Consider the following 71423-nt stretch of genomic DNA (forward strand, 5'->3'; position numbering starts at 1 on the left):
GATGAATTCAATTTTCAAACCATTCCTTAGAAAATTTGTGTTGGTATTTTTTGATGATATACTAATCTACAGCAAGTCTTGGAAGGATCATGTTGAACATGTTGACAAGGTGCTACAACTATTGGAGGAGAAACAATTATATGCAAAAAGATCCAAATGTTTCTTTGGAGTCCAGGAGGTGGAATATTTGGGTCATATTGTATCTCATGAAGGAGTTAAGGTAGACCCTAGCAAAATTAAAGCCATTAAGGAATGGAAAATCCCCACATCCATAAAGAATCTGCGAGGATTTCTTGGGTTGACAGGGTATTATCGCAAGTTCGTTAAGAATTATGGGAGAATAGCAGCACCTCTAACAACATTATTGAAGAAAGATTCATTTTCATGGACTCCGGAAGCAACAAAGGCCTTTAAACATCTTAAAGAGGCAATGTGCCAAGCACCGGTCTTAGCTACACCGGACTTCACAAAAACCTTTATTGTGGAATGTGATGCTTCAGGAAATGGAATTGGTGCTGTTCTAATGCAAGATGAAAGACCCATTGCTTTTGAAAGTCGTCCAATCAAGGGAAAGTTTTTAAGCAAAGCTATTTATGAGAAGGAAATGTTGCAATACTCCATGCACTTAAGAAATGGCGACCCTACCTAATGGGAAGACACTTCAAGGTAAAAACGGATCATGATAGCCTTAAATACTTTTTAGAACAAAGATTATCCTCTGAAGAGCAACAAAAGTGGGTCACAAAGATGTTGGGTTATGACTTTGAAATCATCTACAAAAAAGGGAAGCAAAATGTGGTGGCAGATGCACTCTCAAGAAAGGATGAGGATATGGAAGCATTGTTGTGTGCCATTTCTATTATCCAACCAGATTGGATAAACGAAGCAAAGGAGGAATGGAAGAATGACGAAGAAGTGTGGGCACTTATTCGAAAGCTACAACAAGATTCCAGTACTTCTGATACATTTAGCTGGCAAAATGATTCGTTATGGTACAAAGATTGCTTATACCTCTGTAAGAATTCCCAGCTAAAACAAAAGATTCTTATGGAATTGCACACTTCTCCCTTAGGAGGGCACTCAGGATTTTTAAAAACTTACCACAGGGTTAAGAAGGAATTTTTTTGGGATGGCCTTAAATCAGATATTCAAAAGTTTGTGGCGGAATGTTTGGTTTGCCAACAAAATAAATTTGAAACAATTAAGACACCGGGTCTATTACAACCTTTATCCATTCCAAGCCAACGTTGGGAGGAGGTTTCAATGGATTTTATCACAGGTTTACCCAAGTCTGAGGGAAAGAGTGTCATCATGGTGGTAGTTGACAAACTTACCAAGTATGCACACTTTTGTGCATTATCACATCCATTTAAAGCCAGTACAGTTTCTACTGCATTTATGGAAACAGTTCAAAAGCTACATGGAAACCCAAAGATTATTGTAAGTGACAGAGATCCCATTTTCACTGGAAATTTTTGGACAAAATTATTTTCTTGTCTGGGTACTCAGTTAGCTCATAGCTCATCTTATCATCCTCAATCTGATGGGCAAACTGAGATAGTAAACAAATGTTTGGAAGGATATCTTCGTTGCTTTGTATCTGATAAACAGACACAATGGGTCAAATGGTTGCCTCTGGCTGAATGGTGGTATAACACTTCCTTCCATACAGCAACAAAAATGACCCCATTTATGGCACTTTATGGGTACCAACCACCATCAATCACATCATATTTAAGAGAAAATTCTAAGGTTCAAGCAGTGGAACATCACATCGAACATCAACAACAAGTCCTCCAACTCTTAAAGGATAACTTCGTGTTGGCACAAAATAGAATGAAACAACAGGTAGATCAACATCGCAGTGAAAGAAGTTTTGATGTAGGTGATTGGGTATTCCTACGGCTACAACCATATAAGCAAATGTCCCTGAAGCAAGCTAAGAAGGATAATAAATTATCACCAAAGTATTATGGTCCGTACAAGGTGTTGGAAAAGATTGGTACTATGGCATACAAATTGGAGCTTCCTGCAGCTTCTCGATTGCACCCAGTTTTCCATGTTTCATGTTTAAAGAAGGTTATAGGTGACAAGCTCCCAGTTCAAACAATATTGCCAGAACTTGACGAGGAAGGAAAAATTATATTGGAACCAGAAGCAGTCACGGAAACAAGAACTCGACAGCTACGAAATCGATCAATTTCAGAGTATCTTATCAAGTGGAAGAACTTATCCGCTGAAGATTCCACATGGGAGGATGAGAATTTTATGCAGAAGTATCCAGAACTACTCAAGCGTTGAGGACAACACTTTTTTGAAGGAGAGGGGCATGTTGGGTCCCTATAATACTAGTGATTACCCCATTACTATTGTAGTTATACCCCTTATTTATATTGTTGTGCCCCTATTACCCCCATATTATTATTTCTGTGCCCCATAGAATCCCTCTATTGTTATTTTTGTGGCTTTATATTATTATTGTTAGGTCGGCTGGATTATATTGTGACTCCTTAGATTCCTATATATAGAAAGGAGGTTTTACCATTTGTATCATCCAAGAATTGTTCATTTATGTAATGTAAAGGAGGTTGCCCCCTCGAAGAGGCTGAATTCTAAGGCGTAATCTATCTTTTCTATCTTTTCTTGAGCTTGTTACATAACACAGAGTAACTAAATATTTCGAGGGAGGTTTTTCTTGGTTTTCTTGAAGATAATAGGGATGTGGTTCAAAAGAGTTCCATGCTACTGTAGTAAAAATAAATTCAAAATTTTATTTAATAACCATGTGGCAAAAATGATGAGAACAAGAGAAAACAATCTTGATTATAATTTATCATAAACTAGAGACACAACAACAGGGCTCTTTAGTGCCTTCATTACATAGGTAAGCCTATGTTTTTGGTAGTCATTGCTTGATGCTGGAATACAATACAGTTTAGTGTCAAGAGAGACTTCACTAATTTGAATGAGTAGGGTATCAAAAATCATTGTGATATTGGCATGGACCATTATCTTTGTTGTGTTTTATAGTGAGATATGGGCTCAAAGGAATCATGATTTGAGATGGTCAAAGGAGTAAAACAAAACATTGATAAACTATTTGATAGTTGTAGGAATTTACAGGGTAAGTTCCTCAGAAAGAACACCAAAAGGACACCACTCACAACCAGATCTCAAATCAATACACCAGTATTTTTGACGTGGTTAAAACCCTCAAAGAGGGAAACAGTCCACGGCCTGAGCCAACGTGGCCACTTCAGGCAATTTATTAATCAAAGAATGAAAATTTACATAAGCTTTCTCTCATAGACGGATTACCCGAACAATGACCCTCCATGCGCTTTAAATAGAACTCATGGACCAATCAGGTGTCAAGCCACGGATCAAGTGTCGATAATACCGAGGAGAGAGTGAACCGTCAGATCACTACATATCGTGACCGTCGGATTGTAAGTTACAAAATGTACAACGGTAAAGAAACACACTTTACCTAACTCTATACCTAACTCTATACTAGACCAAGTTGAACTTAACTATTTCCTATGTGTCGGAATATCCTAACATCCCCCCTTAAGAACAACTTGGGATAGGATTGAAGGATTTACAAATATGACACAATAGGAGAAGGAAGGAGGCACTAGAGCCTATCCCCCCTTAGTGACAACTTCCTCAACTCCAAGCATATATCGAAGTTTAGTGAACTTCGCCTCTGTGAGAGCCTTTGTGAAGATGTCTGCAACCTGATCATCTGTTGAACAATATTGCACTTCAAGGACATGGTCATGAATGAGTTTTCTGATGAAGTGCATGTGTAGTTCAATGTGTTTGTTGCGCTAATGCTGGACTGGATCTTTGCATAGCTCAATGGCACTTTGATTATCACACCAAAGTGTGGTTGGATGCTGCTACTCAAAGCCAAACTCTGATAGGATCTGACGAAGCCACAAGGCTTCCTTACTAGCTTCCACGGCACCACGATACTCTGCTTCTACTGACAAAAGAGAAATGGCAGCCTGTTTCTTACAAGCCCATGTAATAGGTCCTGAACCAAGAGTGAAGACATAACCGGAAGTAGACTTCCGATCATCAGGGTCACCAGCCCAATCAGAATCAGTGAAACCAACTAATAGAGGAGCTGCTTTGGCACTGTAATGAATCCCAAACTGTATTGTACCTCGAACATAACGAAGTATTCTTTTAGCTGCTTTCCAATGACTTTCACGGGGGTTTTGCATAAAACGAGCAACAAGGCCAACAGCAAAGGAAAGGTCAGGACAAGTATGGGTTATATACAAGAGTTTCCCTACAAGTTGACGGTATAAGGTAGCATCAACTTCAGGAGAAGTACAAGAGACTGAAAGTTTGACTCCAGACTGAAAGGGAGAAGGGGTTGGCTTACATTCTTCCATGTGAAAATGACGAAGAATATCACAAGCATACTTGGACTGGGAAAGGGAAATACCCTCCTTGGATTGCAAGACTTGAAGACCGAGAAAATAGTGTAAGTGTCCTAAGTCTGTCATTTCAAATTTCCTTTTAAGGCTAGACTTCACATGGTTTATAAGGTTGGGATCACTACCAGTAAGAATAAGATCATCAACATAAAGAACAAGGATGATAAGAGAGTTGCCCACTTTCTTGGTGTAGACAGTATTGTCAGAATAACACCTAGAAAAGCGAGATTCTAAAAGAAAGCTATCCATTTTGGCATACCAAGCCCGAGGAGCTTTCTTGAGACCATAAAGAGATTTCTTAAGTCGACATACAAGGCTGGAGTCTGTTTGGATGAAGCCAATGGGTTGTTCCATATAGATTTCTTCATGCAAGTCCCCATGCAAGAAGGCGGATTTAACATCCATCTGATGGACTTCCCATTTTAAAGAGGCAGCAAGGGAAAGAACAAGGCGGATAGAGTTCATTTTGGCAACAGGAGAGAAGGTTTCAGTGTAGTCAATGCCTTCAACCTGTGAAAAGCCTTAGCAACAAGATGAGCTTTATGTTTATCAACTTTCGCATCTGGTCCATACTTGGTTCTGTAAACCCATTTACATCTAATAAGTTTGCATCCCTTTGGTAGAGGAACAAGATCCCATGTATCATTTGCCAACAATGAATGATATTCTTCATTCATAGCTGCTTCCCAATGTGGATGGCCTGAAGCTTCTGCAAAAGTGTCAGGATCATGATTTGCTGGAGCTTGAGCCAGTAAAGAAGAGGCTCTTTCAAACTAAGAACGTGTACGTCGCTGATCTGTAGGATCACCGGCAAGATCACCTGCTGCATCCCGAGTAGCACAGACCCATCTTGGAAGTTGAGGATCCTGAGAAGGTGGGGGAGGATTTTCATCCTCACTTTCATCATCTGAAGAAGAAATGTTTTCAAAAGTAGAAGAGATAGGAAGAGGTGGCACATCCGCTGGACTAGGCTCGCAGGCCGATTTATTTTCATCAAATTTTACATCTCTCCTAATGATAACATTTTTGGACTTAAATGGAATAAGTCTATAACATTTTACATCTTCAGAATATCCAACAAAAGTACATTTCTCACTCTTAGGTTCTAAAGATTTATGCTTTTCATCTGGAATATGGGCCCATGCTTCACTTCCAAAAACACGAAAGTGACTTACATCTGGTTTAATGGAACTCCAAGTTTCTTCTGGAGTGATATTCTTTAGAACCTTAGTAGGAGTGCGATTTATTATATAATTTGCATAATTAATTGCTTCGGCCCAAAAACTAAGACTGAGTCCTTTAGATTGCAGCATACAATTAGCCATTTCCTTTAAGGTGCAATTTTTCCTTTCAGCTACACCATTTTGTTGTGGAGTGTATGGAAAAGTATGTTGCATTTGAATTCCATTTTCGGTGCAAAAGTTGATGAATGTGTTTTTAACATATTCTCCACCATTATCAGTTCTTAGCTTAAGAATTTGATGTCCAGATTGTTTTTCAACAAAGGCTTTGAAGGCCAAAAATGTGTTAAATACTTCGCTCTTGAGTTTTAAGAAGTATACCCAAGTTCTTCTGGAGAAATCATCAATGAAAGTTAAGAAATACTTGCAGCCAGAGAATGAAGCAACAGGAAGTGGACCACATAAATCACTGTGCACAAGCTGTAAAGGGGCTGAGGCGTGCCAAGAGGCACGTTTTTCAAAACTGTCCCAATGATGTTTTCCGAGTACACATCCGGAACAAACACCATCTCTGCAAGATACCATAGGAAGACATGTCACCATATTTTCTTTACATAGATGTTGAAGGGAGCGATAGTTTAAGTGACCAAATCGCTCATGCCAAAGTTTGCTCACTTCATCATTATGAGCAACAAATACTGAGGGAAGATTTGATGACCCAAAGTTGTGAAACTTATACAACCTTGTGGAATCATCAGCAATACCAGTAGCTAGAATCTGTTTAGGATCTCTTAGATCCTTGATTACAACATCATGAGGTGAAAATTCAACAATTTTACCTTCACCTGAATGAGTTATCTGATATACAGATAGAAGGTTGTAGGATAAGGTTGGAACACATAATACATCATTAAACTGACCATTGTCTAGACGAACAATTCCAGTCCCTACAACATTAAGAGATCTATCATCACCAACATATATATTTTTGGTGTTACAATCATTTAAAGAAGAAAACATGGCTTTGTTTTTGGCCATGTGATAAGAGGCTCCAGAATTAATGAGCCACTCATGAGAATGAGAAGAAGAAGATACATTTAATGCATAACCAGACTGAGATGATTGATAACGACATGCAGAAAGTGCCATACCTGAAGATGAAGTTGAAGTTGAAGTAGAAGAATGCTCCACATAGATGTTATGTTTCTTCATTGCGGCTTCCAAGGCTTCCATCTTCTTAAAGCATTTAGATTCTAAGTGGCCATCTCGATTACAAAAGTTACAATGTCTATCAGTCTTCTTCCATTTGTTTTTATTGGTCTTATCATTTTGCTGAAATGATCTTTCATTTTGAGGCTGAGTTTGCTTAGGACCCTTGTTTGGTTTAGGACCATTCTTTTTAGGATATGACTTCTTAGGATTCTTTAAATTTGGTTGTTGCTGGGCGGCTAACGCTTTCTTGGAAGAGTTTCCAAGATTAAGAAGACCAAGGTGTAAGAGTTTTTCTTGTTCTCTTATTAAAGAATCACAAAAAGAGTCAAAGGAAGGGGCCTTGTAGTCTTTTCCTTGACAAATGAAAGCTTTCCTTGTAGAATCGAAGGTGGAAACAAATACAGAGTAGGCTGGTCCCAACTTAGTAAGGATGGAATAAATAAGGTTACTATCTTCTTTCTTAACCTTAACACCTTCCAAGAGATATCTAAGGGTCTTGAATTTGGACAAGAAATCTTCAATGCAAGAAAAATTATTAGGATCCAATGTAAGAAACTCATTTTCAAGTTGATGGGCTCTAATTTCATTTTTAATCCCAAAAACTTTAGTGATTTGTTCCAATGCTTCATGAGGAGTATCAAGTTCTGCAATATGGAATCTAAGATCGGGAGAAATAGACATCCCTATCAAACCACATGCTTGATCTTGTCTATTTTCCCATTTTGCAGCCTTGTCTTCATCTTTTGGTTTCTTCTCTTGGCCTGTGGCTATTCTGTAGAGACCTTTACTTCTAAGTAAATCTTCCATGTAGGATATCCATTGGAAGTAGTTAGTGCTGTCAAGAATGACTTGGCATGGACTTTCCATTTAAAAAAAAACTAAAGCTGAAGATGTTGAAAGTAAGTGTTCCAATGGATAGATCTCGAAAAATTAGGCTGTTTTAAAAAAACGGCTCTGAAAAAGGCTTCCGGATGAAGAAGTTATGGCTTTTTGAAAAAAAATTGTTGAAGTTGCCGGCAAAGTGCGCGAATGTGCGGGAATGAAAAAAAACGCCCCCACAAAATGGAGATTTGAACCCAAGACCTCTACTCTCTTAAAATATCTTTGAACCAATTGATCTATACAAAAAAATTTAGAGAGAGAGAGGGGGGGGGGGGGGCTTGGTTTGCATGCTTGCCTTGAGAAAGATCTTTTTCCCTACAAAACACAAAACCCAACACGGACATGCAAAGAAAACGAACCTTATGGCTCGAAGTTAGCTTTACCCAAAAAACTAAATATTTTAAAAAATTGAACCTTGTGGCTCAAAGTTAGCTTTAGCCGAAAAACTAAATATTTTTCTCAATGTTTCTGATTTTCCGAGATCACACTAAGGTGCAGGGAAAAGAGCATACGCATGAGAAAAAATCCTTCCTTTCTGTTTCTGATTTGCCCAGATCGCACAGAGTCACAGGGCAAAGAGCATACGTAGAAATGAAAGGTATAGATCTGGTTAAAAAAAATCTAAATAAACCGAAACCGAAATAAGCAGAGAGAAAATAACAGTCAACTGCAAATAAACATTGTATACCTCCAGATCTTAAAAATGATGCAGCTAGGGCTACCGGAAACCTTTTCGCATGAAACGAAAGGGGTTCGTCACTGGAACAGATGCTCCGAACACAACAGAGCATTCCTCTCAGCCCGAAAGCAGTCAAAAACAACAGATCTAGGAAACGACAGTCGGATGCAGTTCTACCGGCTTCAGATTTGGATCACCAATGGACGCGGCCCTCAAATAGCTCTGATACCATGTAGGAATTTACAGGGTAAGTTCCTCAGAAAGAACACCAAAAGGACACCGCTCACAACCAGATCTCAAATCAATACACCAGTATTTTTGACGTGGTTAAAACCCTCAAAGAGGGAAACAGTCCACGACCTGAGCCAACGTGGCCACTTCAGGCAATTTATTAATCAAAGAATGAAAATTTACATAAGCTTTCTCTCATAGACGGATTACCCGAACAATGACCCTCCATGCGCTTTAAATAGAACTCATGGACCAATCAGGTGTCAAGCCATGGATCAAGTGTCGGTAATACCGAGGAGAGAGTGAACCGTCGGATCACTACATATCGTGACCGTCGGATTGTATGTTACAAAATGTACAACGATAAAGAAACACACTTTACCTAACTCTATAACTAACTCTATACTAGACCAAGTTGAACTTAACTATTTCCTATGTGTCGGAATATCCTAACAATAGTTACCCTCGTTTTCATCACTTCTGAGATTTTCGCATTGCTTCTTTTTATTCTTCTTTGAGATTGTTGCTTGCAAATTTCCTCTTCAACTACTATTTCCAAATCAAACCTATGGTCTCTCCAATGAACGCAAAATTGAAGATTAAAAATATTCCATGCAACTGGCATGTTTTACTTAATCAAAGTGACAAAATTTCTGTGGTGTGATCATGGGTCCTGGTTATTCATGTATTTCATGGACACCTTGATATGGTATTCCATTCTCACATCCTTCATTTTTTGTGGGAATATTCTCCCATCTTGGTGAGATAAGGAATATTAGACATTTTAGGTTGTGAGTGCTATCCAAAACCTATAGAAAATTTTAAAATGTAAATCCATCATTGTGAAAACTAATTTTTCCAAGTGGCCCTAGGAGGTGAATTTTGAATGCTTATTTCAGGAAAAGGAAGCAAAATTTTGAAAATCCACGAGAAGTTGCAGTAATGAGACATAATGCCAAACAACAAAAAAAATGGAAAATGATATTACAAACAACTATCATAGAATCCTACTTGAATCCATATAAAAGTTGCTAAATTGATGAACTATGGATTTACTTGGAATGACATTTGCAAGTTGTTCCCAGCATAGAATTTATGCCTGGAATGATGGCCATGGACTGCAATGGAGAAGTTGCAATACCGAGACATTTTTGGCAATGCCAAACAACAACAAAAATGGAAAATGATATTTGAAACAACTATCATAGAATCCTACTTGAAGACATATAAAAGTTGCTAAACTGATGAACAAGAAGGCACTTGAGAGACTACAAAGTAATGCAATTCGATTTCCTGTAACATACATGTTGATAATTTCCTGTAATAATGGAAAAGTATTTTTGCAGAAGTAACGAAGCATAATTTACAAATATTCTAATGTCTAAATGCATGCAATAATTTTACAGGTTGTTGCATCTATGGCAAAAGGAAGTTACTCTACTCATACAAGGAGAAGTGGCAAGAGAGTGACAACGGGTGTGCAACTACGATGCACATAGTCTGATGAGGACAGGCCAGCTGATGTTAATGCCAACAATGCAGTAGGGAATATTGTTGAGGATGACCATGTGACAGCAGCTGATGTTAACACGCCATCAGCCACAGAACCACCATCAAAAATGATCCAAGGGGCAAGCTCAACTAAAAATATCAGTGCTATAAGAGGATGGACAAAAGAACAAATGTTAGTTGCAATTGACGACATAGAGTTTAATGGATACTTAGTTCGGGCATCTGCAAAAAAACATGATATTCCTCCCTCATCAATACATTATTGGATAAATGAACTGACTCATTCAAAATGTAGAGGGCCTCTTACAGTTATGACTAACAAGGAGGAGGCCGAGGTGGTTGAGTGGTGTAAAGAGATGGCCCAACTAGGACATGGGCTAGAGTTGATACAACTCAAATCAACAGTTGCTCAAACCTGTCAAGGGAGGCCAAACCCATTCAAAGATGGGTTTCCTGGTAAATCATGGTGGTTTGGGTTTAAAAAAAGGCATCCAAAACTTGTATTGCATATTGTCGAGGGCCTTGACAGAGACAGAGCATTAAATTTGCGCCCTGCAGTTGTGAAAAAGTTCTGTGACACACTTTCTAGTGCTTACGATAAACATTCTTATGGAGAAGACCATATATGGAACTGTGATGAAACAGGTTTACAAGTAGGGAGGAATTGTGGCATGTGGGTAATTGCCAAGAGACGGAGCCGAAATGTGCCAAAGATTTTGCCTAAGAGCAGGGAGTGGATAACTATTTTATGTTGTGCCAATGCAATTGGTACTTCAATCCCAGGATTTTATCTATTCAAAGGTAAAAATCAACTGAAAAAACTATATATAGAACTGTAAACCAGGTGCATGCATGGCTGCACATCCCCATGCATAGATGACTAAAGAACTATTACTAAGTTGTCTTTTTCACTTTGCAGCATCGGTAACAGGTGGCGTCTCTCCTAATAACAGACACCTTTTGATATTAGATGGCCATGGGAGCCACATGGTTGTACAAACAATTGAGGAAGCAAACAATTAAGCATCGACCTGTTGACATTGCCCTCTCATACCACTCATAGACTGCAACCCCTTGATGTTAGTGTGTTTGGCCCTTTCAAGAACTATTTCAGGTCGGAGCGCACTGCATGGATGGTAAAGAATCCAGGGGTTGAGGTGAAAAGGTTTGAGCTAGTAGAGCTTGCAAGTAAACCTTTTAAAAGGGCTTTGATCAAGGCTGGCTTTAGGAGGACAGGAATCTGGCCACTGAACTATGATTCTCTTATGCATTATACTGGTTGTAGCCAAGTGTTTCATGTGGATGGTCAGGAAGAAGGGAATGCCCAAACAGGTGTTGAAGTGCAAGAAGTAGATGACCAAGATGATGTTGTTGCAGCTGGTAATATGATTTCCCTGTCTCAAGGACACTTATATGATGAAGATGATGAAACTATATGTGAAACACAAAATAACAATGAACAAATTCGTAGTAACATGGAGATTGTTCCACCAACTCAAGAACATGAAATTCATGTTGCTGATATTGTTAATGATATTGTTGAACATGCAGTTGACAATGACCAATTGACATTGCCTAGCCAAGTAAACCCACCTTCATGGCTAGCAGAAGCAATGATCAATATGAATACACATAGTGTCTCAGCAACCAATGAAGAAAGCATGAACATGCCCTGACAACCAGCAAAATTGAATAGTGAAATTGTTCATTTTTTTATGACAATAGATCAATGGAAGAAGATGAAGGACATAATGAGGCATCAAATGAAGATAATGATATAGTTAAATCAGTTCCAACAGATACTGAAATGGAAGTACCAAGCAATGACATGCAGGTGGGAGGGGTGGAGAAGACACTTGGACGGTTCCTAAAGCTACCAGTAGAGAGAGTATCATTGAAAAAAAAGCAAGGTGCACCGGGTAGTCTTCATCTGGGCCGAAGCTCACAATTACTCACCTCAGAGGACTATATAAACCTGTTAGTTGAGTCTGAAAAAAAGAAATTGGAAATGCAAGAATTAAAACAGAAAAAGAAGGATCTAGTCAAGGAGAAGAAGGCAGCAAGATTGTTGCAGCACAACGTCGAGCAGATGGAAGGATTGAAAGAGATAAAGCAAGGCAAGTTAAGGACCAACAAAAGCAAATGGCAAGACAGGAAAAGGAAAAATGAAAGGCACAACAAATGCTTGAAAAGGAACAAGGGATGATCAACGATACAAGAATAGCTGATGAAACCAGGATTATTTCAAACTCATTGGACTCCATTGCAGATAATACACCATTATTCCAAGATCTCATAAACATTCAAGTGCCACACTATCAAAATTTACCCACTTGCCTTGTTCCTACAAGAGTTGGTGTCAATTCTTTGTATGCTCATTACACACCTCCACTTAATGCAGGGGTCAGTAGTGCAAATATGAGGTATGGGTACTCAGTACCTCCATGGTTGGAAGCTGCAAATTGGAATCAATCATATGGCAACAATCAACCATTTCCTAATCAGCCCTTGACTGGTAGGCCAACCTACCTAGCTCAAGAAGGTAACTCGGGGAGTTTTGGCACTCAAGATTCTCAGGGCCATAAAGAATAGGGGTGTCATATGTTTTTGGTTCTAACCACAATATGATGTGGATTTTGGATGGATTGTATCTTTTTCTTGGCACAGAAACATTTTGGCTTACAACACTAGATTGTATCTTTTTCCTGTCACAGAAACATTTTGTCTTACAACAATAGATTGTATCTTTTTCTTGTCACAAGAAAATTTTTGGCTTACAACCTAGTAGTGATTTCTTGTTGCAACCTAACTGTGTGTTGATAAGAATTTTTCAATGGAAAATGTCTTTCTGTAAAATATTAATTATGATAAAACTATTTCTATAAGTTATTCTATGCACCCTCCCCACCACATCACAAAACCGCGTGTCAAAGCGCATGGATCCGGTATAACACCTGTCCACCATGGAGGTCCACGTGTTGGCCATCGTGTCATCACATAAAATTCTGTGTCCACGCTATTTCCTCCATTTGTTTGGGGTCATTGCTGCGATGTTTGGGAATTCAATAATAACATTCCATTCCAACTCTGGATAAGAGATAACTGCCAAAGGCTTAGGAAAATGGCTAAATACAAAAATAAAATGACCAAACATTCTCAAATGAGGAGGCAATCTACCTTAGGGGACTATCAAAATGTAAAGTAATGGAAAAGTGTTGTATAAATGAGAATCCACTCAAAGCAGTTTGGAGAAATTTGTCTTCTAAATTGAATGTCCAATAAATCAAGTGTTATAGATCAAAACTGCACTGTGTAAATTGAGAATCCACTCAAAACTGTTGGAGGATTTGCCTTTGTAAATTGAAACAAATTGAATGTTTCAATTGTATATTTTTCATTCTATTTGGTGCACTGATTTTCATTGGTTTAGGGCATGTAAGTTTTGTTAGATAATTAAGGGTTACCAACAGATAACTAATTTGTACATAGATATAAATGCAGGGAAGCTATATATGCTCATAGTTAAATAATTGCAATGGTAGACTTATACAGCCCCATACATATGGACATTAAAGAATTTGTTATTTTCAGCCCAACCAAAATAACCCCAAATTTGCTTAACTGTAAATATACTCAAATTAGTCAATCTAATGACTTTCTACAAAAGTGCAATGGCTTAATAATGATATCCATTGATCTTAGACTTTAAAGAGAAGTGGATTGCAGTCATTGAAAGTGGTTGGAACTCGAAAATTATTTTTAAAGTGAATTTAAGAAAATTGCAAGATGAAACTATTGGATAGGTGAGAAGTGAAATAGTGAGAGAGGCTTCATTTCAAATACAAAGAGTGAAGTTCCTGACAAAAGCTTTCACGGATGAGGTGAAGACAGGTGATGGATGCCATGAGAGGATCAGCTTTTAAAAGGGAAGCCTAATGGAAACGTTATGCAAGTCAATTTAGAGCAACGAAAATAGTATTAAATTCACGGGACTATCAAATGTAAACTAATGGAAAAGTGTTGTATAAATGAGAATCCACTCAAAGCAATTTGGAGAAATTTGTCTTCTAAATTGAAAGTCAAATAAATCAAGTGTTATAGATCAAAACTGCACTGTGTAACTTGAGAATCCACTCAAAGCTGTTGGCGAATTTGCCTTTGTAAATTGACACAAATTGAATGTTTCAATTGTATATTTTTCATTCTATTTGGTGCACTGATTTTCATTGGTTCAGGGCATGTAAGTTTTGTTAGATAATTAAGGGTTAACAAAGATAACTAATTTGTTCATAGATATAAATGCAGGGAAGATATATATGCTCATAGTTAAATAACTGCAATGGTAGACTTATACAACCCTATACATATGGCCATTAAAGAATTCGGTATTTTCAGCCAAACCAAAATAACCCCAAATTTGCTTAACTGTAAATATACTCAAATTAGTCAATCTAACGACTTTCAACAAAAGTGCAACGGCTTAATAATGATTTCCATTGATCTCAGACTTTAAAGGGAAGTGGATTGGGGTCATTCATAGTGGTTGGAACATGAAAATTATTTTTAAAGTGAATTTAAGAAAATTGCAAGATGAAACTATTGGATAGGTGAGCAATGAAATAGTGAGAGAGGCTTCATTTCAAATACAAAGAGTGAAGTTCCTGACAAAAGCTTTCACAAACGAGGTGAAGATAGGTGATGGATGCCATGAGAGGATCAGCTTTTAAAAGGGAAGCCTAAGGGAAACGTTATGCAAGTCAATTGAGAGCAACGACAATAGTATTAAATTCAGGGGACTATCAAAATGTAAAGTAATGGAAAAGTGTTGTATAAATGAGAATCCACTCAAAGCAGTTTGGAGAAATTTGTCTTCTAAATTGAATGTCCAATAAATCAAGTGTTATAGATCAAAACTGCACTATGTAGATTGAGAATCCACCCAAAGCTGTTGGAGAATTTGCCTTTGTAAATTGAAACAAATTGAATGTTTCAATTGTATATTTTTCATTCTATTTGGTGCACTGATTTTCATTGGTTCAGGGCATGTAAGTTTTGTTAGATAATTAAGGGTTAACAACAAATAACTAATTTGTTCATAGATATAAATGCAGGGAAGCTATATATGCCCATAGTCAAATAACTGCAATGGTAGACTCATACAGCTATGGCCATTACAGAATTTGTTATTTTCAGCCCAACCAAAATAACCCCAAATTTGCTTAACTGTAAATATACTCAAATTAGTCAATCTAACGACTTTCTACAAAAGTGAAATGGCTTAATAATGATATCCATTGATCTCAGACTTTAAAGAGAAGTGGATTGTGGTCATTCAGAGTGGTTGGAACCCGAAAATTATTTTTAAAGTGAATTTAAGAAAATTGCAAGATCAAACTATTGGATAGGTGAGCAGTGAAATAGCGAGAGAGGCTTCATTTCAAATACAAAGAGTGAAGTTCCTGACAAAATCTTTCACGGACAAGGTGAAGACAGGTGATGGATGCCATGAGAGGATAATCTTTTAAAAGGGAAGCCTAAGGGAAACGTTATGCAAGTCAATTAAGAGCAGCGACAGAGAGTCTACTTAAACACCATTTCATAGAAGTAATGGATGCATTGTTCCAGAAAAGCCACCTGCAGAATTTGATTAACAACCTACAAAATTTGATTAATATTTAAAATCCAGTTCTAAACCCAAATCTCTTCTCAACCCCACAAAAAACAAGACACAAAAATTTGTATAATAGGATTGAAACTTGTCTAGTTACGACAACCTGCAGAATTTGATTAATATTTAAAAGCCAGTTCTAAACCCAAATCTCTTCTCAACCCCACAAAAAGCAGGACACAAAAATTTCTTTAAAAGGATTGAAACTTTGTCTAGTTACGACAACTTGCAGAATTTGATTAATATTTAAAAGCCAGTTCTAAACCCAAATCTCTTCTCAACCGCACAAAAACAGGACACAAAAATTTCTATAAAAGGACTAAAACTTTGTCTAATTATGACAACCTACAGAATTTGATTAATATTTAAAAGCCAGTTCTAAACCCAAATCTCTTCTCAACCCCACAAAAAACCGGACACAAAAATTTCAATTGAGGTGGCTACAAACTGCAACAATTGGAACACATTTTATCTATTGATAGACAGAGTCTTTGCTCTGTCCTTGATGCCTAGAGGAGAGCAGAATTGCGGGCCAAGAGGAGAGGGAATTGTTGTCCTGGCCAGTTTTTGGGTGAAGCCCTCCGCCGAGGATGGCACAGGGCGAAAATAACAGTGAAAACAAGTAGAGGGTTTGTTTGGGGTCATTACTGCAATGTTCCATTTTCCCTTTGTCTTTCTACTTGGGGCCAATTGTTGGGCGAAGCCCTCTGCTAAGGATGGCATGGGACTGCCGAGGGCACGGCACGGGACGGCACGGCACGGGAGGTGTTGGTAATGCAGTAATTTTGATTCCAAGTGATTCCATTGGCATCTTAATCTCCAAGGATGGCATGAGACGGCGAAAATAACAATGAAAACAGTGAAATTTCCACAAAAACCCTAAACCTTCAACAACAGACAACATCAAAATATCCACAAAAACCCTAAACCCTCAAAAAATGCCATAGAAATTTTACAAAATATCGAAATAGAGTTGTTTGTGTTGAAAAACACAGAGAAATTGCTGTTAGGATTAAAATCCTAGCGGATACAGGCCATGGATGGTCGTCGACCTTCCCCAGAGCTGGCCAGACCTTCTCCACACCAGCAACGAGAAGAAAAAGCCATTAGACAACAGAAAACCACCAAAAACACCAGCACAAAACAACAAATTAAGCAATTACCTCGAGCTCAATAAAAGTGCAACCGCCTCCTCCCCAAACAACAAAATTGCCAAATAAGACCACCAACAGAGAAACCCTAAACTACCGGCAGTCCAGAACGACCAAGAAATCTAGGCAGAAAACCACAAGAAAAGAAGAAGTGATGTTCCAACCACAAACCCTAAACCTCCAGCAAACATTTGCACCAGCACCTACATACCAAACGAAGCGCGTAGGTCCACAAACCCTATCAATCGAACAAACGCTTGCAATAGCACATGAATACAGGACGAAGCGTGCAGGTTCTAGGGCCGTCCCGCACCATCTTCGGCAGGGGGCTTAGCCCAACAACTGACCCCGAGCAGAAAGACAAAAGGAAAATGGAACATCACAGAAATGACCCCAAACAAACGGCGGAAATGGCACGGAGTGAAAATTTTATGGGATGACATGATGCCCAACACGCGGAGTTCCACGGTGGACAAGTGTCGTACCAGCTCCATGTGTTTTGACAAGTGGTTTTGCGACGTGGTGGGGAGGGCGCACAGGTAATGGCAACCCTCCCCTAGTTTGTTTTCCTCTTTCTTAAACCAAGTTATAATTAGCTAATTTCAACTTTGAATATCTCTATTTTCAAATATTTGATATTACTTAGGTCACCAGTTGAAACTAGAAAAAAAATTAAAAATATCACAACAATTTAAATTTTATGTTTATTCAAGTAAATGTTGTTGTTGCTATTTAGTTTTATAAACTAAAAATATAATTACCACAACTATTGCAAGGGAATGTATAATAAGTTTGAATGCAATAATGCTCCTTAAAAAATAAAACATAATAGCTTTGGTGAAAGATGTTTCTTTGGTACCATATAAGTCTGGTATATTTTTTGTCTCATTTTATTGTGAATGAACAACTAGAAAGTTATTGAGTTATGGATGTGCTTTGATGATTCATTGATAGTATTAGCTAAGAGAAACTAGTAACTCTCTTTTGTACTAGTTTTAATTTTTTACTCTGGTGAAACAAGAAATTTTGCCCAATTGGGTATATAAATTAGTCGAAAAGAAGGGAAGACTATTAATAAAATGTTTATAGAAACCTACAAATCCATGCATATATCTGTGCAAACTACATTATTAGACCCACTCGCTTCAGACATGTTCGCCCACGAAGCTTACATCAAAGCCAAGTTGGAGGCGAAGTGGAACCACTAGGGCGGCCGCAGGGGTGATTTGGGCAGTGGACCCAATGATATTGACACAAGGAATATGGAGGGTCCATCTAGTGATCCGCTAGGTGGTGAACATGCAATTTGTCGATCTCATGGGGATCATCGTGGTATGTTTAGAGGCTCGCGACATAGAAGGAATAAATGGGTTGTTCATATTACCACCTCGGTGCCTATTTTGATTTTTGGTCACGACGTATTGATTGATTGCATTCACAATGTTCAGAAGCAGGCTCTTGTGGGTAGATGGGATTGCGCAGAGATTATGGAGGGGAACATGCGCTACTGGGTCGAAATGAAGTGGAAGACCCTCCTAGGATATATGCCCACAGTGGTCAGGCTTGCACTTCTTGTGCCATGAAGATTTGGAAAGGATAAAGGGGCTGCCATGGATTCGAGGGAGAGGTTTTCTATTTCAACCCACTGAAGGAGACACCCAAGAACAGACTGCTTTGGGTCAAGCTGCCTGGTTTACCGATTGAATTCTCGACTCGGTAGGTATTTATGGATATTGGAAATTCCATTGGAATTTTTTTTTATGTGGATCCATAGTGATTGGAAGCTAGAGATAAGAGGATCACTTAGATCCTAATTGAGAAGGAGTATATGGGAGGTTTCTTGGACCACATAGAGCTGCACTAGGAAGGTACCCATTTACTATAGCGCTTGGAATTTTGGGGCATCCCTTTTCGATGCCTCATTTGCCACTATATTGGCCACCTCATGGCACAATACCCACGCAGACTAGGGGGATGTCGATTTCCCCACAGAAGATCATTGCATGGATCGATAGATATGGTTGATGGAAGGGACTTTCTCTCTGCTGGTGACTGGATTGCAGGGGTGGTGGTGGATCAGAAGAATATTCCATCAGGTACTCCCCCTTGTCTTTTCTCACACCTCTCCTCTCATTATTATCCTCATAACCGGAAGTATACCTCTCTAATCGATGTTCCCTCATCTCCCTGGACGACACATGATACTAGGTCACCTGTTGTTGATGATTCAACCCATTTTCCTTTGATAGGGCCACTCATCCACCTTGCGGCGACCTGTCTCTTTCGGGGCAAACCCCTCCCCCATTAATGGAAAATGACACCATATCTTCGAGACATATCACTTACATTCCTGCCCCCACTCCCCCTCTTCGCTCTAAACATTCCCCGGTGACGGGCCCATGACCCCTATCGCCAACCTCCCCCGTATCCTCTCCGACAAACTCGGTCGACATTGATATTGATTTTTTACTAAACAAAAAGACACTGGACCTCCGCACACTCATTATCCACAAGCCTTGCAAATCCTTGTCACCCCATATCAACCCAACTTCGTCTGGGAACATCACGGTTCGTCGAACTCACAGTAGAGATAGTCACCACTTTCGAGGACACATACCCTCCCTTTTAGTCCATCTGACCCATATGCACTTATTGATATTCCGATTGAATCATCTGTCAACCCAAAGGCCCTTAGAGAAAATGAGCCCTCTCTGAGGGCAACATGAATTTTTTCCTCTCTATGAATATTCGCAGATTAGGGGCCACTCATAAATTTCTTATCCTCAAGGAATTGTTCTACTCATCTTGCCCCAACATCATTCTTCTCGAGGAATCTATGCACTTGGCCCGAAATTTGGTATCATATTTCAGAAAGATGTTTCCTGAATGACATTTGTAGCAATAGACTCTATTGGCCTCTCCGGGGGTCTCGTTGCACTATGGAACCCAAGTAGGTTTTTATGAAGGCTTACTCTTGTTTTGCAAGCATTCTCTTAATGGGGAAAATTAGAGGTCTCCCGGGACGCATTCACATTCTCAATATATACGCCCCCTATCGGGATAGGATCGGTTTTTGGGAGAAATTGGTGGATTCGGGGATCTTGGTACCGGATTCCCTCTTAATGGCGGTGAATCTCACCTCACTATTGGATTGGATGTGATTTGGGGAGGTTCCTGCAGATTGGATCCCATTGCAGACAAATGAAAAGATATCATTTTCGACAATAATCTAGTGGATATTTTCCCTCCTTGACTTGCTCCCACATGGAATAATGAAAGGACGAGGGACATGCATATACGCAAGCGACCAGATAGATTTTTATTACATGAGCCCCTGATTGAGAGGTTGGGGTACATCCATTCAGGGATTATCAACTCTTTTATCTCTGACCACAGGGCCATTATCTTAAAATGGAACATGGATGATCTTAGAATGGGGGTTCCATTTAAATTCAATCAGGTGTGGTTGGAGGACTTGGACTTTGTCACTCTAGTGAAGGATTTCTACACACATTACAAGTCACATGAGATTTCTCCAATGGTGGTAATGCTGGAGAAACTGCAGGCCTTTAAGGGGGTGGTTTAAATATGGGAACCTAACAAGAAATATCAAATGAAAAAGGACCGAAAGGATATCTCAGATGAATTAGATAGACTGAGCCTACAAATTCAATCAGATAACCCTTCCAGGGTACTGTGGACATCCATCATATCACTGAAAAAAAAAAAAAAAAAAGGCAATCTATCCTACATATCTAGGAGGTAATATGGCAATTAAAGAGTAGGGCTATATGGATTCAGGAGGGGAATCAAAATACAAAATTTTTCGACCAATATGCCAACCACAGAAGGAATATTAACACAATTTTGGATATGATGGACTCATATGGCAATTGGATTCAGACACTACAGGACATAGAAAGGGAGGCAATCAATCATTTTGAATGGGCGTACAGGCACAGGGAGGCAGACTGTACTAAGGACTAGATTTGGTGAGTGGGTTTATACCCCACTATGTTTGATGATGACTCAAATGAAGCACTATATAATAGTGTTATGAAGGAATAAATAGTGGAAGTGCTCAGATCTTTCAGTAGTTCCAAATGCCCGGGTCTAGACGGATGGACCGTAGAGCTATTTATACATTTTTTTGATGATTTACATGAGGACCTCTTGGTGATGGTGGAATAATCTCGTCTTCAAGGTTTTATCCACCCGCATATCAAATCAACTTTCGTAGCACTCCCCAAGAGGAGGCTCACCGGATCCTTCAAGGATTACGGACCCATCTCTCTGTGCAATCTCATCTAAAAGTTAATATCCAAGATTATTTCTAGCAGGATCATGCATATGCTATCCAAATTCATATCTCCCGAACAATTTGGATTTTTGCAAGATAGACAGATCCATGATGTTGTGGCTACTACACAGGAGTGTTTTCATTCTATTCACACAAAAAAGCTGAATGCGACTGTCATGAAGGTGGACTTGTAGAAGGAACATGATTTCCTGGATTGGGGCTATCTGCAGCTGGTTTTACATAAAATTGGCTTATAGCCCAAAAACATTGATTGGATCATGGCATGTGTTTCAAATTTTAGATATATTGTGATCGTCAATGGATATCCCACATAGTTTTTTGGGGCGAACCGCGCACTAAGACAAGGGTGCTCCATATCTCTGTTACTATTCATCTTGGCCATGGATGGACTTAGTCTACATATTAAATGGGTCGTGGCACAGGGTGATTTTCAGGCTCTCGTTTGGGTCTAACATCTGAATATCACACAGTTTTTTTGTTGATGATGTTCTTATTATGGGCATGATTTCTAGATTTTCTTGGTTGGCACTTTACCACATATTTTTCAACTTTGGAAACACCATGGGAGTTTTTGTGAATCATCAAAAGTCCATAATTTTATATGGCAAGGGTAATGAGGAGGATATAACATATATAAAGGGTTTATTTAGGGTGGATGCTAAGAGCATAGAGGGTGGTATGAAATATCTGGGTTTTCATATCAAGCCAATTAACTACAGAATAAATGATTGGGTGTGGCTGGTGGAACGTTTTTATGTTAAGATCTCAAGGTGGGAGAAAAAAATTCTATCACTCGGAGGGCATCTCACACTCACACAGTCGACGATCACACAAATCGTGGTATATTGGGCACATCTCTATTGTCTTCCTATTACTATCATCTCAAAATTCAATAGAATTATGGCTTAGTTCATTTGGTCGGGCTCGGCTTCTGATTGCAAATATCATCTGACTACCATGGCCTCCATTTCTATTCAAAAAAACATCGGTGGTTGGTGGTTATTGGACCTGAGGTGTTATGGATGGGCCTTACTACAAAAAACCCTATGGTGGGGCATATTCGGAATTAGCATCTTGGCTGATATTATAAGGCATAAATACCTCAAGGGTAAGGATTTTACTGTGTGGATGCTCAATCTGAACAAAACCCGACACTATTTTCTGAGGTGCATTTGCTGAATCTTTGGTTCCAGGCACAAAATTCTGATTGGACCGGATCATATTATGGGTATGAGGTCAGATTTCCACCTCTCGGACAGGCTCATACACTGCATCAATGACGCGATATTATTTTCTAGAACCAAGCGATTAGACAATGGAATGGAAATATCCCTATCTAGAAGGGGGCAAGGGAGATGGGCCTGGGGGGTCTGAAGGCGTTGGAATGGGAGCATATAAGAGGCGAAATGAGGTTGACTGGTATTTGTAGGGGGACGAGGGTGATCAAATTGGATGGCTTGGGAGGATGAAGTGAGATGATCTTTCGGTAGCAGACTGTTGAAAATCCATTTGCTGCATGACCATAATATTTTTGAAGTATGATGGTTCTATAAATTCTGGAAAACCAAGTTTCCTATCAAAATCATCTTATTTATCTCGCTTGTTTGGACAAACAAGAATTTGACTTGGGAAAATATATAAAAGAGGAATTGGAAGGGGCCTAGTATATGTGTTTTTTACAGGAAGGAGGTGGAAGATAATGTCCATTTATTTCTTAAATGCCCCATCGCACTGCAGATCTGTATGGAAATTGTTGGTTGTATAAATTTCCCTATAATTTTTTTGATAATATCACAAACTGTCTGACTTGGTGGAGTCAAAAAGCCTCCTAGTGGCGAAGTATTCCCTTATGTTTTCTTTAGGAAATCTGGAGATGGCGAAATGGTATTATTTTTTAGGGAGTGATGGGAGACAGGCCACGTGTAATTGACCGCATTCTTGGTTGGTATTATAATACACAGACCAACACTATAAGACCCCCTCAGCCAACTATCCCGAAGACTGGCCCTGGGATTACATATCCAACTGGATATTTTGATGGTGTCGCAAATGGTGGCAGATGTGGATGTGGTTTCTGGATCGTTATCTCTATGGAACATGAATACTGGGTTCATTGGGGGGCTGGCTGTGGAACTAATATGAAGGTGGAGGCTATGGCTTTGTGGGGACTACTATGGTTCACATCATTCTTGAGCATTCCCACTATACATATATATGGGGACTCAGACACCATCATTAATCATGTCCATGGTAACATGCATATCAAGCAACCACATCTACAAGGCTAGCTCAAACAAATCATGACCCTTTGGGGGTCCTTCATGTTATAGACATTTTTGTGCCTAACAGCATAGAGCATGAAATGTCAATAATCTGAGGGATCCAAAGTCCCTAAACATGTTGTTCCTACCCCTAGAGGAACAAGGTCAGCAAACCACAACACTACAGTTCAGTTCTCCACTAAAAACACTCAAAAAACAGGTCAGTTTTGGATCATTGCAGCTGCTCCACTAGGCATCTGCGCTGCATAGCAGGTACAACAAAGGCTACCTGCGTTGCAGAGCAAGTAGGACAAAGGCTACCTGCGCTGAGCATACTTGGACATGTGGAGGAATCTTTTCTCAATGTGCCAGTGCCCAGGAAGCTTCTAAATTGACACTTGGATTAGAAGATTCGCCTAATGATGAGTTAAGAGGTTCTAAAACTCCAAGTGGAAGGCAGAAACTCTGAGTGAAGGACTGAAGAACAACTAGAGTTGAAGAGGACAACAAGTCACACATCAAGCTGACTTATCTTCACTCCAAAGCTCTATATAAGGATCTCATCCCATGGGATCTAGGGGCCGGAATTTTGTGCAGAGAATTGTTGTTGGTTTACAGTTGAGAGTATTGGGTGATTGCTTGAGGGAGGTGAAGAAGAGATTTCTCTCCATCGGGAAGGTGATGCTGGATTGGACCTCTCATGGTTGTATCACCGCCTGAACCTTACTTCCATATATTAATAAAGCATTTGAGGTTTCTTCTATTCTCATGTGTTTCAATAGTGTATTGTCTTACTTGCGTCTTTGATTTATGCTAATCCTTGAATCAGTTATGCATGCATGCTTCTTGTAGTTTCCTTTTCTTGTCTTATTTGCAGGATCTCGTGTAGCTGGGCCCGTGAAAAGACTTGGAGCTGGGAGCAAGCGGCAATCAAAGGAGATTGGATCGACCATTTGCATAAGACATCGGTAAGTGGATCTCTTCCTTTTATCTCTTGCATGTCATAAAGAAGAAACTTTAGATAGCTTTTCTTTCAGCTGTTGCTAAGGAACTGTCACCCTTAGAGTGGGATAGGGTCATTCCGAGTTGGATGCTTTTCCCCACAACAGACTGGCGACTCCCCTGGGGATCGTGTCTTGTTGGTAGCTTGTGTATTCTTGCTATTTATCTCTTGAACAAAGGGAGTACCGAATCGAACTGCATTCGAATCCTTCGAATGCAAAGTAGAGGGCAGCTACTCTAGCCCAGTGCTGGGCATGTTCATGATTTAAAGAGCTGATCCACAAGGACTCTTTTTAGCTCTTTGTGATAGTGTTCATCTTCCTTAATCATCCTCTAGTGTATAATTGTCTGATAGCTTCTGATTTGGCCAAAAACCGCTCATTTTTTAGCAAACTGTGACCCGGAATCTGAGAGAGACGTGAGCTGTCTCATCAGTGCAGCTGCAACAAAGGCTACCTGCACTGCAACGCAAGTCCCGAAGGGGCTACCTGCGCTGCATCTCAGATTGACAGTGCAGCACCTGCGCTGATCCAGTTTTGCCTTGTGCAATTTGGATTCTCCACTGTCTGTTGCCCAGTTTTCAGTATTGTTTTTGCAGCCTGTTGTCAACCTGTATACCCAGCTGAAACCACTTATCTTTGCCCTCGTTCCGCCTCAGTTGTATGAAGAAACCATGATTGTTCTTATTGTATTTCTTGCTTTCATTCACAGTTTCCCATAGCGAAAGTAAACTAGTCTTGCTGTGACCTCTTGGATCTAGACATGTGAGAAAGTGTCGTTGTGGTTCTAAGAGCTAGTTTATTGCTGTTCATAGATGCTTGAGCATTTGCTTTCGTTATATGGTTCGAATTTCAGTATTTCTTGTGTAGAAACGAGTAAATCTTAAGGTGTTCTTTTGATTATTGGACAATACTTGTTTATTTTCGCTTGAAATTGAATTCGAAATCATACAACAGCTTTCTTTTTGTCATACACTAAACATTAAGAGAGAAGAAAAGAAATACTTGCATTGTGCATGTGCATTTTGACAGTTTGCATGTCGATTTAGGAAAAGTGCATCAGTGTGTGCTCTATGATCTGTTTGAAAAGATGATGTCTTTCTTTTCCTTCAGTAGTTAAGGTTTTCATAAGTTGAAAGAATTGAAAAAAGCTTGCTTATCATTCTTAGACTGCATTTAGCAGTTGTCTCATACATCACGTGGTGATCCATAAAGGAAAACTGCTAAGCAAGATCAACCTAAAAAGAACTGAATTTATCTAAAAATGCTTTGAAACATAACGAAACACAATAAAGGTCTAGGTAGAGACGTGAACCGGCGTCGTTAAACATAGTGACTATCGATCTCTACGAAGGTGGGTGATTCCTCCTGAGGGATGAGAGCACTAATACAGACTTGTGCCCCCGCGTACCGTCGCGTATATTGGGGGACCCCTATAGGAACAAAGCCTTTATCCATAGGAAGCCGTGTCGGCCGCCCTACTGATCGCGATGCAGTGAACACAGCATTCACGAAGATCGACCACTCGTACCGTAAAACGTATTCTGTGGTTTCGCGAAAGGTTTGGCACACCCTTGCCTAGAACTCCAGAGTAGTTTCTTTTGGCCTTTTTCAAACTCTATAACTGAAAAAGTCCATCCGAGCATTTGTCACTTCGGGCTCGTTAATACATCGAAGGAGACTAGAGTCATCTTTAGCTTTTTCTCGACTCTTAAAAAGTGAAAAAGCAAGTTGTGTCTAAAGCGTCGTCATATAAAATTCATCTTAAACGGAACATAATTACCCTTGATTCCTACGTTGATCTTTAAAGTTGAGAACATGGAACACACCAACCAAGGGATCCCACAGGGGGGGACCCCTAGCCCTTTCTCCTCTTGGGGAGAAGTTGGTGCGCCCCACATGGCCACATTGTCGCTTCCAGGACTGACAATTGGCCTGCCAGTTTGGCTATTCTCAACCGCTGTAGTTCAGAACACCATGGTTCCTGAACAGTCGAGTCAACAGTTAGACCAGTCTAGCGTTATCCCCCAGCCCTACACTTCTTATGAATCTTCCTCCGATCCTTCCTCTTCGAAGGGGCGAGCCACTGAAAGCAGTGCTCCCGTAGAGAAGAGGGAGAGGAAGAAGGAATCCGATCCTTTCTCTTCGAAGGGTCGAGCCGCCGAAGGCGGATCTCCCATAGAAAAGAAGAAGGAAAGGAAGAAGAAAGAAAAGAAGCAGAAGGAGCCAAAGGCGGCTGGGGACAAGCAGAAGGTATCTAACGAAAACCCACACACAGCACGGACCGGGCCCAAGTCGCCATATGTCATATGTAGAGGGAACCACTTCCACCGTGATTGTCCCAGTATTCCCCGGATAATAAGGGACTGGTCCCCTCGTCTGCACAGTTCGGAAGCGTCAACCTCTGACAACCAGGTCGAATGCTTACCGTCGACCAACGAAAGTGAAGGTCGCAGACGACGAAGGGGAATGAGATTCCCCTGCAAACTGTGTGAAGGCGATCACACCCTTCGCCGTTGTCCATTTTTAGATGAAGCAAAGAGAGTTTTGGAAGATCAACCGGTTGCACCGTTGCTACTTCCTCCTGGATACCATAAACTCGCGCCAAGTCCTTCGTTGGTCGAAAATACAGCGGCCCCGCTCATAGGGCCAGCTGAAGTGTCAGTCACTGAAAGTGAACCTACTGAATCCGGACCGGACGAAAGTCCAAAGGTCGAAACGGCAGTTGACCCGGTTCTCCCTTCAGAAGTTTCATCTTCAAATACCACAGTCATTGAGGATTCATCTTCAGTTGACACCCCTACTGAAGAGAATAAGGATGACACCGTCCACATTCTTTTCGTTAACACCGATTCTGATGAACATCAGGGCAATGTGCGCACTCCTTTATCGCAGGAATGAGCTTCATCAGGATCATATCCGGTCGTATATTCGGTCCCACCACCAAGCAACCTGGTTGTGTCCTTTAATTGGAACCAACTAGGCAGACCCCGGTTACCAGCCAGTATACCATTTAGAATTATAGTCCAAATATACAAAATGGTGATGGCTGGGACTATCATTGATGAAGGGGCGTCTGTGAGTATCCTGTCCTCTATTGCTTGGAAAGCACTGGGTTGCCCGGCGCTTTTGCCCGAGACAAGAAAGCTCTCGGGTTTTGACAAAGGAACCAGTCGACCATTAGGGATTCTGCCTAATGTGCCTATTACCTTGAAAGGGAAGGCTGTCAAGATGAATTTGACGGTCGTCCAAGGACCCTTGGATTATAACCTACTCCTTGGACAAGACTACATATATTGCATAGAAGCAATAGTCTCCTCACTCTTTCGAATAATGTGTTTTCCATACGAAGGAAGAATGGTCAAGCTCGTAGACCAACTTTCATTTCCGGGATCACGCATTGCCAATAGTCACATACGTACCCTAAATGATCTATTCGATCAAGAAAGGTCTCTTCCCCCGGTTCTTCTTCCTGATGAAGGCGAGTGATTCGGGAAAGGAACGCAGGAGCCCAGGGGGCATGCATCCTGGTCTGCTCTGGAGGCAGAAAAAACCTTAGGTGTAAAGTAGAATTTCCGCGGGAGAATATGACTAGTCCGTACCCCGTCCCCTCCTTCATCTTTGTGAGCTTCCTCTGAGCCATCTTCAATAGAGAAGAAGGCCAAGAAGACAAAGAGAGACTGGGCATCTCAGAAGGGGTAATTGGGACTGGGGTTGTTCTAGAATAAGATTCTTTTGTTAAAGTTAAGTGTCTAACGTTAGTCGCGTCATTCACCTTTGTCTAAATAGGTAGGCTCTACCAAAGAAGGGGATCCGTTTGTGGCAGCAAGTAGGTACCGGCTTTGGGTAAAAGGCCAGCCTCACCCATTAAAACAAATGTTTTAAAAGGATAAGTAGGGGCAGCCCCCAAAGATAGAGACGCTGTTGTTACCACAAATTGTAACCATCTTTGGATAACCTAATGATAGACATCGCCGAAGATAGATTTTGTTTGAAAGATGAGCAGGACAATCTTTGGGTAACCTGAAAGAGGTAAGCCTCACCTGTTGAAAACAAAGGTTTTTAACGGAGAAGTTGGGGCCACCTTGAAATTAGACTTACACCTGGGGGCATGCAAACCTCTTGGAATGCAAGCGCGGGTGGCTTTTTAGTTTTAGGTAGGAACCCGTAGGATGGGCCGATACCTAGCTTGCATGAAGAGAGGATATGGAGCAATACGTAGGAAGATGAAGCTCCTTAAAAAATAGCGATCTTCCATGAGACCTTCCTACTTTATGACTGGTAAAAACGAGCAGTTTTGGAAAAGTTCATGCTCGTTAAAAAATAAACGCAAGATACGAGCAGTTTTGGAAAAGTTCATGCTCGTTAAAAAATAAACGCAAAAACCGAGCAGTTTTAATGCGGAAGTTCATGCTCGTTAAAAAATAAATGTTAAGCTTGTGAGCAAGCTTCCCTCAGAGTTCAAGCTCACTGGAAAAAAATGAACCGGTAAATAACCATTTGAGACCTTAAAATCATCAGCCATAAAAGCCTTGGTCGTGTTTGTGCACCATCACCTCCACCTTTCATTTGGCCGATCATTCACCTCCACTTGATTGTTTACCTATTTTGAGGAACAGCTGCGAAGAGTGATTTCACCTAGCCATCCTTGTAATACTGCCGTGATTGGAAAATTCCAACCTGTACCTGGAATCTACTGCTATCCCTATTTATCACTCGTTCCTCAAAAGACGAGTCTTCTTTGAGCTCTTTTCACTGACTCGTAAAATATGAAAAGTTTGCCGAGTTTTGGCCTTCCAGCTCGTTAAAAGGACCGGAAGAGCTATCCCTCCTCTAGATTTTAATCTTTTTGGACCTAAGGGATTATTGCACAAAAAGATCGAGCGCTTGTCTAGTTCGGCTCGATAAAGATATCGAACATTCATCCCTTCTGTATTGTTTTATACTTTTTCGGACTTAAGGGATTAGATGACGAAAAAGGACCCCTGGAGTCCACTTTATGTACCCTTTTCAGACTCTCTAAAAATGAAAAGGACCGAGTTGTCGTTGTCGCTGGGCTCGTTAAAAATATTAGATAGCGACAAACTTGTCTTTAGATGAGAACGAGTTTCCCTATCGCTAAGCTCATTAAAAACATAGCGATGGGCTTGCCCGAAGGGCAGGTTATAGATCAAGCATATGTTATCCTCCTCAAGCTTGACAAAAATAAAGAGGTACTGGTCAGAAATGACTGGGGAAAAATTGGGAAGAACCTCAAAGCTTAATGGTAGCAGGTCGCTCTTGAACATGACACTTTTGCCTCCGTAAATATCGGGTTGGGTTATTATCATTCACCGGTCCCTTCACCATGGTCTCGCCATACCATCCATACATGGGGTAATGCTACCGATCCATCACATCAGTGTTGTTATATGTTCAAGATATGTCATTCAGAAAGTGTCAACCGGGTCCCATCCACTACCATACATCATCTTTCATCCTTCCATGACCGCCACCCTGAATCATATTTCGCAGATCGTTTTCACCATCATCACTAGCTCCGTTCCGTGTCACTGATGTGGGATTCATTAAGGCCCTCCTTTGACGGATCACTTCTTGTCGACATCAGCTCATTATCCAAGAAGTTGATCTAGGAACACCCCCCTCAGTACTTTTAAGCTTGCATGCCTCAATGGCAAGTTTCTCACTTCCGGCGATAGGTATACATTAATGACCTTCGACCGGAAGACTTTGTGTGGTGTTCGACGTCAGATCCTATATTCACGCCACGTAAATTGTGCTGCAGTACCTTGAGGTTCATCATCATTACCGGTGATTCCTCTCGCGCTTGTTAACGGTTTACATTATTGACTGGTAATCAAGCGATGTCTTTCCATGTTCGACTTCAAGAAATTCTCACATGGATCGACTTGTACTTAGTGTGAAGATCGGAAGTTTGAAGACCCCGGATCTAGTTTTATCCATCCGGGCTGCGATATATATTCAGGAGATAAAAACATAGACATGTGCAGCAGATGATCATCCTACTAAAAGGATGATAATTAAAAGCAGATAATTATCAGTCTATTATCAGACGATCGTCTGTTTATGTACAGCGAATGTATTTATAAAGCTGAGCATGGGATATGCCCGCATCAGCTAGATCATGAAAAGAAAGTATGAAAATATAATGTATTGTATTGTATTTTGTTACAGGTCACCTCCCGGCGATTGAATGAACTTCGGATCCTCCTAATAAAGCATTTCACCCGATAAACGACCTCATACTTTAGGGGGCAACTGTTATAGACATTTTTGTGCCTAACAGCATAGAGCATGAAATGTCAATAATCTGAGGGATCCAAAGTCCCTAAACATGTTGTTCCTACCCCTAGAGGAACAAGGTCAGCAAACCACAGCACTACAGTTCAGTTCTCCACTAAAAACACTCAAAAAACAGATCAGTTTTGGATCATTGCAGCTGCTCCACTAGGCATCTGCGCTGCATAGCAGGTACAACAAAGGCTACCTGTGTTGTAGAGCAAGTAGGACAAAGGCTACCTGCGCTGAGCGTACTTGGACATGTGGAGGAATCTTTTCTCAATGTGCCAGTGCCCAGGAAGCTTCTAAATTGACACTTGGATCAGAAGATTCGCCTAATGATGAGTTAAGAGGTTCTAAAACTCCAAGTGGAAGGCAGAAACTCTGAGTGAAGGACTGAAGAACAACTGGAGTTGAAGAGGACAACAAGTCACACATCAAGCTGACTTATCTTCACTCCAAAACTCTATATAAGGATCTCATCCCATGGGATCTAGGGGCCGGAATTTTGTGCAGAGAATTGTTGTTGTTTTACAGTTGAGAGTATTGGGTGATTGCTTGAGGGAGGTGAAGAAGAGATTTCTCTCCGTCGGGAAGGTGATGCTGGATTGGACCTCTCATGGTTGTATCACCGCCTGAACCTTACTTCCATATATTAATAAAGCATTTGAGGTTTCTTCTATTCGCATGTGTTTCAATACTGTATTGTCTTACTTGCGTCTTTGATTTATGCTAATCCTTGAATCAGTTATGCATGCATGCTTCTTGTAGTTTCCTTTTCTTGTCTTATTTGCAGGATCTCGTGTAGCTGGGCCCGTGAAAAGACTTGGAGCTGGGAGCAAGCGGCAATCAAAGGGATTGGATCGACCATTTGCGCAAGACATCGGTAAGTGGATCTCTTCCTTTTATCTCTTCCATGTCATAAAGAAGAAACTTTAGATAGCTTTGCTTTCAGCTGTTGCTAAGGAACTATCACCCTTAGAGTGGGATAGGGTCATTCCGAGTTGGATGCTTTTCCCCACAACACTTCAGGAATGCCTCTATACAACGTATAGAAAGAGAGTTCAACCAAAATGTAGACAAGATTTCTAAGATGGGCTTACTGGATCCACTGCATATCGAGATTCAGATTGGAGGTTCCATACTACATGCTGGTGTTTTTCCTTTCCCCGAATAACAATTTCTTGGACGATGCTATAATTTTTTTTATCGTGTTTTATGTTGGATATTCCAGGTCCCTCCATGGATTGATATGTTATAATTTTTGAATCAAAATGTTTTTGGATGAATGGATCTATGTTTTTTTTTTTACTTTTCCTATTTTTAAATTTTTTATTGGGCACACATAAGACTATATGGTTTTAGTCTAGATCACTATGTATCTGATTTTTTATTTACAGACGGTTTATATCCATGATATATATAATGTATTTTTTATTAATACAAATGTTTTTTCTCACTAAAAAAACATAACTGACACCATAAAATATCTCTTTTGGAGTCTGTTCAAAAAGTTTTATCCCATCACAAATTTAGTTTTCCTTGTATAGGAACCTTGCCCTAAAAGTATGAGTACTTCTAAATTAACTCACATACTCAAATTTATCTAAACTCAATGGATTTTTGGGAGGTTTGTAAATTGCATTTTGAAATCTATTTGGAATATCATTATTAAATTCCAAAAACCTTGTCCACCTTTTGAGTACCATTATTAAATTCCAAAAACTTTGTCCACCATTTGAGTAGCATTATTAAATTCCAAAAGCTTTGTCCACCTTTTACGAATTCTATTTGGTTGGCCACTTCATTTTACAAATAAATAAATGTGCAGTTAAAAAATACTGTCAGCTATTTAAAGTTTCAATGCTTTTACATTGAAGAAAATATGCATAATCAAAATACATATCGGAGAAAAATATATCTATATGATAAAACAATTTCAATCTATACAGATTTAAAAAATATTCATTTTATTGATAGATATTTTTAAGGATGTATATTCAATTTAATAATGAATATTTTTTAAAAACATTATGTAAAAAATATTGTAAAATGTTGTATTGTCGATGATAGAAAAAATTAATGTTTTTACATTAAAAAGTAAAATATGGTCAAGTAGAAAGTAGGATTACTTGGTAATCAATCAATGTATTAACAGAATATATCGTTAAATTATTATAGCTCTTCATTAATATAAGAAAATGAAATCCAAAGTTCATTTCATTTACCCTAAATAAATAGAATGTATATATTGGACGTAAAATAATAAAATGAAATATATAAATTTAAGTTATGAAATTATTGGTAAATTTAGAGATTAAATTTTATTATTTAAAAATATAATTATGTTAATTATTAATTGGATGATAAGTTTAAGGAGTAGGTTTTTTTGAGTTTTTGTTTCCATTAAATCATAAATTTTTGGTATATCTAGTTTATGGGTTACTCGATATGCTCTTGGTATTATACTAACATTTACTAGGTTATCTTTGATTCACCTCAATTTCATCATGGTTAAAAATAAATAAATAAATGACTAGATGGATGGTATGGAGTTAACCTACATAGAATATTCTAAAATATTCTTAGTAGTGCACACAAATAAAAGATTGAAATTTGTTTACAAAAGTAGTTATTTTTTCCCTTTTAACTAAATTTATTAAATATGTCATATAAACTAGTGTCCTATAAACTTAATAATAGTGTCATATAAACATAAATAGCTTCATGCATACACGTACGATGAACTTATCTATAGACGAAGAAACATAACATAATATGACAAGCGAAATTCCCTAGCGGTTAGAAAGCTTCACCAACCTATTTTCATTCATAAGCGCCTATATCTTACGTATCTTTATGATTCAAAAACTCTATATCAATTTCCTCTTCCTCTGGTATTGGTGATCCTGTGTAATCTCTATGGTTTCCTTCCATTAGAGTTTCCCACTGGTTCTAGTTCTCGTTATGTTTATACATTAGGGGAAAGGTAAAAAATGAGTCTCAAAATGAAAAATGTACTAACAAAATCAACTTTAAGAAAACCAATAGGATTCAAGATGATGACATCATCCTAGGGGAAAATATTTTTGGAGGGAAAAAAAGAAAACTATTTTTTTAGTTATATTTTTTGCTTCTCTCCTTGTAGATTTATTCAAATTTAAAGTGTGTACACTTGTTGAATGCAAATTTAGATTTTGCATCCAATGAATATCCACTATGCATACTTTTGAGAATATCTACATGAAACATGTTTTTTCATGTATTTTTAATTTTTCTTGGTGCGGATATACTCAAACGTATGCATAATGGGTACTCATTGGGTGCAAAATCTAACTCCACATCCAACGAGTGTACACAATTGAAATTTGAGTAACCTATAAGGAGATAAGTAAAAAATTAACTCCATTTTTTTTTAAATATTATATAATTATAGTCAAAATTACATCGCCAACTTGGTTACCCACTCTATCTTTCACTTTGTTGGTTATTGGATTCTCTGAAAATTAATATGGATTTTATTTGTAAATTTTACGTTTTCTATTGTTATTTTAATATGTTTTTATCAACAGATTAATTGTATTCAAGTATGGCTACAATAATCATTCTTATATTATTATGGCATTCACATTCTTAAGGCCTTTGATCTATATGCTTTTCTCAAACTCATTTCAAGAAAAATATAATTGGTTCATCTAGCTACTCTCCAATATTTAGCAACCTAACCGACTCACCTGTCATTTTAAAATGACATGGGCTCCCTCCTTAAATTTATCCTTCGGTTTTCAATTTTAACCTTTGGCTTTGATTTTGCATGTTTGAAATGACCTTGTTATGCAACTTTATTTTATTTTCTAAATGTTGATATGACATGCCTTTGGTCTCTTTCTACTATTTCAATAACTTATTGACTCGCTTTGATTCTATACAAGATATAAATGTTAGAGCGAAAAGGGTCGCTACATAATCCTTGATTCTATAGTAGCCCTATCTTATTTCTATTTGCATATTATAATGTCTTCATAACACTTCATTTTATATGTTTCATTGAATTATGTATAAGCCCTAACATGTACATGTGGTTTGGGTCAATGGATGGCTCTTATAATGGGTCATAAACTATGTGATAAATTTCTCTTGATTATTTTTACAAATGGTTTATTTATTATATCTGAATATGTGTTGTACCATGACTTTACCATATGAGACTTGGTTTAAATTTCTTATTGATTGAATGACTAACTTATAATTATTGTGATCCTGTGTTGATGTGTATGGAGATTTTCCTTTTGAAAGTTCTAGATTTGCAATTATGAGAAATAATGGTTCTTGCGATAAGGGTTATTATTTTTAGATTTGTATTATGGTTTTATGGGTCATTTTACATTCTCCTCGGGGAAGTTAATAATAACTTGTGCCAACTGTCACAAAATATACCACCCATAGTCACCATAGCTCACAACAATTAATCTCTCTCTACCATCCTCCCGCGTGTCGATGTATGAGTTAATCTCTTGGGGCTTCAAGATTACCATTTCTTTATTGTTTTATTGTTATTTCCCATACTTTTCAGACTTCTTTGCAAGAAAGGGTTTGGTAACCCTCCTTTTGCATGTTTTCCCTCTTTTCTCACCTTGATTCCTAGCCAAAACCCTCTTGGATTGTAGACATGACATACCTTATTCGGGCTGAAGCCATTGGAGATGAGATGGTGGAGGTGTATGATGAGTGTGCACCCCTATTCTGATAGGTCATATGGTGGGATTTCCTTCAGTTGTTTCAAGGTTATAGTAAAGTGGTTGTCAAAGATTTTTCCTCTTATTTTGATGGAAAGAAAGCCTAAGTGGGTGATCTGGAGATAATTGTAGATGTTCATTTTATTGCATAAGTTGTTCATCTACTTACTGATGGAGAGAATTGCTCCAAAAACTGTGAAGTACGCTAAAATCCATGGAAAAAACTTTTCGCCAGTAAAGATTGTGTTTATCATGTGAAAGGTATGCCAATTTCATTTTTGAAACCAAAATTGTGTAATCTAGTGCATTTGTTGCATCAGTATTTACTTGTGAGGGTTGACATAGTCTATTATATTTATCATACTAGATGATTAATGGAATTCCTTGGCCATAAGCTTAATCTACCCTTTTATTTGCATAAAATCCTAACTAAGATTTCCCCAACATACCAGTCATTAAAAAAGATATCTGAGATATCCCTATTTCACCGCAGTCTCTTTTGTATTCTAGTGAAACACTAGCTGGCAAAGGCAAGGAATGAATAGGAGTCTTTCCTTGATCGAAATGGTTTCAAAAATCCCCAACTTCCTGAAGACTTTGATTCCCCAGGTCTATGTGAACCTAACCCTCTATTTGATAGTCTTGTTCATTCACCATCTCGTCATTCATTACTATATGAATGTGAATAATTATTTAATGAAGTAGACCCTTGTGTTTTAGATGATAACATGAGTGAAGCCTTGGGACCTACTCATGTCTATGTTACTAGAAGGAAGACCAATGCTACCTCTATCTGTCATGAGGAATCAACACATGGATTTAGGGATAAAGTCGAAAATAAATCCTCCAAGGTTAGTCCTTGGCGTGAACCTGTGCCTACAAAAATTGTAAATGAAGAAGAAATCAATGAGAGAGAAAAAATCTCGAGTCTAAAGTTAAGATTAAACAAATGCAAAGGAAAATTGCCCAAGAAAAATGAAACAATCATAAAAATACTCCCACAAATGATGTGTTTGTCAATCTCGGGGCTCATCCTAGACTATCGCCCAAAAGAAATAAACCCAAGGTGCAAGATGATTCAAGAGTGTTTGATGGTGCCACTTGATGATAGCTATCCGAGAAATGCCCATTTGGATGAGCCAAGTATGAACATGTATTCGAACCAACAATATTTACTCACTATCCCCATGTCTTGAACATCGTATCAGCTAGCTTTTCCAAGAAAATAATCAACTCAGAACTTCATTTCAAGCTAGGCAAAAACACATGGAACAAAAATCCTCCATCATTGAAAATATATCCCAGGCTAAAGATACACATATTATCATCAAGTCAAGAAAGGTCAAAGTAGTTATATCTTTTGATATAGAAAACTCTGGTCCTGATAAGTAGTGATTTTATTGTTATCTACAATTAGGATTTTTGAAGTTTTCAAGACATGTGCCTATTTGATTTATTTTACTAAAATTAAAAAGGGTAGCTATATAATCCTTGATTATGTAGAAACCATATCTTGTTGTTAAGACAATGTTTAATAATTGTTTGTTTGTTGAAATATGTCCTTCATGTTTATTGAATGTTGGCTTTAGATCCTGCAAAGGAGGATATGCTCGATCGACATGTACCTATTGTGAGTTGTGCATGGGTTCCATGTCATTCATTTGTCTTCTTCTTTTACCTTTTATAATTTGGTTAGGATACTAAGTAAACAATTTGAATTAATTATTTAGAGAATTTTAGGATTATTTTCGATACAATGAGCTCTTTAAACCTCTATATAAACTCTGTATTTTCTATAGTATGGGGGGTACTTTTAGTACTATATAGGGAAATTTTGGAGAAAAGAAATTCTCTTTAACTTTATGTGGCTGTGGAATTTTTTTGAATTACACTCTGAGTTTTTAAGGATTGGTTTTATTCAATTGCCTACTTATCGTGCCTTTAATCCTTCCGTAGTCATTGGTTCTTATCGTCTTATGGCTTCTACGTAATTTTATTTCTCAAAATACAATAGGCCATAGGTATTTATGTGATTTTATTTTGTAAACAGGTAGCAATTTCATCACATTTCTTTCTATGTCTTATATTGATTCAATTTTTATAGTTTCTTAAATGGTCGATGCTCTCCATTGACTTGTGTCCTGAGATCGATAATTGATCAGAGTATATACCTGGTCTAGGCTTTTGTACTTCTATACAAAAAAAATAGAACTAAGATAATGTTTTCTTCTGTGTACGAATTGAATTAATGTTTATGCTATAACAACTCCTAAATTCATATACTCATTTTGATTATTCGTTTATTGGTTTCATTCATAAACAAGTAATGAATGGCTATCATTTTTTATGAGATTATTGCAGTTTCCTATTATATGCATCTTGGCTGAGAAGTAGGAATTTGAATGCATTAATTAATTATTGCATTTATTCTTGATGTTAATTATCAAAGCAAACAATTTGACCTATGTTCCTTTAAAGGATAAGGGATATGCATTTTAGCGGTTACTTGTCTTTTCACTATTTGCATTATAGATTAGTTTATTTGTAATTTCAACTATAAATTTAAATTAGGCTATATTCTCTCGATATTCTGGACAAACAATTATATTTCATTCCTTTTAAACCAATTATAGTTCTGGGATTATTTCATGTATCATAGTCTTGTACATTTCTTGTATTAGAACACCTTGCTTCAGTTTCTATACCATAATTATGTAGCATATTTTTCTATAGCAGATTGTTGTATAATATTTTAATTCATATAATTAATTCTAATTTATAAATAGCATATATAAATTAGAATTAGGTAGAATAAGGAAATATACAATGTTATTTTTTTTTAACAAGTATACTATTTTATTTCTATTATTTCATTTGTATCGATAATTAGATTTTTTTCTGTATTATATTTTATTAGTCATTAACTCTTCGTTTTAGGCATAAATAACAATAGTTTAGGTTTTATTAGAGAGCATAGATTAGCATTATTTTTCACTTGGTGTTGTTTTTTGCAAGAGGAGGAATCCAAAAGCTAAGGGAGCCTTAAAACCCATAAAGGATGACCACACCAAATAACTAGGGCCATGTGAAGAGCTTTGGTATGTGTCACTTATCTTTTGTTGACTAAAGTACATAAAACCCACATCAACACTCTTATAAAGGATATAATCATAGGTAGAGAGGATCTGTCCAATTCTAAAGTCTAACTAAAATAATGTGTATAAAAATTTTAACTATCTTTTTAAGAATCGTAGGTAACCAATCGTGTTTTCTATAAGTTTAATAATAAGCAAATGTTTAAATTTTATTAGTTTTTAGGGATTATACCACTAAACACATTAGAAGTGTGAGCTTTTCATTTTTTAATTTTTTCTATACGATTATGTCCACTCAAAACACAAAGTACGCATAGTGCAAAATGTTTACATTAATCCTACATTCTAATTCCAAAAGTGTTTTAATTCCAAATCAATGAAGTTAGACTTATAACAATAAAAGTGAAGTTTAAAAAATTTATAATGAATTTTGATTTATGAATATTTAATGTAGTTATATAAATGAAATAGTTGGTAAATGCTAATAAATATTAAAATATTTATGATATATCTCACATTGATAAAGATTAAAAAAATTTAAAAATTTTAAAAAATTATCTAAATTATAATTTTGTTTTAAATTGTTATTACTATTATTATTTATAAAAAAATTAATATACAAGTCAAACATATATAAATTTTAAAATATATGTAACATTATTAAACATTTTATAAATATAAATAGACTTTATTAGAATACCATGGGCCAATATCATGGTTTACTAATGCAACATGCTCCAAAAACCATAACTCATGTTTATATGACACATGTTCATAAGACTATGTTTATTTAATCAATTTAATTAAAAGGACAAAACGTACAACTAATTTTTAGATAAATATCAACTTTTGATCAGTGACTACTATTAAGAATATTATCAAAAATTCCATAGAAATTAATTCCCATCATAGATCTAATAATTATTGATCGTTAAATTAAATTCTAAAACTCTTATTCCAAAAGATACTATGAACTTAATCAAAGAAAGATGGTTTGTAATTATCAATTGTTTTACATTATTCAAAATATCAACTTATAGTGATATGACTTTTTTTAAATTAGTCCATAAAGCTTTAAATTGATGGTGAATGAGTGTATTATTAAGCAATTTTTTGCTAAGAAAATATCATTGATTTAAATCCTAAATAATTTAGCTCCTACCTATCATAGATCTAATAATTATTGATAGTTAAATTAAATTCTAAAACTCTTAGTCTAAAAGATACTATGAACCTAATAAAGAAAAAAATGGTTTATAATTATTCACTTAACACTTCGTAATACAATAAATAAATAAAATATTTACTGCCTTAATTACCCAGGTTACGTGTAACTTTAATCCAATCAACGCAATGTGTAAATACATGGAAAGGGTCCTGAATAACTCTCGGTCTTGGCGCGAATTAAGGAATTAATTAGCACACAGGAATTCTTGTATGACTATCTAAACCAAGCCCTATATCAGTTCCACCTACCCACACCTCGGTAGAGGTGATGTCTCCTCCGTTGGGGAAATTAATCCAAAGGTAAGAATGGTATGCTGCATCCGGTCCTCGCAGGTGACTTGATAGGGGCATTTACCCTGAGATGAAACGCTAACATGATTTTTCATCTCATTTCGCTCTATCTGAGAGGAGAGGAAATAGATCTGGTAGCACGCAGGGTAAGAGAATTGGAGAGAGGGTTTACCTCTTCCTGAATGAGTGCTTATTTGGTTTCAGAGGCAAATGATCGATGGCAGAGACAAGGAGGTAAACTTATACAAGTCTGCTCTTTTAGTTGGGGAAACACAACTACCTTATTCCTTCTTATTTTTAATTCGATATTTGATACAGGTATGGTCTAATGGATGGTTTAGAACTCTTCTTCGACATCGAGAGCCGAACAGAGATGAGCCTCTGTCACCGAGGTTAGTTTCTTTCAAATTCGAGCACTCCTATAGTTTATGTCTCTTCTGTGGTATGTGGTGTAACACTTGTTGTTTGTTTTCAGGTATTCGGTGCTTCAACAGTGGTGCCTATACCCTCAGGTATTAAATTACTCATACTTTTTTCATTTATGCATTCTCCCTCGTTATTCAAGCCGAGGTCTACTTCTAACAGGTTCTCTAGTTGGTTCCACAAGTATGGCTCGAACCTGTTTCTGAGGTTGACGAGTCTTTCGAGAGGCACTAAACCTAAGCCAAGTTGTTTTGTTATCTACAGGTTAGTTATTTCTCCTTGGTTGAACATCTACTTGTTTGAGTGGCTTGTGTCGACTCCAAGATGAAGTGGAAGGGTTGTTGGCTCTCAGCGTAGTCAAACCCTCACCACAATACGAAACCCACGAGGGATTCCTTAGGGAATGGAGGTTTTAGCAACTAGATGCTTCCAGTTGGGGTTTACAGTCGAATCTTAAAAGAATACTTCCGTCTATTTCCTTGAACGGTTTAATAGCATGGTTATGGCATACATTACCCATTATGATTCTATGAATTTCTTTCTCTTTTTTTCTATATTAAATGATGGATAGGTTATGGGCCAGGTTGCCAAATCTTGGCCCTTACCCCGTAGGCTATAGAGACATTTTGTTTGAAGTTTTGTATGTAAATTATGTAAAGTGGAATGAGAGAGCCGAGATTTAGTACAAAAGAATATTCAGAATATATACATAATTTCAGTTCTTGAATTTCTTAGTGGTTTTGATATTTTTCTTAATCGTGGTTTCGTCACTTGTTCATGCATTGTAATAATTCAATGAATGGTTTAGTGTGTAAGGGAGTCTTAATTTATTCAGCGGTATTAATACCGGTATGCAAATTGAAATATGGAAATATACTTAGTCTTTTCATGGACATATACGTTTATCTTGGTGTCGCTCGTTTTTTACCACGACAGTGATATTACAGGAGGTTGTGGACCTTCTCGTTTGGAACACATCGTTAATCTTGTTTAATTATGTTTGGGAAATGTATAGTTAGTTTAAGATAATTTCCATTCCAGGTTATTTATATTGTAACAAGTTATGGACAGAAACTGAAACTCTATTACCATAATAGTAATAGTTGTTTTTCCTTTTATACAAAAGACATAAAATGGGTTCAAGATACTATAATACAATAGTTTTCTTCCTTTTACAACAAATATTAAGTAGGTTCAGGATACTATAGTACTGTTGGGTTTAGATTAATTATACAAAGTAACTAGAGAAAATACTATGCATCATTTTATTTTCTATGATGAATAAGTCTGGTATTCAAATATCTCCATAAATGAACAGTATCTAGCCTAAGACAAGCAATGAGATCATTACTCCTGTTACATAGCATTTTAACTGTCAGAAATAATTACAATTCCTTTAGTACTTATCTGTTACAAGTGTTTGTTCCATGCAAATCAACAATCCTTTTGGAAGGTGTCACCACCCAGCCATGGACCTGGCAATCACATCCAAGGTCCCCCTCCGATCACTTCCCGCTCCTAATAGTTGAACTAAAGACAGTCGGGTATCTTGGGCGTCAGGACTACTATCCAGCCTCAAGTCCCATACCCACTCGACTATTTGCCATAAAACTGAAATTTTCCCACTGGTATCCCAATCTAGCTCATGGAGAAACTTCCGCAACCCCCTTGCTGCTCTTTCCTTTTCCCTTTTGGGGAAAAGTGGTGGCAACTGTTTCCAGCTACTCTAGGAGTTGTTATAACTATTTTTCTTTTCTTTTTTATTCTCTTTTATAGTCTCTCCAAATTATTTTAAAATAATACATAACAGTATTTGTTTTGGCTATTTTAGGCCCAATAGTTTGACAATAACAAAACATAAATGCAATTTAAACTTGGTGAAAATAATTCATGATATCTCGTTTTTATGTTACAGCTCCCTCCCCTCGAGAGGAACATTGTCCCTGGTGTTCTTTCTCTATGTAAACAACTTCGGATAAGCTTTTCGCATGACCTCCTCTTCCTCCTAGGTAGCCTCATCCCGGCCAAAGTGCTTCCATTGCACTTTAACTCGGATGATAGCTCACCTCTGTAAGGTGGTTTCTCTCTAATCAAGGATATGAAGAGGCTTTGCCAGGAATTCCCCCTTGGGTTCTACCTGCACATTCATATTATGTTTTCAGAACATTTCAAAACAATAATCTTTTAATCATGTTGCTTTTCGATTATCATTACCAGAATACTCTCCTAGTTAATAATATGTCGAGGGTCGTAAATATATATTTTTTAACAAGGACACATGAAAGACGTTGTGTAGTCGGATGTGGCCTAGTAGTGCTAGTTTATATGCCACCGGCCCAATCCTTTCCAAAATTTGGAAAGGCCCACAGTATCGGGGTGCCAATTTCGAACAACCTTTCCACTACAAGGTGTTATTATGAGGTTTCATCTTTAGATACACATGATCATCCATCTGGAATTCTTTATGACTTCTCTTCCTGTTTGCATACACCTTTTGCCTATCTTGTGCGGCTTTTAAATTTTGATGAACCTTCTTAATGTTAGCCTCCATATCTTCTAACATGTCAGGGCCCAACGCCAATTTGTTTTCTGGACTATTCCAATCCGTGGGTACCTAACACTTTCTCTCGTAAAGTACCTCGAAAGGACTCATACCCGGAGATTTGTGATGCCCACTATTGTAGGCGAATTCTACCAAGTGGAGGTAATCCTCCCATTTTTGTGGTTGTTGCATTACAAACATACGCAACATATCCTCCAAAACTTGGTTTACTCACTCTATTTGGCCATATATCTATGCATGGTAAGCTGTACTGAAATGGATTTGGGTTCCCAGTCCTGCAAAAATATTTTTCCAGAAAGCAGATGTAAATTTTACTTCCTTATCAGAGATCACCACTCAGGGTATCCCGTGTAGCCAGAAGATTTCTCTCATAAATATGTCTGCAATCTCTACTGTTTTATAGGTGGATTTTAAAGGGATGAAATAAGCAGTTTTTCTTAGCTTGTCTACAACCACCATGATTGATTCGTGTTGATTTCTGGTATGAGGTAGCCCTGTAATAAAATCCAAAGTTATGGTCTCCCATTTCGATTCCGGAATGGGTAGTGGTTGCAACAGACCCGCAATATGTTGATGTTCTGCCTTCACTAACTGTCACTCTAAGCATTTAGATAAATATTCAGACAGATCTTTTCTTAAGCCAGGCTAAAAATAATTTTCCTTGATAGCAGAATACAATTTTTGGTATCCAGGGTGGGGAACATAAGGTTTCCTATGAAACTCATAAGTAGCATCCGCTTCACGGAAATCTAGTTAGGAATATAATTTTGATTTCTGAATGTTAACATTTTACAAAAATTAATTGCATACTCACATTGCTTCCCTCTTTCCTGGGCTTTAGAAGCTTGCTACCATAAGAATGCATATTCTAGATCTTTGAGGGAAGCCTCCCAGATAACCGTCGGTAGGTTAGATTGCACATGACTGAAGTGTACCTCATAGATACCCTGTAATTTTCTGCTTAGAGCATCAGCTACCTAGTTTTCTTTTCCTTGGATGTGTTTCAAGTCAAAATCAAATTCACTCAGGAATGTGGTTCATCTAGCCTCGCGAGCATTTAAATTGGATTGATTAAAGAAATTTGTCAAGCTGCTATGGTCAGTTAACAGGAAAAATTTCTTCACTAGGACGTACTGCCACCACATCTTTAGTGCATGTACTACCGCTGCCAACTCCAAATCATAGGCAGAGTAAAATTGTTGATAATCTTTCAACATTCGTGACTCATATGAAATGACTCTTCCTTCTTGAGTTAGTACTCAACTGACGCCCTCTTTACTTGCATCAGTACATACTACAAAGGATTTTTCTGAATCTGCTACCTTTAACAACAGAGTGGTTGTGAGCAGTTGTTTTAATTGCTCAAAGCTTTGCTGGCATTCTGTTTTCCAGTGGAGAGCTCGTCCCTTTTTATGAAGTGAACATTAGATAGGTGATTTTCGAAAAGTCCTTGATAAATCGATGGTAGTACCCTGCCAAGCCTAAGAAGGATCTTATATCAGCCACATTTTTCAGTGTAGTCCATTCGATAATAGTTTTGATCTTCTCTAGATCCACTGTTATTCCTTCTATTGATATAACATGGCCCAAGTACTGAATTTGAACTTTTTAAAAATCACATTTGCTAAACCTTGCGTACAACTAGTTTTCTTGCAAAATCTACAGTACCGTTCTCAAATGTTGTTCATGTTCCTCTTTCTTTTTAGAGTATATTAGTATATCGTCGATGAAAATGAGTACAAACTTATCTAGAAAAGGCTAGAAAATACTGTGCATTAGGCTCATGAATGTGGCTGGCGCATTGGTAAGGCCAAAACGTAGTACCACGAACTCGTAATGTCCGTAACGAGTTCAGAACATAGTTTTACAGATGTCTTCATCCTTTATTATGATTTGATGGTATCCGAATCTTAAGTCAATTTTCGAGAACATGCTAGCTCCCTGTACTTGGTCAAATAAGTCATTGATGCAAGGTAGCAGGTATTTGTTCTTTATGGTCATCTTATTCAACTGGTGATAGTTAATGCATAACCATAAGGTTCCATTCTTCTTGCGTACAAATAGCACTCGGGCCCCCCAAGGAGACACACTTGGGAGTATGTATCCTCTATCTAATAGCTCCTGCAACTGCATTTTGAGTTTAGTCAATTCTGGAACACTCATATGATAAGGGGTTTTTGAAATAGGGGCTGCACCGGGTATTACTTCAATTGTGAAGTCAATGTCTCACCTAGGCGGTAATCCCGGAATAGCTTCAGGAAACACATCTAGGAAATATTGTATTACAGGGATATTCTCTAAAGAGGTCATTTTATTTTTATCATCGTTGTACCCTACCCGAACAACATAAATTTGGCACCATTTTCTTATGCATTTTCCGAGTTGGTTGGCTGTAATAGGGTGCAACTTGATATTTTTCTTAGTTCCTTGAATTTCCTTCCTCTGTCCTCACTCGGTAAGATAACTTATGGACTTTTCTTTGCAATCTACTAAGGACCAGCGACCCTCCAGCAGGTTCATCCCTGTTAACACATCATATGAGCCTAGGGGAAGAATATTTAGATTGACCTGGATAGGCTATCCTGAAATTATAATAGGGAATTTTTCTATTTTCGCTACCACCTTTCTTTTGGTACCAGTAGTTAGTTGAACTAGCCACAACTGTTTGTATTTACTACTTTTCAATTGACATTTTTCTACCACTTTAGGACTAATATAACTCAGGCTAGCACCTAGATCAAATAAAATAGAGTCAGATTGACCAACAATCATACCTTCGCATTTGATCATGGTGGGCTGATATTCAACCTGATGATCATCCAAAGCCGCATTGATCCGGGGTATGCTCCTTGCGATATCTCCTACCGTAGAGGCTTCTTACATGTTAGAAAGTTGTTCGGTCTGAGCTCTTTCTGGGCAGTTTTTGTAATAATGTGCTTCTCTGCATCCCCAACACTGTAGTGAAAATTTTGCTGGCTTTTCAGTAACAATCCTGCTAACTCCTTTAGGTTGTCTATTTTCAATGAATGTCTGAGTCTTGATTGGGTTTCTTGTGAACTTTCCAAAAGTCCTTTGCTGATTGTTTTTGCCATGCATGGTTTTCAGATGTCCGTTTGGTGGAAAATTCCTTATTTTCTTAGCAGAAACTCCCTTAGATCCTTCATTTTTCTACTTCATCTGTTGATAACAGATGCGAGCCTTCTGGACCACATCATCCATGGTTTTGGGGTAGTCGAATTCTAGTTTCTCCTTCATGAATTTGGGCAAACTACTAATAAACCGTTGAATCTTAGCTTTTTATTCTTACATATATGGAACATAATGCAACAGCGAAGTAAAGCATGTTATGTATTCGTCCATGCTCAGGGTTCCCAATATCAATTCATGGTACTCTTTTTCTTCTTTGACATAATAATGTTCTGTTAAATATTTTTCTTTAAAGTGTTTCTGGAATTCTTGCCATGTTACTTGCTCCTCATCAATCTTCCTTACGGTTTTAATTTCTTCCCACCAGAGGGTGGCTTTTCCTCGTAATTGGTACACTACCAACCATGTGTTAAGTTTTTCAATATATTCATAAATATGGAAGTATTTTCCCATGTCTATCAGCCAAGCTTCGTCGCTTATTCTAACTCTCCTTTGAAGAGGGAGGGTCTAATTTTTTTGAGCTCACATTGTAGTTATATCTTTGGTCTTTTTGGCTTTCTCTGATAAAAAATGTTATCTGAATGCCCTTCATCTTCCTCTTTGTGACCCTCCACAGATCCTGCCTGATCTTCTTCATTATGAGCAGTTGGGGTCTTTTCCCTATTTTATGTACTAGGATCTGGTCCTCTTTGATTTTGCCAATCTGAAAAAAATTTAAGAATCTTTTCCTGCTCCTGTCGTAAACATTCATTCTCTGATTTGTGGTTCATCATTTCTTCTCGAAGTTGTTATATTGTCTCGAGTAAGGCAGCATTATCCTGTCTCCATTCTTCTCCCAATTGCACTGATAATTCTTGGTTGGCTTCTACATAATGTACCTCTGGCTAGCTCGATGATTTGGGACTCCTATGCATTTTACTTTTGATGCTAATTGACCTTCTGTCTCTTTTTCTCTCTCTCTCTCTCTCTGTTTACAATAAATCAAAACTCAGTTTATTTGCTATTTATATATCTATATATAGGAACATCACAACTTAATTGACTGTTAACAACCCAGAATCCTCAATGTACGAATCTGGGCTTTGATACCATTTGTAACAATTCGTAATACAAAAAAAATTACTACCTTAATTACCCAGGTTACGTGTCCCCTTAATCCAATCAACGCGATGTGTAAATACATGGAAAGGGTCTTGACTAACTCTTGGTCTTGGTGCAAATTAAGGGAATTAATTGGCACCCAGGAATTCCTGCACAGCTATCTAAACCAAGCCCTGTATCAGTGCCACCTACCCACACCTCGGTAGAGGTGACGACTCCTCTGTTTGGGCGATTAATGCAAAGGTAAGAATGATATGCTGCATCCAGGCCTCGCAGGTGACTTGACAAGGGCGTTTACCCTAACGTGACTTTCCATCTCATTTCGCTCAGTCTGAGAGGAGAGGAAACAACTCTGGTAGCGCGTCGGGTAAGAGCATTGGAGAGAGGGTTTACCTATTCTTGAATGACTGCTTATTTGGTTTCAGAGGTGAACGATCAATGGCAGAGACAAAGAGGTAAACTTATACAACTCTGCTCTTTTGGTTGGGGAAACGAAGCTACCTTATTCCTTCTTAGTTTTAATTCGATATTTGATACAGGTATGGTCTGATGGATGGTTTAGAACCCTTCATCGACCCTAAGAGCCAAACAGTGATGAGCCTCTGTCGCTGAGGTCAGGTTCTTTCTAAATTGGAGCACTCTTATAGTTTATGTCTCTTCTCTCGTATGTGGTGTAACGTTTGCTATTTGTTTTCAAGTATTCCGTGCTTCAACACTCGTGCATATACCCTCAGGTATTAAATTCCTCATACGTTTTTCATTTATGCATTCTCTCTCGTTATTCAAGCTGAGGTCCGCTTCTAACGGGTTCTCTGGTTGCTTCCATAGGTATGGCTTGAACCTGTCTCTGAGGTTGAAGAGTCTTTTGAGAGGCACTAAATCTAAGCCAAGTTGTTTTGCTATCTACAGGTCAGTTATTTCTCCTCGGTTGAACGTCTACTTGTCTGAGTGGCTTTCTCGACTCCAAGATGAAGTGAAAGGGTTGTTGGTTCTCGACACAGTCAAACCCTCAACACAATACGAAACTCACGAGGGTTTCCTAAGGGAATGGAGGTTTTAGCAACTGGATGCTTCCGGTTGGGGTTTACAGCCGGAGCTTAAAAGAATACTTCTGTCTATTTCCTTGAATGGTTTAATAGCATGGTTACGACATACATTACCTGTTATGATTCTATGAATTTCTTTTATGTCTATATTAAATGATGGATAGGTTATGGGCCAGGTTGCCAAATCTTGGCCCTCACCCCATAGGCTGTAAAGACATTTTGTTTGAAGTTTTTTATGTAAACTGTGTAAAGTGCAATGAGAGAGCCGAGATTTAGTACAGAAGAATATTCAAAATATATACATAATTTCAGTTCTTGAATTTCTTAGTGGTTTTGATACTTTTCTCAATCGTGGTTTTGTCACCAGTTTGTGCATTGTAATAATTCAATGAATGGTTTAGTGTGTAAGCGAGTCTTAATTTATTCAACGGTATTGATACCGGATGCGAATTGAAATATGGAAATATACTCAGTCTCTGCATGGACATATACATTTATCTTGGTCTCGCTCCTGTTTTACCACGATAGTGCTATTACAGGAGGTTGTGGACCTTCTCGTTTGGCACACCTCATTAATCTTGTTTAATTTTGTTTGGGAAATGTACAGTTAGTTTAAGATAATTTCCATTCCAGGTTATTTATAGTGTAACAGGTTATGGACAAAAACTCAAACTCTATTACCATAATAGTAGTAGTTGTTTTTCCTTTTACACAATAGACATAAAATGGCTTCGGATACTATAATACAGTAGTTTTCTTCCTTTTACAACAAATATTTAGTAGGTTCAGGATACTAAAGTACTGCTAGGTTTAGATTAATTTTCTATGATGAATAAGTCCGGTATTCAAATATCTCCATAAACGAACAGTAGCCTAAGACAAGCAATGAGATCATTACTCATGTTACATACCATTTTTAACTGTCATAAGTAACTAGAATTCCTTGAGTACTTATCTGTTACTAGTGTTTGTTCCATGCAAATCAACAATCCTTCTGGAAGGTCTCACCAAGGTTGCACTTCCTGCTCCTAACAGTTGAACTAAAGACAATCAGGTATCTTGGGCATCAGGACTACTGTTCAACCTCAAGTCCCATACCCACTCGACTATTTTCCATAAAATTGAAATCTTCCCACTGGTATCCCAATCCAGCTCAGGGAAAAACCCCCTTGTTGCTCTTTTCTTTTCCCTTTTGGGGAAAGTGGTGACAATTGTTTCCAGCTCTTCCCTTTTCCCTTTTGGGAAAAAAGTGGTGGCAACTGTTTCCAGTGCTCCAAGAGTTGTTATAACTGTTTTTCTTTTCTTTTTTATTTTCTTTTATATTCTGTCCAAAATATTTTAAAATAATAAATAACAGTATTTGTTCTGGCTATTTTAAATCTAATAGTTTAATAGTAACAAACCATAAATGCAATTTAAACTTGGTGAAAATAATTCATGATATCTCGTTGTATGTTACATTATTTAAAATATCAACTTATGGCAATATGATTTTTTTTTTAAATTAGTCCATAAAATTTTAAATTAATAATGAATGAGTATATTATTAAACAACTGACAAAAAAAAATGCCATTGATTTAAATTGTCAATAATTTAATTGCAAGAAAATTTAAAATTATATAAATATATTTTTGAAGTAATTATTATTAAAATTTCTTTATAAAAACAATTAAAATTACAGATATTTATTTCATAATATTAATACTTTTAAAACTCTTATTATATTTGAATTATACCATCTCAATAACAATTCATCACAAATATTTAAAAAATCAGCTTATTACAATTCATCACACATATTTAAAAAAAATTAAATAAATATTTGTTTTCTGGAACTATATGTGGTTGGAATAATAACATTCAAAAAATAACAATTCATTACAAATATTTAAAAAATCAAATTAAATGAATAAAATAGATCATATCAAATAATAGGTTGTTATTTTTAGATCAGGTCTAAAATGTTAATTTTTATTGATATATTTTTTTGGAATTATGTGTAATTGGTATAATGAGATTCTACTTAATTTCAAATTTCATTAGAAACATTTAAAATAGTAAACTTTCCCACTCCATAAAATTTCAGTTCTAATTAAATTATAAATACTTATATATCTAACCAAGAAATTACCCATTCTCTCTGCTAAAAAATAAAATAAAAAATACACTGATCTTTTACTTGGTTTCTAATATAATTTATTTAATTTACTATAAATATTAATTATATTTAAATAGCAAAATACTCCACGAGAACCATGTCTCCCCATCAAATCCCAGGACGACCTGTCAAACCCCAACCGTGCTTCCCACCAGCTGGCTCAAATGGAAAAATTTAGGTCAGGCGCATCTTGATTGACTCTGTATTGGGCATATTAGGTATTGTATGTGTGATATTTATTCCAAAGTTCCATGAGAAATTATACTGGATATTTATTAGGATGGATGTCTTCTCTAATTAAAGATAAGAGAGGAAGTTTTATTGTTAAATATTATAGAGTAACCAAGACTAGGCAAATAGTTTTTCCACAACACAGGTGAAATTTTAAGAAAATAGTTAACCACAGGAGCAAGCCATTTTCAGTTCGTCCACCACCACGTTCTAGGGTTTTGTTTTTGATAAATTCAGTGTTTTTTCTAGACGAGAGCGGCGTGTCATTTTCAGTTCTCCCTGCCCCACAAAGCGCCGAGGTTTATGTATACGCGCCGAGCCATATTGCGTTGATTTGGTAAGGGAAAGCAGCGTGTCTGGTACGAAATGATTCGTATAAGAAAATTATGAAGGTGCTTTCAAGTCACGACACAGGACTGACGACTCAGCAGGTGACCCACTCCATTATACAGGGCATGCCGGCCAAAAACTTTGCTATTGCCGGGAAGTCACGAGGAACCAGCTTGCTTTTTTTCACACCATACATCTTTAAAAAAAAATCACATTTTCTTCATCGATCTTGACAGTTCCTTTGACGTCTGGGCATGAGCATATGCCTTATTAAAAGAGAATATTTATTTAAATGTAAAATCATATGACTTCTGGGCGCTTTATATCCTCGAAAAGTGAAATGTACTTCATTTAGCGCTTTCTCAAGTAAGTCGAATGTCCATTAGAGGAAAGGTGGTTCCGAAACCGCTTTCGCAACTCAGAGTCGAATGTCCATTAGAGGAAAGGTGGTTTAAATTGTACTTTTCTCTTTAACTTGATAATAATGATGAGTATCCTGCATTCCCGATTCACGGTACTGATTTACAACTAATGACAAATCTTCTCACCAGGAACCACAAAGGCATAAGAATTAGGGAAACAGTTTTTCCACAACACGCACAAAACCATTTGACCAGAGCCGCTTCGTTATCTTCTGTTCTACCGCACATACAGAAAAGTTCCCGGCAATCAAGTCGATCTTTTATCGCATATGTTGAATTGGTCGGCCGTTTCAAGAAAGTAGGTTAATTCCTCAACTTTCTGTTCCTGGCAATCAAGTCGATCTTTTATCGCATAGGTTGAATTGGTCGGCCGCTTCAAGAAAGTAGGTTAATTCCTCAACTTGTCAAGCCTTACATTACCTTGTTCCCTGCTCCCACAGCTTGCTAATTGGGAAGGACCTAGGTGCATGCAGGCTTGAGGCTTGATTGAACACACACTGCAGTCAGTTGAGTGCTGAGACTCAGGAGTCAGAGGTGAAAAGGAGTAAGTGCCGAGAGGCAGATCAGGTGCGGAGGAATCAAAAGAAGAAAGATTCACTGCTCAAGAATCGCAGATGGTTGGGAGTGAACATGACATTGCTGAGATAACTAAACTTATATTGACGGAAAATGGCCCTCAAGTGATTGCTGTTGTTGGCATGGGAGGAATGGGAAAAACTCTTCTAGTAATCGAGCGCTGTGTTTGCGTGAATAGCCAGCCACTGTTTGGAGAAGAGCAATTCGTGCTGAGGTGCCAACGTTTTCACTTCGTTTTCCAAAAGGGTTGGTATAAGTTTGCTCGAAGGAAAGGATTGAAGGCAGGCGACACCGTGGTGGTGTGGTGGAATGTCTTTCAGAACCGGCTCGAAATCAAATGCATCAGATCGCGTCCTCCTGGCGGTAAGATTTATTGCTCTTCATGTTTTATTTTATTTCTTATTTTATTTCTCCGGTGAATGAATGGATGGTCGGGGTTCCTCTGTTTTCAGCGATTGGTTCACCGCGGGAACAAGTCTGCACTTGCCTTCGGGAACAACTCTGCACTTGCCTTCGGCTAGGTCGCTCTCCTTGTTACACCAGAAAGAATGAATGAATGATCGATCTTCAATGGTTGGTTGGCTACAGATCATTATATACTTTTAAAGAAGGCTGGGCGCTCTTCTTGGGCCTACAACACTGTAGTTATTAGCTTTTAATTTTCTAGGGAAAATAATAGAATAGGATTTTTAGAGTCATTCTAGTTTATTTAGGCCTACAACACTGTAGTTATTAGCTTTTAATTTTCTAGGGAAAATAATAGAATAGGATTTTTAGAGTCATTCTAGTTTATTTATTTTATGGGTGTTAGTTTGTCTGATGGATTCATTACAAAGATTTGAAACTTATATTGTATATGGGCATGTATCTTTTTCTCAGTTATTAATATAAATAAAGGTTGCATTTTCGGATCATGTTTTGTTCAGTGTTTTGACTACAATTATTTTTAACTAAAACACCTGTTCAGTGTTTTGACTACAATTATTTTTAACTAAAACACCTAAATATAGATTATTTTATTGTTCAACATATTACATTCTATTTGTTGTTTAAGACCTCCTTTATTTATTTATTTATTTTTTCCTAATACATCATTCAACTTACTTAATTCGCGACAGATTAACCACATTGGAATCAAATAATTTCATTTGGTTACTTGTGTGTAACCACAATTCATAGCATCAGCGATTCCATCCCCGCATTCACACTCGTCGCTCTGCACCTCCTAATAGACTTTAAACTCTCGGTATGTTTTTATTTGAGACGTGGAAATCGGAGCCCAATCCAGCCAGCTGAGTATTAAATAACTATGAAAATATGTTATGTTAGTTAAAGAAAATATATATATATAGTAGAAGATAAGAGGGAAAGATTTACTGCTCAAGAATCGCAGATGGTTGGGAGGGAACATGACATTGCTGAGATTACTAAACTTATATTGACGGAAAATGGCCCTCAACTGATTGCTGTTGTTGGCATGGGAGGAATGGGAAAAACTCTTCTAGTAATCGAGCGCTGCGTTGAAGATGGGAAAGGCAGCAAATGCAAAGGCCTTGCAATTGAAGGATCTGAAAAGAATGACCCTTTTGCAATTGAAGGATCTGAAAATGAAGCTTCTTCATCAGAAGGTTTTATTCAACTTGAGAAGGGGACTTTTGAAGACCTGACAAGTCACATTCTGCAAGTGGGCGAGTAAGAAATAAGGGGTTGAGTAAAGGAATGAGGGTTGAGGTGTGCAGCAGTGAAGAGGGTTATGGTGGGGCTCGGTTTGAGGGAGTTATCCTCACTTTCACCACAGGTGGCCGGCGTTGCAAGATCCGGTATGATAAGTTTGTAACAGACGAGGGAAAGCCATTGGTGGAGGAGGTATGGCTGCACAGTGAAGTCAGACCCATTCCACCCCACCCCACATTCAGCTGCCTCTCCATTGCTCAGTTGGGGATGCAGTTGAAGCTTATGACACTGACTGCTGGTGGCTTGGCGTCATTGTCAAACACTGTGAGGCAGCGGAAGAGGATCTTTGGGTGGTCTATTTCCCTGACACTTGCACTCTCAAGGCATATCCCCATTCAGAGTTACGCCCAGCTCAAGAATGGCTCCGAGGAGAATGGATCTTGGCGCCCCAGGTTCGATTCTTAAAATATATATGTCTGAGGCCCTTTAATGGGGCTTTTTTGGGTTTTATATTTAATGGGGGCTTTTGGGGGTTTAATAATTTATAAAAGGTTTATAGGCCGGTGAATCTTTTTGGTATATTTGGTATACACGATGTTGGATATATTTTTGTTGAATATATTTTTGGTGTTACTCAGTATTAATTAAGTTTGATTTTGAGTTTCGTCTGAATTATTTCGATATTCATTGTTAAAAAATTGAGGATTCTGCAAATATGTTGCTTCTTCTCAAGATTCTTGTTGCCGTCTCCGTCTTCCCGAGGACATAAAAGTCATGGAACGCCTTGAAATTCTTCATCTAAAGAGGTGCGTGGTGCAAGATTGGATCTTTGGGCTTCAGAACCTCATGGAGCTGGAGTTACATGGGGAGTTCAGAATCTTTCTGCAAATTATGGCAGAATTGCATGGTCTATGAGAAATATTATATGGAAATTTGTACACAGCAAAGAAATGAAAGATTTGGGGAGAGGAGTCTTTCTCTCAAAACTTGAGTTGGGGAGATTGCAACTAATGAAACTAAAACAACGGGATCTTTGATTTCCTTGCATAGTCTATTTCTTCTGTCTATGTAAATATTTCTTCTATCCAATAAAGATTTACCAGCTGATGCAATGATGACTTCCAACGAAGGTTAGGTTCCATGTTTCCTGCAGGCTGGTTATCCTCCTCTGTAGTGGGTACTGTCAAAACAATTATAATAGGAATTTCTTACTATTTCTAGCGGTTCCATGACTATTGCTTAGACATACTGTTATTACAAATAAGGAATGGTACCTGGACTATTGCTTAGACAATTGATAAAGAAAAATTCCAAAAAATGGCATCTTCACGATTTTTATAGAAAACTCCAAACAAATAGGATCTTTGATTTCTTTGAAATTTTGCATACTCGATTTCTACTGTTTGCGTAACGATTCTTCTCTTTCAAGAAACATTTACAAGCGGAGTTTCTGGCAAAGTGAAAACCTTACAGAGACATTATCCTCCTCTGCTTTGTTGGGCTAAAATGTTTTAATATATATATATATATATATATATATATATATATATATATAAACTTTCACAGCTAATTTAATTTAAAATTAAAATTAGTAAATTATTTTTTAAATAAATTTTCAATTCTTTCTCTACTAATTTAGTTATATAATTAATTATTTATAAATTACAAATTTTTAATTAAATGCATAAATAAATATATAAAACAGAATTAAAAGTAATTTATATTCCAGATTTTGAAACTTAAGGAATCAATAAAAAAAATATAAATTATTTGATTATAAAATAATTCAACAATAAATTTAATAAATAAATTAAAAATTATTTGATTGTAAAATAATTTAGCAATAAGAGGAAAATCAAATCCTGTATTCCTCAACACCCTGCCAGACCTCCTCTTTAATTAAATCCCAGAAGTTGTGAAAGAAATTGGATGTGAAACCATTAGGGCCAGGCCCCTTTTCTTCTTTGAGTTGTCGCATTGCATTCTCCACTTCCCGTAAAGATATTGGCCTGAGGAGGAGCTGATTGTGTTCCTCTGTTATGATTTTTGGGATATTCTTGGTGATCTTCTCTATAGCTGGCTATCTATCCGCTTGACGTTCTTGGTGTACCTGCTTGAAATAAGTAAGAAGCTCTTGTTCTACATCCTCATGTTTTTCCAATCATTCCCCTTACCGATTCTGGATGTGAGTGATGTTGTTGTGCATTCTTCTCTGGATAGTGGTGCGATGAAAAAATTTGTGTTTCTTCGCCCTCCTTAAGCCATCTAACTCTTGATTTTTGTTTCCAAAGTATTTCTTCTTGCTTTTCTCTTTCTGATATTTGTGTCTGAAAGTGTTTTGCCTATTCTGAGATTGCTTCGGATCTTCCCTCCATGATGATCATCTGCTGTAGTCTTTTCATTTCTTGATCTAGAGCATGCTTGGAAGATATTGCCAAGGTAAGTTGATTCCATTGCTTGATGTTTTTTTTTGAGATTTCTGAGTTTTTGTTGGAATTGATATATTTTTGAGCCATCCGGAGGTTTGAAACTTTTCCAAACCGCATTTATCAGGTTGATGAAGTCTCGATGCGTCAACCAGAATGCTTCAAAGTGGAAAGGCCGTCGTGTAATGCTTCCCGATCTTTGCGATTTGAGTGATATTGGCCATTGATCTGAGCCTGTGAGAGGTAAGATCGAAGCCGAGAAGTCTCCTCCAAGATGGATTGCATTGTCGGAAAGCGAAAATCTATCCAATTGAGAGGCAATTTGATGTGTACCTGCTCGTTTTTTATTCCAAGTGTAGATTCCATTGTTGAATGTCATATCTATAAGCCAGTTGTTTTGGATGAAATTTTTTAAATGAATGCTTTCATTATCTAGTTTGGTCCTGCCTCCTCTTTTTTCTTCCAGCTTTGTAATCATATTGAAGTCTCCTCCTGTAATCTAGAATGGATGTGTTCTGTTGGAGTTGATCAAAGATAAAGTATTCAATATGTCTATCTTATGCATTGCATCCTGGGGGAAGTAGACATTGGTTAGGTGACCATGCACATTTTTTCCTGTTTTATGAAAGGAGGCTTGAATGAAGTGCTTACTCGCATGAATGTTGGTAAGCATGATAGGTCATTCGTCCTAGACTATTGCAAGACCTCCTGAAGCTCCTAAGGCATCCACTACTACTGCTTGACTACCTGGCCATGCTTTTACAAGGGTTAGACTCAGTGTTGTAGAGTTGCATTTAGTTTCTTGCATGAAGAAGACTTGGGGTTTCTCCTGCTGAATCATGTTTTTTATCAATCTATATTTTCCCAGGTTATTTACCCTCTAATATTCCATGAAGTGAGCTTCATGATTCATTATTGGGTAGAGGATTGTAATACTTTGTAAGCTTGGAGTATCTTCCCAATTCCACCAGCATTTCCCCAATGCGGATGGTTCTTTGAAGATTCTTTTTCCTCCCTCTTTTTTTATTATCTTTAGGAATGTTTTTGCCATCCCATTGACTTCCAGGCTGAATGCCTAGGGTTCTTTACTGTTGTGCTCTGGAAAGGATGACTTCCAAGTTTTCCAGCTGTCTTTCTGGGATCTTGTCATATTCTTTTTTCTTGCAAGCTTGTTCTAATCCAAGTATGTCTAGATCTCCAAGATCTATGTTTTCAAGCTCCTCTTCCATGTGTTGGGCTTCACTCATTTCCTCTGCTATTTCTATTACAACTGTGGTTTCTTGCTGCACATTATCGGCTTCCATGCCCAGAGATTTCCATTTTAGAGTCATACTGGGTGAGGAGGTGGTGGGATCTATGGATTGCTTAGGCTTCTGGGGCTTCTTTGAGCCAATGGGAATGAATTGTGATGTCATCTTGGGTGTCTCCTCAGAGTGTGATGGATTCTCAAAGTCATTCAGATCTGGCTAAGCTAAGGTCTCAAAGCTATTGCTCGTGGATGACATGGAAGTATTAGCGGAAAGTTTTTTAGGGTTTGAAACGGGTTTTTTGTGGTTCTTTTTGCGGTTGCTGGCCTTGGTAAATCCGTCCGAGTCAGGTTTATCTGAGGAGGTAGAGGTTAGGGTTTTCAGATTTGATGGGCAGTCACGAAAGAGATGGCCAAGGGCATGACATTTTCTGCATCGAAATGGGGCATGTTCATAATCTATTGACTGAATCTATTCAAAATCGTCATGATATAAACTTACCGCATACGGAAGAGTCTTGCTTAGGTGCATATAAACGCAAATGCGAGCATACGAAGTATATCTTCTGAGTTTTGTCTCCTCCGCAATTTTGATGAATTACCCTAGTCCATTACCAATATCTCGCAGTGAATCTTCATCCCAGTATTCCATTGGAAGGAAATAGAGGTAGATTCATACTGGTGCCCAGCTTAGATCTTCTTTGTCAGGGTTGAATCTTTCAATCCAATCTCTCAGATACAGACTAGCTACATTAAAAAAGTATGGTCCTCCATCAAGGACTCTGTTTCGATCTTCTATACAGTTGAAAACTGCCGTACAGAAGCCCTTAGGCCCCAACTGCAGGGTAATGTATCCTTTTGGTTTCCATTTGGCTGCGATCCATCCATGCAAAGCTTTCTCTGTAGGCCAGAAGCCTATAAATTTCCCTATTAAGGCATGATCCTTCATGTACTGGATTTGAGTATTGATTCTTTGACTTGGGAGCTCAATCTTAGGTCTTCCAGTTGCAACAAGCTTATAGGTAGCCGATGTTGCTTTCGGAGCCGCATTTTTGTCTATATTGTCTGTCTGTATACCATGTCCCATTCCCGTTTCTTCCTGGGATTTTTTCCTGGTATCTTCCATGTGCATCTAAATGTTTTATGGATCATTGGGGGGAGGCACTGTATCCTCCCCCTGGGGGATGTCCATGATTTGTGCCTTATTCCTTGTCATTTGTTGTTGTTCGTATTACTAGAGAGCTATGATAGAGTGGTCGTGGTCTGTGCAGGTCTGCCCTTGCAAGTCTGACCCAAACCCTAAACCTCCATCTTTGGTCCAGCCCGGTTCATAATCATGTAAATATTAATGTATTTTTTTTTTTTGATTGCTAAATTAAATAAATATAAAATTAAATAAAATTTTAACTATAAAATAGTTTTTATTAATTTTATTAAAATATTTTATTGATGACTCATATTGAACATTAAAATATTTTATTGTTAATCTACATATACATATTAGTTAATATAGATCTTTATATATTTTTTAAAATATTTAAAAATATATATAATATTTAAACATTTTATTGATACATTTTTATTTCTATTCATTATTTTTTTATTATAGGGGATATTATTTTTCTATTTAGAACATAACTTTTAGTTTTTAATTTTATTTTAAAAAGAAACTAAACAGACAAATTTACATATCCCCTCATATCTCCTCATATTGAATTGTAGAATAAACCTCTTGATTCAATTACATAATCAGTAATTTTATTTAACATTTATATAAGTCCAATTCAAAAACTAAAACGATGCACTAAATGAATACTCAACTCAATTACATAATCAATAATTTTATTTAGCATTTATATAAATCCACGCAATTTGAATGCTGAAACAATGTACTAGATGAACACTGAAACAATGCACTAGATGAGCGAGTAAACCCTGCACTAAAGAATTGCGTTCAAGGAATATTTCTTCTTTCAATAGCAGTTGACGAAAATTTTCTACAAAATTGTGTACTTTTATTTTCTATATTGTGTATTTATTTGTATATATTTTTTATTTTGATGAATTGAATAGTATAAAAATAAAGAAAATATTTTAAAAATTATTTGAATAATTATGAATAATATAAAATGTGTTAGAGTATTTACGTTGTATTAAGTATTAAGATTTATTTTTATTTTAAGTATGTGATATTCATAAGCTATATTATATTAATTGTTTTTATAATTAATAATAAATTAATTTAAAATAAAATTATAATTTTGTGAAGTTTTATAATTTTTCAAAAATATATTAATTTTTTTTATAATTAATAATAAATTAATTTAAAATAAAATTACAATTTTGTATATTTTTATTATTTTTTAAAATATAATGAGATATATAATAAAAATAAACATTTTAATGTTTTATAGTGATTGTTTATTAAGAAGTATTTTAATATTTTATCGTGATTATTTATTAAATTTACTAGTCATTTAATTTATATTACTACAAAAAAATTTAAATCAATTAAACTTTCAATACTCTTTAGATTAAATTTCAGTAGATCAATATACAGTTGATAGTTTTACATGGTATGTAAAATAGAAAATTCGAATTCACAGAAATGTTTAATTACGACCTACCATAACCGTTAGTATGAGGTTTTTAGAGAACTGCCTGGAATTTGAGAGTGATTGAGCTTTATTCAAAATTTGCAAATGGGCTAGGTTCTTGGGAAAGTTGTCATAGGTTTTGACCTGTCATTCATAATTATAAACTGTTTCCCCAAAAATATTTAGCACAGATCCTTCAATAACACATAGATTTCCCATAAATTTGGTATACCTCAATATCTAATACAGTTCTAACATTTATAGCAAGCCTATTTTCAGTGAAGGGAAGCCACTGGCCAGTAACTGGAAAGGATGCACCAATGGTAGTGGTCGCTGCATCTTCCAAGTCGTAGTAACTTCTTGACATGCCCAAAACATTAAATGCCCCCTCGACTCTAGTAGCAAACTCAACCTCTATCTCCATTGGTTATTTGGGCTTCATTTAAATTGATTTAGCTTCATTGCATAAGTATTTGGAGCTTAGATGCCTGATGTTCTATCTGTTGAGCAGCCTAATCAAGAGGTAATTGGAATTTGACGATTTAAGAGTGTCAAAGTTTAGATTTATTCAAAATGTTATTTTTTGAATATGTAAATCAATTTCAAACGAGGTAAGATTCTTCCCACTAAATTTTAACTTAAATGGAATTTTAATTATGCTGAAACTTTGACCATGCCTTACAAATTTGGTGTAAAAATTATTTGAAAATGACATGCATTTGTTACGAAATTAATTTCCTTTGTTCTTATTTTGCAGTGTTGACTGTTAGGACTTCACTGTAGGCATCACTGGCAGGAAGAATAGAGGCTAAGATTCATCTTCTGATCGCCATAAGTAATCTAACAATGCCAGCTTTTAAGCACAAACAAAGAGAGGCACAATCGCATGATGAACGAACGGCTTCATTTTTCCATTTCAGCCATTTTTTCTCTAGGAAATTAGCAGAGGACTGAGTGCTCTAATTAGTTGAGGAACGGTTATTTATTTTTAAAAATAGTACTACAGCCAGGTGCGCATATGGCGGAATTATTATGTTACATTAGAAGTAAGTTAGTTATCTGGCAGAAATTGGAAATGTTATATATATATATATATATATATATATATATATATATGAACTTTGGGTGGCATGTATTTATTAGTAAATTTTCGGGTTTATAGGGGAGAGATGTCTAATGTTGTGCAAGGACCAATGATTGATATAGTATTCGTCTCACCAAACCACCAGAAATTGAGACTTTTGCAATCAATATTTAAACACAGATAAATAACATTAAGTGCAAATAAGTATTAATTTATGTCTAAAATTTCTCAAAACATTCACTGGGCCCACAACTGTCCATAAATAGTATCTCGATACTTAAGAGTGCAAACCATATTGACCCAACTAGAAAACAGATAAAACCATAAATGCTTCCAAAATGGTCTATTCCAGAAGTACAAAGTTGCACTCAATTCAACTCCCACTCATGAGAACTGAATCTTTGTATCCCAAATAAATATCCATACCTGGACATAATAAAAGTGAATGTATGTCAGCCATAACTGTTGTGTTGTTCAATATTTAAACCTCCTATGTTCAATAAATGACACCCAACCCAATAGCATTTAAACCCATACCTGCACATAATAAAAGTGAATGTATGTCAATCATAACTATTGTGTTATTCAACATTTAAACCCCCTATGTTCAATAAATGACACCCAACCCAATAACATGAATGTTGTGTTATTCAACATTTAGACCCCCTATGTTCAATAAATGACACCCAACCAATAACATTTAAACCCACTTTGTTCAATAATTGACACCCAATCCAATAACTTCAATAAATGACACTCAACCCATTCTATTTGTCATTAAAACAAATCAAAGCACATGGATCAACAAATAACAAATTCCCAACCATTGGATCACATCAAATTAAATCTAGATCACACATTCAAAATGAAGCCATTGCAATCCATGTCCATCTTTACCACCAATTAAATTCAAGTGCCAAAAACTATAAAAGAAGTTCAACCACTTTTGAAGTTGCATGTTATGCTTTAAAACTATTCACCAACCTTGAAGACAAAACATCACAGAACAGTTGGCAGTATATCCAAGTTAGTTATATCAATTACAACACATTTTTCTTACAATTCTATTTTCATTTCTCACGGTTCTTACAGTTTCAGTTCTTACATATTCAGTTTCAGTTACAGTTTCAGTTCTTATAGTTTTAGATTCATGAAAATCAACACACAGCCTAGGGTATTCTCTCTTAGGTCCATAATTCTTATTTTAAGGGATGGTAAAAGACTAACATTATAGAAAGCTAATGGGACGAAATTAATAGTATCAAGTTGGTAAATTAAAAAAAAAACTGGTAGATGAGACAAACTAATGAAGAAAATGACTCTAGTAAGTACATGAAGAGAAATAGAGTGTCGCTTGGTGCATTTAGCACATCAAGAATCTCATGTTTAAATATAGAAGAAAAATGCAACAATAAAAAGTTGAGTGAAAAGAGAGGAACATGTTGAATTATGATTTGGACAAAGAAAGCCTCAAGAACCACTTAGGTAACATAACACATTGAAGGGATCAAGACAAGATGGGAGTTTGACAAGGAATGATGTAGGGATTCAAACAAAATGCGGCAAAATGTAAGAAGTATTCCTGCAAAATATTCACCCACATTGACGTGAAGATGGAACTGCAATTCATGTACATGGATTTCAACTAAGCCCACCTTTGAAGTAAAGATATTCCACAAGATAGATGGTTGAAGATACGTCCATATAGAGCTTGTTTTTCTTGTTTTAAACCTTTAATGTCATTGAGAGGTTTGGACCCATTACCCAGGTAAAGGCTTCTCATTCATATCTGAAAAATTTAGATATCCTATCCACAATGAACAAACAAACCTAGAGACAAAGTTTCAAATACATTTCTATCTCTACTGAATGTAAAAAACGCATTTATAGGATACCACTCCAAATATCAGAGTACATAGCATAAATGAGGTTAGAAATGCCATGCATCTTTGTGAAATTAACATTAGAAATTTAGCATTTTTTATATGATTTATGAATTAACACACCAGACTAGGTTATTCTGAGTTCTCTATTAGGTCCATAATACTTATGCTAAAGGATAGATAAATATTAAGGACTAACACTATAGAAAGCTAATGGGACTATATTAATAGTTTAAAGTTGGTAGATAATAACAAAGAACTTGTAGATGAGACCCATTAATAAAGGGAACAACTCTAGTCAGTAGATGAAGAGAAACAGGGTGTTGCTTAGGGGTGATTTTAGGGGCGAATGTTCGCCCTTTGGCGAAATTAAGGGGTTTTAAATTTTTAGTGGGCGAATATTTTGTATCATAGTACATTTTTACAAGTCACCTCAAATAGCCCACCTTATTTTAAGGGAGAGGGTAAAAAAGGTAAATTTAGCCCTTGAAATTAGGAGTTACAACCTTCCATTCGCCCATTTTCAAAAATATGTTTTATTTAAGTGAATCCATTCGCCCATTTTCAAGAATAGGTTTTATTTAAGTGAATCCTATGGGCCAAAGGCCCAAATACAGGTATGGTAAATTAATAAAAATATAAATAAATGAGAGGTATGGTAAATAAAAAAAGCATTTTTTATATTTACTCCATAAGTCACCTTATATACATGCAAGGGTGTAAACAAATAAAAATATAAGTAAAGTGGAGGTATGGTAAATAAATAAAACATATTTTTATACTTACTCAAAAGGTATGGTAAATAAATAAAAATATAAATAAACTAGATGCATGGTAAATAAATAAAACCTCTTTTTATATTTAGTCCATAACCCTCGTTCTATTTATGAAGGCTCAAGAAAGAGGTTTTATTTAAGTGAATCCTATGGGCCAAATACCATATTTGTAAAAGAGGTATGGTAAATTAATAAAAATATAAATAACCGAGAGGTATGGTAAACAAATAAAACATTTTTTTATATTTACTCCATAAGTCACCTTGTATTTATGAATGGTATGGTAAATTAATAAAAATATAAATAAACGAGAGGTATGGTAAACAAATAAAATTTTTTTTATATTTACTCCATAAGTCACCTTATATTTATACTATGGGACAAATACCATGGACTAGATTGTTATTAATACCATGCAAAAAAGCATTATTAACCCTAATATTAGTATTAATAAAAACAAAAATGGCACATGGTATTGACCCATGGTATTCACCAAAATGGCACATGGTATTGACCCATGGTATTCACTTGGAATGTAGCCTATTTAAATGGGGGAATTAAACCAGCATAGATCCATCTTTACTCTGGATCTACTAACCCCCGAGACGTATCAAATATTGTGATATGCAAACTAGCATAGAGTGAAAAAATATTTGATCCAATCAAGAGTAAAAATGAATGTTTTAATTTAATGTATGTTAAACATTTTAGCTTGGTTAAAATAAAAACAAAATAAAAATCAACTATTAATTTTATTAATTTTTATAAATTACAAATAGTAATTTTTAAGCTCCAGGTTTATGATAACCCATGGTATTCATGTGAGCATAGACTATTTAAAGCAGAAATTCTATCTTAGATCCATCTTAATTCTGGGTCTATCAAGTGCTCAGAGGGATAAATAGATTTCATCCCCCTAAGAGTGGTAGATGTGGAGTTAAGATGGATATAGGTTGGTTTTTATGATAATGAAGATATTAAATAGACTTAGGAAATTATATTGTAAAAACATCCTAAGGTGAATGGTTAAAGCATAGACATTGGACAAGTATATTTGTATACTTCTGTTTTACACTGAAACAAATCCAGGGCTAAAAGGAATGGATTGATTGCACTAGTCATCCTTCTATAACTTTCCAACATATGCTGGAGTAAACAGATTGTAATTTAGGTAATTTTTCTAATTGCAAACGGGAACATACTTGTGTATTGGCAGGGTGGTTACGAGGTCCCTAGAAGTGGAGTAAACAGATTGTAATTTGGGTAATTTTTCTAATTGCAAACAGGAACATACTTGTGTATTGGCAGGGTGATTACGAGGTCCCTAGAAGTGATGAATTTGAATTTTTCTTGGTTTTATATATAGTATTAGGTTTTTTCTCATGCTTTCTGTGAATGACACGGGTGAATTTTATCCTACACCCACTAGGTTATCGATATGTAATTTCGGTAATTTTGATTTCAAAAGATATTTTAAAGATGCAATGATTTCATTTGTGTATTCAATAAACACAAGATTTTATAATTGAGTAAAATATTCGCCATGCCTGGTGAGAGATTCGCCAAAAAATTATATATACATATCATATTATTGATAAAATCGCCTTCCATTTTTCCTATATACCATGGAGATTCGCCCATTTATTATACATGTAAATTTGGGGGGTTCTTAAAATTTTCCCTGGTGTCGCTTGATGCCTTGAGCACATTAAGAATCTCGTGTTTAAATTATAGAAGCAACATGCAACAATAAAAAGTTGAGTGAAAAAAGCGGAACATGTTAAATGGGGATTTGGACAAAGAAACCCTGAAGAACCACATAGGAACATAACATATTGAAGGGATTAATAAAAAATTAGAGTCTGACAAAGAATGATCATAGGGATTCAAACAAAATGCAGCAAAATCTAAGTATGCTGGCAAAATATTCACCAATATCAACGTGAAGATTGGACTAAGATCTATCATCCTTCCTGGAGTCAATGTAAGCACAAAAATGTACATGCAAGATCCATTAAGAAAATATGAGCATGTGGTTTACCTCATTTACATATATAGAGGAAGTTGAAAATCACCATAACTTGAAAAGCCCCCAACTTTTAATGGTAGCACCTTAGGTATTGCAGCAGAAGTTTGGTTGCCTGGACATTTCTCTAGTGACATGAAGGATAAAATAACAACTTAGCATAAGACAACATGCAAAAATATGTAGGAACATGATGATCAACTCAATTGAAATCTGTTTACCCATAATTTCTCAAGGCATTTTCTTTCTGAGAATCATTGTTAACAAAAGCTTAATGAAATTTTATAATAAGAAACAAAAACTATAACCCAATTGGAAGATAAGCATAGATTTATTGTCCTTGTCTTGGTTGTAAAATAGATCAGAAGCTTCAGATGAGTTGCTTAATTAGCGGTCAACTATTGCAATACAACATCGGCTGTTGGAACCGAAAACCTTGTATGAGGCCACCAACAAACATTATCAAGACTAATGGTAGCATAAACAAGACCTGCAAAATAAAGTGAAGAAAAAGTTGAAAGGAGAAAAGGAAAAGGGGGTTTAGATCATTCTTGAAATATGATCAGAAAGAAAACAAAACAATGTAAAAGGAAGAAAATAGCATAAACAAATGAACAAGAAGCAGTGGAAGGGACCTATTGGAATGTTGTTGTACACAAGGGGAAAACTATCAGAATGAAGGACCACAAAGAAGGCACAAACATCCTCAAACTATTGCAAATGTGGCAAAAGCTACATGTGGCAAGGAAGATTTTTGAAGAATTGAAGGAAATCAAACATAGAACCAAAAAAGTTGATGCTTTGTAAACTCGTTGACCAATCACTTTCTATATCCAAAAACCACCTGCTATAGATAGCTTTCTTTCCTATTATGCTAAAGTCTAAATGTGTTCTTAAACAAGAAAAGGATGATCAACATTGAAAAGAAGAAATGGAAATAGGTACTGAGGCTAGTTATCCATGTAATGAAAATTTGTCAGCTAGATTGAATGGGTTGAATACATGTCCATATTTTACATGTTATTCAACAAGGATCTTATGATGCAAGTTTTGATGAACTAGAACTAGAACTAGTGGGATGATCTAGAACTGAATTGAACTTAGAACTTAACTAGATGTTTAACTGAATGGGAGGCTAATCCAAAGACCTACAAAAGCAATAGTCTAGTTCACTGAAGATGACACTTGCATGCACCCTCTACCAAACAATAGCCTATATTTCTATCCAACTGCACCCTCATTACTCCTATTCACTTTATCTAATTTGATATATGAGGTCAATAATTACTCAAAACTTTACAAATTGATAATATGCTTTCCTGATTTAAGAAAAAGGCATGGCCTCTCTTATATATGTAGATAAGATACAAATAATAATTGTAGTTGAAATGAATGTTTACATGACTAGAAACTTCAACTGTAAGTGACATGAGGAAAAAATTTGTTATGGTGCCAAGTTGTGATCAAGAGTGCTTCAGGGGGTCTCAAGTTGGAGCCTTGGTCAAATTAAATACCATGCTTGGTTTGGAAAATGATAACTCCTTGACAACCAAAGATCCATTTCTGGAGAAGTGCATCCTTACAGGAAAAAAAAAAAAAAAAACTAGATAATGAATGTTAAAAGGGAGGAACTAGAACTGAATTGAACTTAGAACTTAACTAGATGTTTAACTGAATAGGAGGCTAATCTGAAGACCTACAAAAGAAACACTCTAGTTCACTGAAGGTGACACATGCATGCACCCTCTACCAAACAGCAACCTATATTTCTATCCAACTGCACCCTCATTACTCCTATTCACTTTATCTAATTTGATATATGAGGTCAATAATTACTCAAAACTTTACAAATTGATAATATTCTTTCCCGATTTAAGAAAAGGCATGGCCTCTCTTATATATGTAGACAAGATACAAATAATAGTTGTAGTTGAAATGAATGTTTACATGACTAAAAATTTCAACTGTAAGTAACATGAGGAAAAAATTGTTATGGTGCCAAGTTGCGATCAAGAGTGCTTTAGGGGGTCTCAAGTTGGAGCCTTGGTCAAATTAAATACCATGCTTGGTTTGGCCAATGATAACTCCTTGATAGCCAGAGATCCATTTCTGGAGAAGTGCATCCTTAGAGAAAAATAATAATAATAATAATAATAATAAATAAAAATTAGATAATGAATGTTAAGAGGGATAGGTTGTAGTGGGAGGAACTAGAACTGAATTGAACTTAGAACTTAACTAGAAGTTTAACTGAATGGGAGTCTGATCTGAAGACCTACAAAAGAAACACTCTAGTTCACTGAAGGTGACACATGCATGCACCCTCTACGAAAACAACAACTTATATTTCTATCTAACTTAACCCTCATTACCGAAGAACAGACCTAGAACAGACCTAGAAGGCATTATGCAAGTCCACCTGGTGAGACAGCGGGGTCGTGAATGAATTCAATTGCGATAACAAGCAGGAGTCTAAACAAATTAATTCAAGAAATAGTAACTACCAGATCTTCTCGTGGTATGTTCACTGTAAAGACAAATTATCAAAACAACAAAACAATATTTTAAGTAGTCAAACCGAACAAGAGGCACTGTTGGGAAATGGATAAAAAAACCAATCAATACAGTCATGGTACTTTAAGTGTAAATAAAAGTTATCAAAATAACAATCACTGATAATTTTGAAGACATACAACAAAATGATTCTGTATATTTGATTTTTCAAGGATACTAACGTACCTGTTGATAATTTCCTGTAATAAAGTAGAAGTATTTTTGCCTTATATGAAAGCATAATTTACAAATATTCTTATTTAAATGCATGCAATAATTTTACAGGTTGTTGCATCTATGGAAAAAGGTATTTATGTTGCTCGTACAAGGAGAAGTGGCAAGAGAGTGACAAGGGGTGCACAACTGTGATGCACATCGTCTGATGAGGACAGGACAGGTGATGCCAATGTCAACAATGCCCCAAGGAACATTGTTGAGGATGACCATGCGACTGAAGCTGATGTTATCACAGCATCATCCACATAACCACCGTCAACAACGATCCAAGGGGCAAGCTCAACTAAAAATATTAGTGCTATAAGAGGATGGAAAAAAGAAGAAATGTTAGTTGCAATTGATGACATAGAGTTTAATGGACACTCAGTTCAGGCACCTCCAAAGAAACATGGTATTCCTCCCTCATCAATACATTATTTGATAAATGGACTGACTCATACAAAATGTAGAGGGCCTCTTACAGTTATCACTGAGGAGGAGGAGGTCGAGGTGGTTGAGTGGTGTAAAGAGATGGCCCAATTGGGACATGGGCTAGAGTTGATACAACTCAAATCCACAGTTGCTCAAATCTATCAAGGGAGGCCAAACTCATTCAAAGATGGATTTCCTGGTAAATCATGGTGGTTTGGGTTTAAAAAAAGGCATCCATATCTATATTGCATACTGCTGAGGGCCTTGATAGAGATAGAGCATTAAATTTGTGCCCTGCAGTTGTGCAGAAGTTCTATGACACACTTTCTAGTGCTTACAATAACATTCTTATGGATCAGACCATATATGGAAATGTGATGAAACAGGTTTACAGGCAGGGAGGAATTGTGGCATGCAAGTAATTTCCAATAGAGGAAGCCGAAATGTGCCAAAGATTTTTCCTAAGAGTAGGGAGTGGATAACTATTTTATGTTGTGTCAATGCAATTGGTACTTCAATCCGAGGATTTTATCTATTCAAAGGTAAAAATCAATTGAAAAACTATATACAGAACTGTGAACCAGGTGCATGCATGGTTGCACATCCCCATGCATGGATGACTAAAGAACTATTTTTAAGTCGGCTTTTTCACTTTGCTGCATTGGTACCAAGTGGCGTCTCACCTAGTAATAGACACCCATTGATATTATATGGCCATGGGAGCCACATGGTTGTACAAAAAATTGAGGAAGCAAACAATTTAGGCATCGACTTGTTGACATTGCCCTCTCATACCACTCACAGACTGCAACACCTTGATGTTAGTGTGTTTGGCCCTTTCAAGAACTATTTCAAGTCGGAGTGTGCTGCATGGATGGCAAAAAATCCAAGGGTTGAGGTGAAAAGGTTCGAGCTAGCAGAGCTTGCAAGTAAAGCTTTTAAAAGGGCTCTAACACCATCAAATATCAAGGTTGGCTTTAGGAGGATACGAATCTGGCCACTGAACTATGATGCTCTTATGCATGATACTGGTTGTAGCCAGGAATTTCATGTGGATGGTCCAGAAGAAGGGAATGCCCAAATAGGTGTTGAAGTGCACGAAGTAGATGACCAAGATGATGTGGTTGCAGCTGGTAATATGATTTCCGTCTCTCAAGGACACTTATATGATGAATATGATGAAACTGTATGTGAAACATAGTATAACCATGAACAAATTCGCAGTAACATGGAGATCGTTCCACCAACTCAAGAACATGAAACTCATGCTGTTGATATTTTTAATGACATTGTTGAACATGTAGTTGACAATGACCAATTGACATTGCCAAGCCAAGTGACCCCACCGTCATGGCTAGAAGAAGCAATGATTAATATGAATGCACATAGTGTCTCAACAACCAATGAACAAATAATGAACATGCCCTCACAACCAGTAGAATTGAACTATGAAATTGTTCATTTTTTTTGTGGAAAATAGATCAATGGAAGAAGATGAAGTACATAATGAGGCATCCAATGAAGATAATGATATAGTTCAATCAATTCCATCAGATACTGAAAGGGAAGTACCAAGAAATGACATGCATGTGGGAGGGGTAGAGAAGATACTTGGTCGGTTCCTAAAGCTACCAATAGAGAGAGTATCAATGAAAAAAAAGCAGGGTACACCGGGTAGTCTTCGTTTGGGCTGAAGCTCACAGTTACTCACCTCAGAGGACTATATAAACTGTTAGTTGAGTCTAAAAAAAATAAATTTGAAATGCAAGAATTAAAATAGAAAAATAAGGATCTAGTCAAGGAGAAGAAGGCAGCAATGATTGTTGCAGCATAACGTCGAGCATATGAAAGGCTTGGAAGAGATAAAGCAAGGAAAGTTAAGGACCAACAAAAACAAATGGTAGGACAGGAAAAGGAATCAAGAAAGACACAACAAATGCTTGAAAAGGAACAAGGGATGATCAATATGGTTGACAATGATGCAAGCATAGCTGATGAAACCATGATTATTTCAAACTCATTGGACTCCATTGCAGATAATACACCATTATCCCAATATCTCATAAACATTCAAGTGCCTCACTATCAAACTGAGGGTTTACCCACTTGCCTTTTTCCTACCAGAGGAGGTGTCAATTCTATGTATGCTCATTACACACCTCCACTTAATGCAAGGGTCAGTAGTGCAAATGTGAGGTATAGGTACTCAATACGTCCCATGGTTGGAAGTTGCAAATTGGACTCAATCATATGGCAGCAATCAACCATTTTTAATCAACCCTTTTTAGGAAGGCCAAACTACCTAGCTCA

General features: G+C 36.9%; 2 protein-coding genes across 2 annotated transcripts; both read left to right on the forward strand.

Annotated features, from left to right (window-relative positions):
- The first annotated feature begins 51571 nt into the window (after positions 1–51571).
- On the forward strand, positions 51572–53112 carry LOC149215272 (uncharacterized). The gene is made up of 2 exons (XM_089391057.1): positions 51572–52563; positions 52653–53112. Exons 1-2 carry the CDS (start codon positions 52239–52241, stop codon positions 52754–52756), a joined length of 429 nt encoding a protein of 142 aa, XP_089247183.1. The 5' UTR covers positions 51572–52238; the 3' UTR covers positions 52757–53112.
- A 349-nt stretch (positions 53113–53461) lies between these two features.
- LOC149215273 (uncharacterized) lies at positions 53462–55070 on the forward strand. The gene is made up of 2 exons (XM_089391058.1): positions 53462–54326; positions 54608–55070. The coding sequence occupies exons 1-2, from the start codon at positions 53920–53922 to the stop codon at positions 54660–54662; spliced, it is 462 nt and encodes a 153-aa protein (XP_089247184.1). The 5' UTR covers positions 53462–53919; the 3' UTR covers positions 54663–55070.
- The last annotated feature ends 16353 nt before the right edge of the window (positions 55071–71423 follow it).

The sequence above is a fragment of the Pinus tabuliformis genome, chromosome 1_1 (assembly GCF_031772625.1).
Source record: "Pinus tabuliformis cultivar Carrire ecotype Pingquan chromosome 1_1, CPIR1, whole genome shotgun sequence".
Taxonomy (NCBI): domain Eukaryota; kingdom Viridiplantae; phylum Streptophyta; class Pinopsida; order Pinales; family Pinaceae; genus Pinus; species Pinus tabuliformis.

Bases quoted from the DNA above. Each gene is read 5' to 3' on its own strand.
- LOC149215272 (XM_089391057.1), top strand. From the start codon at position 52,239: ATGGTTGGGAGTGAACATGACATTGCTGAGATAACTAAACTTATATTG. The intron at 52,564-52,652 runs GTAAGATTTATT...CTCTGTTTTCAG, and splicing joins CAGATCGCGTCCTCCTGGCG to CGATTGGTTCACCGCGGGAA.
- LOC149215273 (XM_089391058.1), top strand. From the start codon at position 53,920: ATGAGGGTTGAGGTGTGCAGCAGTGAAGAGGGTTATGGTGGGGCTCGG. The intron at 54,327-54,607 runs GTTCGATTCTTA...CTTCTTCTCAAG, and splicing joins AATGGATCTTGGCGCCCCAG to ATTCTTGTTGCCGTCTCCGT.